A 72,089-nucleotide genomic window follows, 5' to 3' on the forward strand; every position below is an offset into this window, starting at 1 on the left:
TATCCATTGCTTTCTTGTAAGCGGTTTTAGCTGCAGCAGTTGCATTTTCACCAGGATCCTCTGGTAGTGGGGTGTCTAGAACGTCTTCCTTTTTTTCAGCCCTGAGAACAATTCTCAGGTTACGGATCCAATCCGTATAGTTTGTTCCATTTAACTTATCCTTTTCAAGAATTGATCGCAAAGTAAATGTTGGTGTGCTAGGTGCCATTTATCTACAACAAAATAATGCAAAATACTAAGACAAAAATATCCATGACAGAGTAAATCATATTAAACATTTAATAGTCTACTCCCACTAAAATCAATATCCCTCGATTGATACTTAGTGATTCAGAACCCACAACTAACAAGTCTACTAGTGAGCTTTAGCATCACCGCTAGAAGACAAGGTAGATCGGTAAGCAACTCCTTGCTAATCATATCATATATATGACTCCTGTTGTTGGGTGACATCTCTATGTCTCGGCATCCAACCTTATGCCTCAAAGTCCTTAACCATTAAGCTGACTTTGTTTAAGTTAACCAACCCTTTCTGCAGTTCGTATCCGATACAAACCTATCTAGTCAAGGAAAACTGGTGGCACCCTAATTTCATAGACCACCACCAATTGTACAAGACTTATGATAGTGCAAGGTTTGGAGAGGCATTAAAGCTTAAACATTTATGAGGGATCGTCCTACTTATAACATCGCACGCAAGGACATATATGCAATATAAACAAGTAGAACAATAAGAATGGCATTCACACAACAGTTGTGATTCGGTATGGCTTGCTGTCACATGGTGATCCCCATCTCCAATAATCTGTCCATCACGATGATCTCCATCTCCATGATATAGGTATGCCATCCTCCAGGTGATGAGTCCTTCAAGACCTATCTAACGTATGCTGGTAAACAAATTACATATACGCTTTGGATCATCACATGTTGACACGCAGGTCATTACATTAAATTTGGACAATACATGTGGCTCCAGCCGTATTGCCCTAGTCACGACACGCAGGTCATGAATTTATTAACATGCATCATATACACAATAGCCATACCGATCACAAGATGTCCTGCAAAAACAGGTTAGACAAACACGTTTCTATACGTTCGCCACTTCAGCAGATAGCCACGGCGGTCCATGCATCGTATGTATGGAAATTCCACTGGAAATCTCATGCGGTTGATCAAATCAACCCAAATCCGAGACTTTCGACCCGAAGAAGATTACACTCATGACGTTGATCTGTTACGTCAATCTGCTGGTTGTGTACGCAGTTAGCCCCGATGGTGATTCCAGCCGGTAGGGGCAAGTCGCACATACAACAGAGAAGGGCGAACTGATCTCTCCAGTCATATCCGATGTAATCTACTTCAACCCTTTATTACCAATTGATCTAATCAAACCGTGCATCAAGTAGATCCATCTCATGAACCTAGATCCAGACCTAAAACTACGCAGAACCTGGCTCTGATACCACTATAGGATTATGGGGATGCTACACTAGCGCAAAACAAAATTTTCAACCCCATAATACCAAGAACTACTGTGGTTATAGGTCATGGAATTACCACTAGACGCGCAGAGCAGCGGAAGACGTCTCGATGTAGACGAACGCGTCGAGCAGTGCCGTGCAGTCGCAGGCGTCCTTCACGTCCTCGCACGGTTCGTCCAAGTGCTCCAGATGCAGCACCTCCGAGGTATCCACACGTACAGGGAGGAAGCGCCGCATACCGAACTGCTAGGTTCGCGACGGCGGCTTGGCGAGGGCGAGAGGCGAGCGGCGGCTGCTGGTTTGCAGGTGGCGAATTAGGTTATCTCTTAACCGCGCCCCCGCCCCTCATTATATAGGCGTTATGGTGGGCTTCTGACGCCGAGGCCCATCATTAACCCTAAAGCCCAGTCTAATTTCGGATCTAATCCGAATTAGGCTTCCTTCCCCTTAAGTGTGTGACCCTATAGGTTCACGTACAAATAGACATAGCCCGAGTACTCTTACTTGGTCCAATAATTGACAGCGGCCTCTAGCAAGACATGTCAACTCCTATGTGTACGTAAAGATCATATCAGACGAACCATTGCGACATTACGTACATGTTGTTCCCTTTGTCTCACGATATTTGGTCTGGCTCTAAGCTGACCTCTCTTTCTCGATACTGTGAATTGGAATCCTTTCAATGGTTAACTCTTAACCCTAGCACGACCATGCATTTCTTGATCCAATCACTCGAGGGGCCCAGAGATATCTCTCTCACAAAGAGAGGGACAAATTCCATCTTGACTGACCATGCCTCAAAGCATGCTTCCTGACAAACCCAAAACTACCTTTATAACTACCCAGTTACGGGATAGCGTTTGATAGTCCCTAAGTAAGTCAATTCACATCTTGAGAACATGCGACAATCTCAGGTCTAAGGATACAGTATTCATGTTGCAAGAAGAGAACTATATTACAATATCTCACGTTGGGTCGGTCCAGCCTCATGTCATACATGCGCCCACATTATTAGTTTAACATCTCCATGTTCATGACTTGTGAAATGTAGTCATCAACTAATACATATGCTAGTCATCGACTTTGACTAGGGACATCATTTAGAATAACCATATAAGTAAAGAATCTCACAAACAATTCACATAATTGCTAATCAATACAAGGTGCCTTCCATGGATATTCAATTAAGCAATATATATATCATGGATACAAAGAAATATGCTCATCTCTATGATTATCTCTAGGGCATATTTCTAACATCTTCTACCCTAAAAGGATCAATAGAAGAGACAAACGAGTAATGCTCACAAAAATTAGCTAATCGTGAGCAAGTAGTTACTCACTTGCTGATGTCACCCAAAATCTGGTCGACGGGGTGATGTTTTTGGATCGACGCTCGGACTTGAGTTAGAGGGACCCGTGGTGCTTCTTCCTCCATAACTTGTTCGTCCTGTGCTCCCCCTTGATCATGTCCCTCTTCTTGAGGTAGCTGTACATCGTCTTGTGTTGGGGGATGCACCATTGTTGAGGAAGAAGGTTGATCTTGTTCCTGTAGTTCCTGTGGTCGCACATCGCCTATCGCCATCGTGCGCATTGCGGGCGTTGGAACTTCTTCTTCATCTATGTCATCAAGACCTGCTTGCTCTCTTGGAGAGCCATTAGTCTCATCAAATACAACGTCGCTATAGACTTCAACTAATCCTGATGATTTGTTGAAGACCCTATACGCCTTTGTATTTAAGTCATACCATAGTAAAAACCCTTCTACAGCCTTGGGAGCAAATTTAGAATGTCTACCTTTCTTCACCAGAATGTAGCATTTGCTCCCAAATACACGAAAGTAAGAGACATTGGGTGTTACCGGTAAGGAGTTCGTAGGAGGTCTTCTTGAGGAGGCGATGCAGATAGAGCCGGTTTATGGCATGGTAGGCTGTGTTCACAGCTTCCGACCAAAACCGCTCAGGCATCTTGTATTCTCCAAGCATCGTTCTTGCCATGTCGATTAGTGTCCTATTCTTCCTCTCTACCACATCATTTTGATGTGGTGTGTATGGAGCGGAGAACTCATGCTTGATTCCTTCCTCCTCAAGAAACTCTTCGACTTGTAGATTTTTGAACTCTGACCCATTGTCGCTTCTTATCTTTTTGGCATTTAGCTCAAATTCATTTTGAGCCCTCCTTAGAAAGCGCTTTAGGGTCCCTTGGGTTTCTGATTTGTCCTGCAAAAAGAACACCCAAGTGAAGCGGGAAAAATCATCAACAATTACAATACCATACTTACTTCCCTCGATGCTGAGGTAGGCAACGGGTCCGAAGAGGTCCATGTGAAGAAGCTCCAGTGGTCTTGATGTTGTCATCACATTCTTGATGTGATGAGTGCTTCCCACCTGTTTTCCTACCTGACATGCTGCAAAAGGTCTGTCTTTCTCAAAACATACATTGGTTAGTCCTAACACATGATCTCACTTTAGAAGCTTATGAAGGTTCTTCATCCCAACATGTGCTAGACGGCGATGCCAAAGCCAGCACATATTAATCTTAGCTATTAAGCATGCATTTAGATCGGCATTCTCTTTCGAAAAAACAACTAAGTAGAGTTTGCCATCTAATACACCCTGAAAAGCTAATGAACCATCACTCCTTCTAAAGACAGATACATCAACATTTGTAAATAGACAATTGTAACCCATGTGACACAATTGACTTACAGACAGAAGGTTATACCCAAGCGACTCTACTAGAAATATATTCGATATTGAGTGCTCGTTAGTGATGGCTATCTTGCCCAAGCCTTTGACCTTGCCTTGGTTCCCATCTCCAAAGATGATCGTATCCTGGGAATCCTTGTTCTTGACGTAGGAGGTGAACATCTTCTTCTCCCCCGTCATGTGGTTTGTGCATCCGCTGTTGATAATCTAGCTAGAGCCCACAGATGCATAAACCTGCAAGGAATTTAAGCTTGGGTTTTAGGTACCCAACTCTTGTTGGGTCCTAGAAGGTTAGTCACAATAACTTTTGGAACCCAAATACAAGTCTTGTCTCCCTTGCATTTGGATCCCAACTTCCTAGCAACTACTTTTGCATTCTTACATGAAAGTACAAAAGAAGTATTGCAAGCATGATAAACAGTAGAAGGTCCATTGCACATTCTTCTAGGAGCATGAGACACAACATGATTTCTCCTAGGCCTACTTCTACCATGAACAAAAGTGGAACTTGATGTAAACATAGCATAATCATAGCATCTATCATTATAAGCATTCCTAGAAAGTTTCCTATCATAAATATAGGCATGATTCTTTTGGGAACTACTAGCCATAGGGGCCTTCCCTTTCTCCTTGTTGAGAACGGGAGTCCTTTGGCTTGTTAAGTAGGTCTCCTTTTGAAAACCAAGTCCATCCTTTATTGAGGGGTGTCTACCAATAATGTAGGCATCCCTAGCAAATTTTAACTTATCAAAATCAACTCTGCAAGTCTTAAGTTCAGCATTAAGACTCGCCACCTCATCGCTTAATTTAGCAATAGAAATAAGATGTTCATCACAGGCATTAACATCAAAGTCCTTACATCTATTGCAAATAACTACATGTTCTACACATGATCTAGTTTTATTGACTTCCTCTAGCTTAGCATTTAACTCATCATTTATTTTCTTTAAACTAGAGATAGATTCATGGCAAGCAGACAACTCAGAGGATAACATTTCATTTCTTTTAGTTTCTAAAGCAAGGGATTTTTGAACACTAACAAACTTGTCATGTTCCTCATATAAAATGTCCTCTTGATTTTCTAGCATTCTATCCTTTTCATTAAGAGCATTAATTAATTCATTGTTTTTTTTCTACCTTAGCTCTATCTAAACCCTTAAACAATTCAGAGTAATCTACTTCATCATCAGAATATTCCTCATCACTAGAAGAAGAGTACTTAGGAGTATCTCGAATATGTACCTTCTTCTCCTTAGCCATAAGACATGTATGACGTTCGTTGGGGAAGAGTGAAGACTTGTCGAAGGCCGAGGCAGCCAGTCCTTCATCGTCGGAGTCGGATGAAGAGCAGTCAGAATCCCATTCCTTTCCAAGATGCGCCTCGCCCTTCGCCTTCCTGTAATTCCTCTTCTTCTCCTTCTTCCCATGTCTTTCTTGTGCCTGGTCATTTTCATTATCGAGACATTGAGCAATAAAGTGACCAGTCTTACCGTATTTGAAGCAGGAGCGCTTTCCCCTTATTTTATTCTTGTTGGGGTACTCTTTGCGTCCTTTGAGCGTGGTCTTGAAACGCTTGATGATGAGTGCCATCTCATCTTCATTTAGCCCGGCAGCCTCCACTTGCGCCACCTTGCTTGGTAGTGCCTCCCTGCTGCTGGTTGCTTTGAGAGCAACGGGTTGTGGCTCGTAGACGGGTAGTGGACCGTTTAGTGCATTGTCCACGTATCGAGCTTCTTTCACCATCATGCGCCCGCTCATGAATTTTCCAAGGATCTCCTCGGGCATCATTTTGGTGTACCTAGGATTTTCACGAATAAGGTTGACAAGATGGGGGTCAATGACAGTAAATGACTTGAGCATGAGTCGGACGACATCATGATCCGTCCATCTTGTGCTTCCGTAGCTTCGGATCTTGTTGACCAGGGTCTTGAGAATGTTGTAGGTTTGTGTTGGCTCCTCTCCCCTGATCATCACGAACCTTCCCAATTCGCCTTCCACCATTTCCATCTTGGTGATCATGGTGGCGTCGTTTCCCTCATGAGATATCTTGACGGTGTCCCATATTTGTTTGGCATTGTCCAAACCGCTCACCTTATTGTATTCATCCCTGCAAAGAGATGCTAGAAAAACAGTAGTGGCTTGGGTGTTTTTATGAATTTGTTCATTTATCATCACAGAGTTATCAGTACTATCAAAATGCATCCCTGAAAGTCGCCTAGAGGGGGGGTCAATAGGCAAATCTGAAATTTATATACTTTAAGCACAACTACAAGTCGGGGTTAGCGTTAGAAATAAAAGCGAGTCCGAAAGAGAGGGCGAAAAATAAATCACAAGCAAATAAGGCGGATGACACGGTGATTTGTTTTACCGAGGTTCGGTTCTTGCAAACGTACTCCCCGTTGAGGTGGTCACAAAGATCGGGTCTCTTTCAACCCTTTCCCTCTCTCAAACGGTCACCTAGACCGAGTGAGCTTTTATCTTCAATCAAACGGGACACTTAGTCCACTACAAGGACCACCACAACTTGGTGTCTCTTGCTTTGATTACAATGATCTTGGGAACAAGAAAGGAGGAAGAAGAAAATCGATCCAAGCGCAAGAGCTCAAAAGAACACAACAAAACTCTCTCTTCTAGTCACTATTGCTTTGAGTGGAATTGGGACTTGGAGAGATTTTGATTCACTCTATTTGTGTCTTCTATTGAATACACTAGCTCTTGTATTGAATGTGTTGGCTGAAAACTTGGATGCCTTGAAGTGTTGGTGGTTGGGGGTATTTATAGCCCCAACCACCAAAGTGGCCGTTGGGGAAGGCTGCTATCGAAGGGCACACCGGACAGTCTGGTGCGCCACCGGAGCCACGTCACCCAACCGTTAGGGTTTGACCGTTGGAGCTTCTGACATGTGGGCCACCGGACAGTCCGGTGGTGCACCGGACAGTTCGGTGGTGCACCGGACATGTCCTGTTCACTGTCTGGTGCGCCATCTGGCGCCTGCTCTGACTCTGCGCGCGCAGTCGGCACTGTTCACTTTTGCAGTCGACCGTTGGCGCTGTAGCTGTTACTACGCTTGGCACACCGGACAGTCCGGTGCTACACCGGACAGTCCGGTGAATTATAGCGGAGGGCAATCCCAGAAACCTGAAGGTGGCAAGTTTGGAGTGATTATCCCTGGTGCACCGGACACTGTCTGGTGGCACACCGGACGGTCCGGTGCGCCAGACCAGGGCTGCCTTCGGTTGTCTTTGCTCCTTTTTATTTGAACCCTTTCTTGGACTTTTTATTGGTTTTTGTTGAACCTTTGGCACCTGTAGAACTTATAATCTAGAGCAAACTAGTTAGTCCAATTATTTGTGTTGGGCAATTCAACCATCAAAATCATTTAGGAAAAGGTGTAAGCCTATTTCCCTTTCAATCTCCCCCTTTTTGGTGATTGATGCCAACACAAACCAAAGCAAATATATAAGTGCAGAATTGAACTAGTTTGCATAAGGTAAGTGCAAAGGTTGCTTGGAATTAAACCAATATACATTTCATAAGATATGCATGGATTGCTTTCTTCTATTTTAACATTTTGGACCACGCTTGCACCACTTGTTTTGTTTTTGCAAATATTTTTGGAAATTCTTTTCAAAGTCTTTTTGCAAATAGTCAATGGTATATGAGTATGATTTTGAGAAGCATTTTCAAGATTTGAAATTTTCTCCCCCTGTTTCAAATGCTTTTCCTTTGACTAAACAAAACTCCCCCTCAATGAAATTCTCCTCTTAGTGTTCAAGAGGGTTTTGGATATTAATTTTGAAGAGGTTATACCGATTTGAAATTATATCAAAAATAAGATACCCATTTGAAAAACTTCTTTAATACAAATTGAAATAACATAATTTTTGAAATTGGTGGTGGTGCGGTCCTTTTGCTTTGGGCTAATACTTTCTCCCCCTTTGGCATGAATCGCCAAAAACGGATACTTGTGAGTGAAATATAAGCCCTTGGATAATTTCTCTCCCTATGGCAAACAATATATGAGTGAAGATTATACCAAATTGGAGAGTGATGCGGAGTGATGGCGAAGGATGAATAATTCGATGGAGTGGAGTGGAAGCCTTGTCTTCGCCAAAGACTCCTTTTCCCTTTCAATCTTTGACTTAGCATAAAATACGCTTGAAGACACATTAGTCATAGCACATGAAAGAGATATGATCAAAGGTATGCAAATAAGCTATGTGTGCAAAGTATCAATCAAAATTCCTAGAATCAAGAATGTTTAGCTCATGCCTAAGTTTGGTAAAAGTTTTCTCATCTAATGGCTTGGTAAAGATATCGGATACTTGTTCTTTTGTGCTAACATAAGCAATCTCGATATCCCCCTTTTGTTGGTGATCCCTCAAAAAGTGATACCGAATGGCTATGTGCTTAGTGCGGCTGTGCTCAACGGGATTATCCGCCATGCGGATTGCACTCTCATTATCACATAGGAGAGGAACTTTGGTTAGTTTGTAACCATAGTCTCTAAGGGTTTGCCTCATCCAAAGCAATTGCGCGCAACAATGGTCTGCGGCAATGTACTCGGCTTCGGCGGCAGAAAGAGCTACAGAGTTTTATTTCTTAGAAGCCCAAGACACCAGAGATCTTCCCAAGAACTGGCAAGTCCCTGATGTGCTCTTTCTATCAATCTTACACCCTGCCCAATCAGCATCTGAATATCCAATTAAATCAAAAGTGGATCCCTTGGGGTACCAAAGGCCAAACTTAGGAGTATAAACTAAATATCTCCAGATTCGTTTTATGGCCCTAAGGTGAACTTCCTTAGGATCGGCTTGGAATCTTGCACACATGCATACGGAAAGCATAATATCCGGTCGAGATGCACATAAATAGAGTAAAGATCCTATCATCGACCGGTATACCTTTTGATCTACGGATTTACCTCCTGTGTCGAGTTCGAGATGCCCATTGGTTCCCATGGGTGTCTTGATGGGCTTGGCATCCTTCATCCCAAACTTGGTGAGTATGTCTTGAATGTACTTTGTTTGGCTGATGAAGGTGCCCTCTTGGAGTTGCTTGACTTGAAATCCTAGAAAATACTTCAACTCCCCCATCATAGACATCTCGAATTTTTGAACCATTATCCTACTAAACTCTTCACAAGCAGATTTGTTAGTAGACCCAAATATGATATCATCAACATAAATTTGGCACACAAACAAATCATTTGCAATTGTTTTAGTAAAGAGAGTAGGATCGGCTTTTCCAACTTTGAAGCCATTAGCGATAAGAAAATCTCTTAGGCATTCATACCATGCTCTTGGGGCTTGCTTGAGCCCATAAAGCGCCTTAGAGAGTTTATACACGTGGTTAGGGTACTCACTATCTTCAAAGTCAAGAGGTTGCTCAACATAGACCTCCTCCTTGATTGGTCCATTGAGGAAGGCACTTTTCATGTCCATTTGATAGAGCCTAAAGCCATGGTAAGTAGCATAGACAAGTAATATACGAATTGACTCAAGCCTAGCTACGGGTGCATAGGTTTCACCGAAATCCAAACCTTCGACTTTTGAAAATCCCTCGGCCACAAGTCGGGCTTTGTTCCTTGTCACCACACCATGCTCATCTTGCTTGTTGCGGAAGACCCACTTGGTTCCTACAACATTTTGGTTAGGACGTGGAACAAGATGTCATACCACATTCCTCGTGAAGTTGTTGAGCTCCTCTTGCATTGCCAACACCCAATCCGAATCCCTTAATGCATCTTCTACCCTGTATGGCTCAATAGAAGACACAAAGGAGTAATGTTCACAAAAATGAGCAACACGAGATCGAGTAGTTACCCCCTTATGAATATCGCCAAGGATGGAGTTCACGGGGTGATCTCTTTGTATTGCTTGGTGGACTCTTGGGTGTGGCGGTCTTGGATCCTCATCATCTTCCTTGTCTTGATCATTGACATCTCCCCTTGATCATTGTCCTCCTCTTGAGGTGGCTCTTCTTGATCTTCATTTTCATCATCTTGAGCTTGATCCTCATCTTGTGTTGGTGGAGATGCTTGATTTGAAGATGATGGTTGATCTTATGCATGTGGAGGCTCTTCGGATTCCTTAGGACACACATCCCCAATGGACATGTTCCTTAGCGCGACGCACGGAGCCTCTTCATCATCTAGCTCATCAAGGTCAACTTGCTCTACTTGAGAGCCGTTAGTCTCATCAAACACAATGTCACAAGAAACTTCAACTAGTCCAGTGGACTTGTTAAAGACTCTATATGCCCTTGTGTTTGAATCATATCCTAGTAAAAAGCCTTCTACAGCCTTAGGAGCAAATTTAGATTTTCTACCTCTTTTAACAAGAATAAAGCATTTGCTACCAAAGACTCTAAAATATGAAACATTGGGCTTTTTACCGGTTAGGAGTTCATATGATGTCTTCTTGAGGATTCGGTGAAGGTAGAGACGGTTGATGGCGTAGCAAGCGGTGTTGACTGCTTCCGCCCAAAACCGGTCTGAAGTCTTGTACTCATCAAGCATGGTCCTCGCCATGTCAAGTAGAGTTCTATTCTTCCTCTCTACTACACCATTTTGTTGTGGTGTGTAGGGAGAAGAGAACTCATGCTTGATGCCCTCATCCTCAAGGAAGCCTTCTATTTGTGAGTTCTTGAACTCCGTCCCTTTGTCGCTTCTAATCTTTTTGATCCTTAAGCCGAACTCATTTTGAGCCCATCTCAAGAATCCCTTTAAGGTCTCTTGACTACACCAAAATAGTAAACTTCCTAGAGCCTAAACGCTAGGAAGTTAGCTCTAAACTCTAGGAAGTTAAGCCATCCCGTCGAAAGTTTGGCTCTCGGAAATTTTTTGTCGGAAGTTAGCTTAACTTCCTAGAGCCCTCTAGGAAGTTAACTAACTTCCTACAGCCAATAAAGCCTCTCGAAAGTTAGTAGGTTCTCGGAAGTTAGTACCTTCACACCGTCAACGTCGTCAGCTGACTAACTTCCTACTACTAACTTCCTACGGCTGACTGTAGCCCTAGGAAGTTAGCTGGCTAACTTCCTACGGCTGACTGTAGCCCCTAGGAAGTTAACTGGTTAACTTCCTATGGCCCAATAAGCCTCTAGGAAGTTAATTTGACCAGCATTACAAATGTTATTTATTTTTATTTTACGCCACATTCGACAACATAACAAATATATCAACACCTATATAGCACAACATATTTTTCACATAAAACATCTCACACACAATCACATAACAATATTTAAATCCATAGTCTCATCAATTACATCACAAAAGTCTCATCCATAGTCATAATAAGATACATCTCATCATCCAATACTAATAAGAGACAATATCTTATACATAGTCATAATAAAAGTCTCAAGTATCAGAACACAAAACATGGAAGCTCACGGTCGCCGATCACCATCGGGTTACAGTGACGAGTGATGGTCGATACCTCCACTAGCGAAGAGGGTTTCGACAAAGCCTAACCCGTCTTCTCGTTCATGCGTCGGCAAGGTAGTTGGAGGGGTCTAATATACATGTACAAATGATATTTGTTGAGTTACATCATAATATAACTAACAACAAGTAAATGATGATGAATTTGCATACCTGATGTTCGGTAGATGGAGATGTAGGTGTAGGTGGAGGTGAAGACCAAGGATAATGAACGGGTGGTGGGGGGCACCGGGACGTGTATCCCTTGGGCCTGTGCTAGTTGCTACAAATTTGTCAAACTCATTCACACACTAGGAGATGGATATTTTGAATGAAAAAATATATGCAAACGTTATCACTGAAAGTTTGCGTATACCTGTTTTTATAAGGAAGATGATATTCCAAAATATTATGGCTAACCACTATCCTTATGTAAGTTATCTGCACCAAGTGTATTTAACAAAAAATGAAGGTAAATGTTATAGTTAGGGAAAAGCTAGGAATATGTACACGATTTTGTCACCAAGCACTACTCGTAAGAATACAAAAATCCAAAACAATAAAGTGAATACCCATACATCCTTAGAAAACTTCATGATCTTCCAGTATACTTGATTTTGAATTAAATGTGCACGCCTAATTTAATCCAGCACAACACACACATTCTCCATCTTGAAAGGGATGCCATGATAAATCATTTAGTTGTGCAGCTACATGGTATGTTCTATAAAGTACCTGATCAGTTGAAGCTCTTGAAGTACAGACTATTGAGGTCATGCATGTAACAGTATGATTTGATTTCTTTACAAATAGGATGTTGACACAGACTAAGGCCACACATATATATGTTTTTAGCTTGCACAGATTATATATGCAGCTTCCAGCTTTGTTAAAATTTACAACTTGACTTTAAGAATTCCCAGATTGTAACCAATATAAGTTTTCACAATCCGCGGGCTAGATTGTTACATTCCAAAAATTGCTTCCCCAACATGTAAACGATGAAAGAAGATGAAAGACATTTTAGAAGTTAAACAATTGACCTGCAAATGCTTCTACCTAGCTAGTCTGGGCTTTGCTGGCTGTAAGTTGAGTGCTGCTGATGGACATGGACTGTCAATGCAGCGAAGCAAAAAATTGAGTCAGATTTCAAACCATATGAAAGCAACAATAATTTATTAATTAATTCGCCTAACTTCTCTCTATATATATTGTCAAGCCAGCACAAGAATTTGAATGGCCGAAACAAAAATCAGAGAACAAGTGTTAATAAGGCTACTCTAGATCCTATGATCAAAAGTTATAATGGAATCTCAAAAGGTGAAGAAGGTAGCAGACGGAAGGAGGAAATTTTCAACTTACCTTTTTTACTCCCCCAATGCTGTGCAGATGCGGGGGCAGGGGCGGAGGCGGCTGCTGCTGCAGCATGAACGCGCGAGGGGGCATGACGAATGAGCCGAAGAAGAGGAGCTACCTGACCGGGGCCGGGGCAGGGGCGGCCGCGGCGGGTGGCGTGAGCGGGCGCGGGGGGGTCAGCCCATGGCGGGCGGGACTGAGGGAGACAGACGCGAGAGAGACGGGAGTTAGAAAGGTGAGAGAAGAGATAAGGTTGAGGAGAGGTTTAAAATAAAAAAATATAACTTTCTAGAGTAAAGTCATAGGAAGTTACGTAACTTCCTAGAGTTTGGTCATTTACTCAAGGAAGTTAAGTAACTTCCTAGAGCCGACCGTAGAAAGTTAGCTTTTTGTTTGACTGGTCAAAAGCTGAAATCTAACTTCCTAGGTGAAGTTGTAGGAAGTTAGGTGGGTAGCTAACTTCCTAGAGCCGGCCGTAGGAAGTTAGCTTTTCGTTTGACTGGTCAACAACTGAAATCTAACTTCCTAGAGGAGGCCGTAGGAAGTTAGCTGCCCATGCTAACTTCCTAGAGCCGGTCGTAGGAAGTTAGCTTTTCGTTTGACCACAACCATAGATTAGCAACTAAAAGCTAACTTCCTAGAGGAGGTCGTAGGAAGTTAGCTGCCCATGCTAACTTCCTACGGCTGCCTTTAGGAAGTTAGCGGCTCGTTTGCCCGAACTCACGGGTTAGCATGTGAAAGCTAACTTCCGACAGCTTTTATAAAATACCGTAGGAAGTTATGTTTATTTCCTAGAGCTACCAGTTGCCTCTCGGAAGTTATTTATTTCCTACGGTTTGTTATAAAAGCTGTAGGAAGTTAAAAAGTCGTAGGAAGTGTATGATTTTGGTGTAGTATAATTGGGTTTGTGATTTTTCCTGTAAAAAGAACACCCAAGTGAAGTGAGAATAATCATCCACAATAACAAGACAATACTTACTCCTGTCGATGCTTATGTAAGATATCGAGCTGAATAGGTCCATGTGGAGTAGCTCAAGCGGCCTGTCGGTCGTCATGATGTTCTTGTGTGGATGGTGAACACCAACTTGCTTCCTTGCTTGACATGCGCTACAAACCCTGTCTTTCTCAAAATGAACATTGGTTAGTCCCAAAATGTGCTCTCCCTTTAGAAGCTTATGAAGATTCTTCATCCCAACGTGGGCTAGTCGGCGATGCCAGAGCCAACCCATGTTAGTCTTAGCAATTAAGCAAGTGTCGAGTTCAGCTCTATTGAAATCAACTAAGTATAGCTGACCCTCTAACACTCCCTTAAATGCTATTGAATCATCACTTCTTCTAAAGACAGTAACACCTATATCCGTAAAAAGATAATTGTAGCCCATTTTACATAATTGAGAAACTGAAAGCAAATTGTAATCTAAAGAATCTACAAGAAAAACATTGGAAATAGAATGGTCAGGAGATATAGCAATTTTCACCAAGTCCTTTGACCAAACCTGGATTTCCATCCCCGAATGTGATAGCTCTTTGGGGATCATAGTTTTTCTCATAGGAGGAGAACATCTTTTTCTCCCCTGTCATGTGGTTTGTGCACCCGCTATCAATTATCCAACTTGAGCCCCCGGATTCATAAACCTACAAATCAAATTTAGGCCTTGTTCTTAGGTACCCAAACGGTCTTGGGTTCTTTGACATTAGAAACAAGCACCTTGGGTACCCAAACACAAGTCTTTGATCCCCTGTGTTTGGCCCCAACATATTTGGCAACTACTTTCCCTGATTTGTTAGTGAGCACATAAGAAGCATCAAAAGTCTTAAATGAAATAATAGGCTCATTTGATGCAATAGGAGATTTCTTTTTAGGCAATTTAACATGGGTTGATTGCCTAGAGCTAGATGCCTCACTCTTATACATAAAAGCATGATGAGAGCTAGAGTGAGACTTCCTAGAGTGAATTCTCCTAATTTTATGTTCGGGATAACCGGCAGGGTACAAAATGTAACCCTCGTTATCTTGAACCAAGGGAGCTTTGCCCTTAACAAAGTTAGATAATTTCTTAGGGGCACTAAGCTTGACATTGTCTCGTTGTTGGAAGCCAATGCCATCCTTAATGTCTGGGCATCTCCCACTATAGATCATGCTTCTAGCAAATTTAAATTTTTCATTTTCTAAGTCATGCTCATTAATCTTAGCACTAAGTTGAGCTATGTGATCATTTTGTTGTTTAATTAACACTAGGTGATCATGAATAGCATCAACATTAATATCTCTACATCTAGTACAAATAGTAACATGCTCAATGGTAGATGTAGAGGGTTTGCAAACATTTAATTCATCAATCTTAGCATGTAACAAAACATTTTCATTTCTAAGATTGGAAATAACATCATTGCAAACATTTAAATTCTTAGCCTTAGTAATCAATTTTTTATTTTCTATCTTAAGGCTAGCAATTGATTCATTCAACTTGTCAATCTTAGCAATCAAATTAGCATTATCATTTCTAAGTTTGGCAAGAGAATCATCACAAACATTTAAATTCTCAACCTTAGCAATTAATTTAGCATTTTCATTTCTAAGGTTGGAAATAGTATTATGGCAAGTGCTTAGCTCACTAGTCAATTTTTCACACTTTTCTACTTCCTGAGCATAAGCATTTTTAACCTTAACATGCTTCTTATTTTCTTTAATTAGGAAGTCCTCTTGGCTATCCAAGAGTTCATCCTTCTCATGAATAGCTCCTATTAATTCATTTAACTTTTCCTTTTGTTGCATGTTTAGGTTGGCAAAAAGGGCAAGCAAATTATCTTCATCATCACTAGAGTTTTCCTCATCACTAGATGTTGCATATTTAGTGGAGGCTCTAGATTTTACCTTCCTTTTGTCGTCTTTTGCCATGAGGCACTTGTGGCCGATGTTGGGGAAGAGGAGACCCTTGTTGACGGCGATGTTTGCGGCGTCCTCATCGGAGGAGGAGTCGGTGGAGCTCTCATCGGAGTCCCACTCCCGGAAAACATGGGCATCGCCGCCCTTCTTCTTGTAATACTTCTTCTTCTCCTTCCTTCTTCCCTTCTTGTCGTCGCTCCTGTCACTATCACTTGATAATGGACATTTAGCAATGAAATGACCAAGCTTACCACACTTGTAGCAAACCTTCTTGGAACGGGGCTTGTAATCTCTCCCCTTCCTTTGCTTGAGGATTTGGCGAAAGCTTTTGATGATTAAAGCCATCTCCTCATTGTTGAGCTTGGAGGAGTCGATGGGAAGCCTACTCGATGTAGACTCTTCCTTCTTCTCCTCCGTCTCTTTGAAGGCGACGGGTTGCACCTCGGGTGTGGAGGTGGCGCCTCGCTCGATGATTTGTTTGGAGCCTTTGATCATCAAATCAAAGCTCACAAACTTTCCTATCACTTCCTCGAGAGACATTAGATTATATCTTGGATCACCACGAATTATTTGAACTTGAGTAGGGTTAAGGAAAACAAGTGATCTAAGAATAACCTTGACCATTTCATGGTCATCCCATTTGGTGCTCCCGAGGTTGCGCACTTGGTTCACCAAGGTCTTGAGCCGGTTGTACATGGCTTGTGGCTCCTCCCCTAGGTGAAGCATGAAGTGACTGAGCTCCCCCTCGATGGTTTCCCTCTTGGTGATCTTGGTCACCTCGTCTCCTTCGTGCACGGTCTTTAGCACGTCCCAAATTTCCTTGGCACTTTTCAACCCTTGCACATTATTATACTCCTCTCGACTTAGAGAGGCGAGGAGTATAGTGGTGGCTTGGGAGTTGAAATGCCGGATTTGGGATACCTCGTCCGAGTCATAGCCTTCATCCCCCACGGATGGTTCCTGCGCACCAAATTCAACAATGTCCCAAATACTAGCGTGGAGTGAGGTTAGATGGTGCCTCATTTTATCACTCCACATACAATAATCTTCACCGTTAAAAACTGGTGGTTTGCCTAGTGGGACAAAAAGTAAAGGAGCGTGTTTGGAAATGCGAGGATAGCGTAAGGGGATCTTACTAAACTTCTTGCGCTCATGACGCTTAGAAGTGACGGACGGCGTGTCGGAGCCGGAGGTGGAAGGAGACGAAGAGTCGGTCTCGTAGTAGACCACTTTCTTCATTTTCTTCTTCTTGTCGCCACTCCAGTGCGACTTCACGCGGGGAGGTGATTCCTCCCTCTTCTTGTTGCCGGACTCTCCCGATGGAGCTTTCCCGTGGCTTGTTGCGGGCTTCTCGCCGGTCACCATCTCCATCTTGGCGTGAGCTCCCGACATCACTTTGAGTGGTTAGGCTCTAATGAAGTATCGGGCTCTAATACCGATTGAAAGTCGCCTAGAGGGGGGTGAATAGGCAAATCTGAAATTTATAAACTTTAAGCACAACTACAAGCCGGGGTTAGCGCTAGAAATAAAAGTGAGTCCGAAAGAGAGGGCGAAAAACAAATCACAAGCAAATAAGGCGGATGACACGGTGATTTGTTTTACCGAGATTCGGTTCTTGCAAACCTACTCCCCGTTGAGGTGCTCACAAAGACCGGGTCTCTTTCAACCCTTTCCCTCTCTCAAACGGTCACCTAGACCGAGTGAGCTTTTCTCTTCAATCAAACGGGACACTTAGTCCACTACAAGGACCACCACAACTTGGTGTCTCTTGCTTTGATTACAATAATCTTGGGAACAAGAAAGGAGGAAGAAGAAAATCGATCCAAGTGCAAGAGCTCAAAAGAACACAACAAAACTCTCTCTTCTAGTCACTATTGCTTTCAGTGGAATTGGGACTTGGAGAGATTTTGATTCACTTTATTTGTTTCTTGTATTGAATACACTAGCTCTTGTATTGAATGTGTTGGCTGAAAACTTGGATGCCTTGAAGTGTTGGTGGTTGGGGGTATTTATAGCCCTAACAACCAAAGTGGTCATTGGGAAAGGCTATTGTCGAAGGGCGCACCGGACAGTCTGGTGCGCCACTGGAGCCACGTCACCCAACCGTTAGGGTTTGACCGTTGGAGCTTCTGACATGTGGGCCACCGGACAGTCCGGTGGTGCACCGGACAGGTCCTGTTCACTATCCGGTGCGCCATCTGGCGCCTGCTCTGACTCTGCGCGTGCAGTCGGCACTGTTCACTGTTCACTATTCACTTTTGCAGTCGACTGTTGGCGCTGTAGCCTTTAATCCGCTTGGCACACCGGACAGTCCGGTGCTACACCGGACAGTCCGGTGAATTATAGCGGAGGGCAATCCCAGAAACCCGAAGGTGGCAAGTTCAGAGTGATTCTCCCTGGTGCACCGGACACTGTCCGGTGGCACACCGGACGGTCCGGTGCGCCAGACCAGGGCTGCCTTGGTTTGTCTTTGCTTCTTTTTATTTGAACCCTTTCTTGGACTTTTAATTGGTTTGTGTTGAACCTTTGGCGCCTGTAGAACTTATAATCTAGAGCAAACTAGTTAGTCCAATTATTTGTGTTGAGAAATTCAACCACCAAAATCATTTAGGAAAAGGTGTAAGCCTATTTCCCTTTCAAACCCATTCTCCACGATTTCCCAAATACTAGGATGGAGAGAAAATAGATGACTACGCATTTTATGGCTCCAAAATGAATAGTCTTCTCCATCAAAGTGTGGAGGTTTTCCAAGGGGAATTGATAGTAAATGTGCATTTGAATTATAGGGCATGCGAGAGTAAACAAAAGAATAATTTTGATTGACCGTCTTTTTCTTGGATGAGGAGTCATCGTCGTCATCCCTTGATGAAGAGGCATCGCTGTCGTAGTAGATGATTTTCTTGATGTGTCTCTTCTTCTTACCATCCCTCTTCTTGTGACTCGAGCCTAAGTCAGTGGGCTTGTCGTCTCTTGGCTCGTTGAAGATGGACTCCTTTTCCTTGTCGTTGACCACCATCCCCTTTCCCTTAGGATCCATCTCTTCGGGCGGTTAGTCCCTTAAATGAAGAGTACGACTCCGATACCAATTGAGAGCATCTAGAGGGGGGTGAATAGGTGATCCTGTATAATCAAACACTAAATAGCCACAAACTTGGTTATTAATGTGATAGCGCGACTAAGTAGCTTTGAAGCAAGTTCTTGTTAACAAAATAATCACAGAGAAAGCAACATAAGAGACACGCGATTTTTATCCCGTGGTTTGGCCAAGTAACACTTGCCTACTTCCACGTTGTGGCGTCCCAATGGACGAGGGTTGCACTCAACCCCTTTCAAGTGATCCGATGATCAACTTGAATACCACGGTCTTTTCATTTAGAGTGTTTTCCCATTTGTGAGGAATCTCCACAATTTAGAGCCTCTCGCCCTTACAAAGTTATGATCACAAAGAAAGCACAAGGGTAAGGATGGGAGAGCAACACACACAAGACTCAAATCCGCAGCACAACCACGCACACAAGCCAATACTTGAGCTCGAAACACAACACAGGGAGTTTGCAACTCAAACGGAACTCAAATCACTAACACAGCGAATCAAATGCGTAGAGACGGAGTCTGGGAGTCTTAGAATGTTTCTTGTAATCTATTTGTTCTGCTCCATGCGCCTAGGGGTCCCTTTTATAGCCCCAAGGCAGCTAGGAGCCGTTGGAGATCAATTTGGAAGGTCATCCTTGCCTTCTGTCGAGTGGTGCACCGGACAGTTCGGTGCACCACCGCACAACCACTATTCATATTCGGTGCGTGATCTCCTTACATATCGGGTGCATCCGACCGTTGCTCCTCGGGGCTGGTTAGCGCACCGGACACTGTCCGGTGCACACCGGACAGTCCGGTGCACCCAGCTGACCGTTGGCCGCTGATGCCGTTGACTCACCGGACAGTCCGGTGCACCACCGGACAGTCCAGTGAATTATAGCCACGTCGCCTTTTCCGTTTCCCGAGAGCAGTCGGTTCACCGTCGACTTGCCTGCACCACCGGACACTGTCCGGTGCACCAACGGACAGTCCGGTGTGCCAGGCTCGAGCTGGTGTTGGCTGACCTTTGCCAACTTTTCTCCAATTCAAATCTTCTTTTCTTGACACTGTTTCTAGCACTTAGATAACCATTTTAGTGTACAAAAACAATTCACTAAGTCTAGAAACATACCTTGTTCTTGGTTTCACACTTCTCATTCATTTTGCATATAAGAACTCACTCAATATATGTTGGACATCTAATCACCAAAATACTTATAGAAATGGCTCAAGGGCACATTTCCCTTTCAAATAATCAATAAGTGTCTCCCAAAATTCAAAGAGACATTACTGAGTGCTTTGCGAAAGAAATATTACACACTATCATTGAAGAGATTGATTGTAATGTGTTTAGCTTACTAGTTGACGAGTGTCGTGATGTTTCTGACAAAGAACAAATGGCCACGGTTTTCAGATATGTTGAGCAATGTGGTGTGGTGAAAGAAAAGTTTCCAATCTTTCAATGTTGCTTTTGTGAGAAGCATGACATTATAGTGATTGAAATGGATAAGGGCTACGTGAATCCAAAAAAGGCACGACAAAGGACATGTATAAGCAATGAGCATCATTATAGGATATATAGATTGTTTTGTTGTTGTTGATGTTCTAGATCTGCTAAAAAAGAGTTGAATGATAGATTCAATGATGTCAACTCAGAATTACTTTTATGCATGTCTGCCTTGAGCCCAGAAAATATGTTCCATCATTTTAACACTGAAAAGTTAATCAATTTTGCTAAGTGCTATCCTGTTGATTTTAGTTACAAAGATATGGAAACTCTTGAACGTGAGCTTGGACTATATATTGACAATGTACTGCATGATACAGGATTCTCAAACTTGCAAAGTATTGGTGATTTGGCTAAATTGATGGTGACTTCAAAAAATATTTTTTCATATCCATTGGTGCATCGTCTCATTAAGCTAGCGCTAACGCTCCGTGTTGCAACGACATTTCTAGCGCTAGCGCTAACAATATTGGTGACAAGTATTCACTAGTATGTTTTGTGGAGAAGATATGTTGAACACATTTCCTAATGAAGTGATTGTGGAGCGTTTTCACAAGATGAAAGAGCGCAGAACTGAGCGTAAAAGCTAAATTGTAAGTAATGTCATCTTTACTTTTATTAAAAACTTTATCATGCTGATTATATTATATTATATTATTCTAATGTATATGTATATGTATGTGTACGTTTTTCAGGGCATGCTATCTTGGTCATCTAATAATATCATACGAAGGATCTTCCATTTTGACTTCTATAAAGTGTAAGCAACAATTTACTAGCGTATTAAATAGTAATCCTATATTAAATATTTGTTAGACGTTCTTATGTTGCTAAGCTGCTTGAAGTATGCCCCCACTCCAGTTTTGTTTTGGGTCTGCCCTTGGCAGATTGGTCGCATCTCCAGAGCCAGGCTCCAGTGGTCCTGGCTTACACAACCAGGCTGTCGCAAAGTGTTAGGAGAGCTGATATAGTTGCCAATGGTTACTTTGCGAGGAACCCCACCCGATATATAGTTGTCAGGAGAACTGATGTAGTTGCCAATGGTTACTTTAAAGTGCGAGTTTTTATGTACCGTGGTGTCGTGCATGTCAATTCTTCTCTCTCACTTCTCGCCTACTAATAGACTGTTATGTCCCAGATGGACCGTGATAAACCATCTAAGCCCAACACGACATGAAGCCGCACACAGCACAAGGTACCCATATAGTACCACCTCTCTAGCTGAAGAAGTTCGAGCGACCAAACAATCTATAAAAAGGGCAGAGCTTCTTTTCAACTTGTACCTTTCTCGGTTTTTGGCTAAGATAAAGTGTAGTATTTGTTCTTATCAGTTTAATATCTTGTATGTGGATCATATGTCCAGTTTGAACTAAATTTATTTTTTGTGGGAAGGTTCCATCACACTAGCTTGCCATTTGACTCTCATGTGCCATCCAACTATCGCACTACTATATGATTGTATGTCGTCGCAACACAGGAACATTATCCTAGTATAAGCTTATATGAGTGTAGTAGGGTAGTATATGAAGAGAGTGAACTAGAACCTTTGGAGCTAATAAATTTCTAGGTAGTCCATTGGTATTTGTTGGTGTGGGTGGTTCCATGTTAAAGGTTGTTTAGACTAGTCGCAGTGCAGTCCTCTCCCCTAAACCTGTAGCATATTTAGGGCCGACAATGTGCCTCTAAATGGCATAGCAGTGCCCCTACATGCCTCGCCCCCCCCACTAAACGAGGGGGTTCTCTCCCCCTCAATCTGTCGTGCCCCCTAAACATTGTTGTGCCATCGGATTTCGTGAAGGCGAGCAACTGTTAGTTTGAGAAAAAATATAATAGATGATGGAAAATAATATTTTATGGTTGTGGTGGAGTATACAGGGGAATTTAGGGCTTGGTTGGGAGCCAGGATCCCAGAGGAAATTGGAGGGGCTAAAATCCCATCCCCTGGCTCCCAAACAAGCCCTTAGAGTGAACCGATGTGGGAGAGGTAAAAGTAGGGGTGAAATCTTAATGATGTGATGCAAAAGTGGAATATATGAGGTGAAATTTAGAGAAAACGGTTGCAGATAGTCTACGGACACATTCTAAAAAACAAGATATACTTCGAGCAGATCTAACTTCTATCTAGAATCTTGAGAGCTTAGAGAGAGCTCCACCGTAGATACAGGCCCAACAACCAGCCAACTTTGACCCAAGAGACAACTCATAAGTGAAATGCCTTATTTCTTTGTCTCAATGACACTTTAGACCCACTTCTTCTGTAACACCCGGTTTTAAGGAACAAAACCGGGTGCATCTCATACATGCGCCAAGAAGACAACATATATAATAACAGAGTGTATAGAGATAAATGTCATAAAACATTAGAGTATTTATTACATACCGGAAGACTTATTACAAAGTAAAAGAATAAATGTAAAACGAACTAAGGATCGTCGGCGCCAAAGTCAACTGAGAAACGCCACCTAGACCAGATCAAACTCCTCGCCTTGTGGCTCCTCCTGAACCACCTGCTCTTTTCCTGTGGGGGGTGTGAGACAGCAAGAGTGAGCTCACATACGTTCATAGCTCAACAAGTCGTGGGGAATAATGTGGCATGAACTCACCAAAGGTGAGAGTTCATGAAGTGTAAGGCTGATCAATGAAATAAAGGCTGAGGCTAAGCATTGCTTTTATAAGTTGGTCAAAATTTTATTAGCAATTACTAAGTGTAAGTAAATACCAAACCTTAATAATAATAAATAAAGTAATAGTAAAAATAATCCCAAATGCGATGCAAATGTCAAATTAAATTTAGGTTCCATAATTAATCATGTGAGGGTCCGAGCCGCTCATGACCGAGAGCACGGCTAGTATACTAGTTTTACACTCTGCAGAGGTTGCGCATCTTTACCCACAAGTCATGTTACCCATCTGCCAAGAGATGGCCAATCCCATACACCTCTACCGAGGAGGCGAGGCAGGGTAACACTACGAGGCCTTTACAAAGTTCCACTAGCTTCAGAAATCCCGCTACAGTTTATAGGAAGCTCCAGTGCAGGGTTCTTGCCTGACCGCCATCGCAGCAAAATCAACCCAAGGACCTCCCTACACTGACCACTCCCCTACTGCCCTTGCCTCTTTCGGGTAAGGAAGACCTCCACTAGCTTTCCTAGTTAATCAGCCAAGGGCGTCCCATTAAACCCTTGTGGTAGCACTGTTTTCCCGGGTGGTCGCTCCATGTTCCCATTAATTTAATGATCTTAACATGAACAGTAATAATGACAAGATAATAACAGAATAATCATGAATAGTGTATCTTCATACCCAAATCCACATAAAGCAATAGCAGGTACTACCCAAAAATATTTCAGGGGTGAACAAGGTATAAAGATAACCAAAACTTGGGTAACCTAAAGGATCCCATCAAAATTAACCTATGTAGATCATTAAAATTAATAAGAACATGGCTAGGAAAAGTAAGTGATCAAGGGCACAACTTGCCTGGCACTTGAGATTCCAGGTATCAACTTGCTTTTCAGATGACACGAGTCCTCGCGCTACTCGTAGCAATACAAACAAACATGGTATAGATAAAATTAACATCACACCAAACATAAGAACAAGTTGAATAATAATGATCTACGCGTTGCTACGAGGCTAACGCAACTTGAACGGATCAAATCGGAGTTAAAACGAAGGAGTTATGAATTTCCGAAGATTTTATGTGTTTTGTACAAGATTAAATAGGATATAAAATTTAATGTGACTTTTATGTCAAAACAGAAGTACTATGTTATAAACAATAATATTATGGAATTATAGAAAATGGAATGGGCTCATTTGGACTTAGTATGAATTTTCTATGGATTTAACAAGATTCTAGCAATTATTTTTATATTAAAAACCCATTTCCAAATCAATTCCTCTGATTTTCCTAATTCTCTGCACTGCGTGCCAAATACCGGGAAAGGCAGGGGCTTCGGCGCAAGAATCACAAGACTCAGGCACACAGCTTCGGGACCGCGGGTTATTCACCTAAAGCTAGAGGGGCTCATACGCAAAATTCATATGTCGAAGCGGTATGGACCGATCGAGACCGTTCGATCTATGATGGGCGGTATGGATTAGATCCGTAGACATCAGAACCTATAATTCTACGCGAACCCTTGGATTACCGATCAAGGGCCAGAATCCGCCCACGACAACCTCCAATCCGACCCGTTGGATTTGTGAGTAACGGCACTTATCTAACCGCGTGAGAAGATACCCGGTCGTCTAATCCTAACCATCTGTTACGCCATCGACGACTTAGTTTCTATCGTCTACCCCTAGGTGAACCACGACGGCGCTGACTGCGCACGGCGGTGACCCCGCCGGAGACACCCGGCCCGACGACCTGGTACCCCGCGCGCCCAAACCAGAGACCCCACGCAATGTCGGAACCTAAGCGAACCTAATGAGGGAACACTCACCGAGAATCACGGAGCCGCAAGCTTCGGCCACGGCGCATGGCGGTCCCGCAACGAGCAGAGGTCGCCGGTGAGAAATTGGGTCCACAACGGTGATGTTCTCCATCCATCGACGCCAGAAAAGCTTGCACATGCCCTGGCAGCCCTCCTCGACCATGCCACGGACCACATGGCGGTGTAAGCTAAGGACGGCGACAGCGGCCGGTTCTCTAGTCCCCTCTCTCTACCTCCTATCTCTCGCGTTCCCCGGCGGCCATGGCTCCTACGTAAGGGTGGTGCGCTACGCGGCTTGCTAACCGGGGAGGATCAGCTCAGGAAGGGGGCGCCGCAATCCATGGATCTTATGGGAAGAGGGAGTCGGCCGGGGGAAGCGCGCGGTTCCATTGTAATCATCCGCCGCTAGAAAAGGGGAGGAAGGGGCGAGTCCATGCCAAGGAGACCGGTAGTAGTTCGGCGCGGAGTCCTCGGGGATTCGGTGGAGATTTGTTGAGGCACCAACGACCCGGGGCGAGATTCACGGCGAGGGATCTTCGCCCGCCAAGACCGTGTTCAGCTGGGGAAGGAACGGCGTCGGGAGGGGATGGTTCTGCCCTACTGGTCCCACGCGCAAGAGATCCAGGAAAACAGAGGGAGAGAGGAACTGACAGATGGGCCCCACGCGGCAGCCAAATGAGCTCGCGCGCGTGGAGGATGGCACAGTGCCGAGGCCGGCCCATGTAGGCGCGCCAACAGGGCCAAAATTAGCTTCCCCGGCCCATCCGAGTTAGGTGTTCTTTTTTTTCTTTATTCTTATCTCCATTTTTGAATTCAAACTTGTTTATGAGATTCATACCTGAGTTAAAAGCCTAAATTAAAATATAAGTAGGACCAAAATGTATTTATTCATATACTTATTTTCTCTATTTTGTATAATATTTTCCTTCTCTATTTTCCCAATTTTTAGAATTTAAATTTAGGCTAAATCCCAAATTCCCATTATTATCTTATTTTTATTCATATTATTATTGTTTTAAATGCACAAACAAAAATCCAATATGATGCAATGGTTTATTCGTGTTTTAGTAAAGGTTTTTCTCATTTTTAAACATGATCAGTCACATGTGATGATGAGTAATAGTCACCAAACATTGAGATCGACTCTATTTCCATTGTTTACATATTTGGGTATTACAAATCCTACCCCCCTTAAAAATGATCTCGTCCTCGAGATTTAGGAAGAACGAGAGAAAAGGTGGGGAAAATCTATGCGAAACTCTTCTCCTCTTTCCCATGTTGCTTCATCTTCTCCATGGTGACTCCATTGAACTTTGCACATCTTTATCACTTTATTCCTTGTAACTCGAGTCAAAGTGTCAAGAATCTTTGTCAAGAATCTTGATAGGATACTCCGTGTAAATAAAATCACCCTAAACACTGAGCTCTTCCATTGGTAACTGTTCCTCAGGGATACGATGACACTTCTTAAGTTGAGACACATGGAATACGTTATGTACATCAGATAGATTATCCGGTAGCTCTAGTTGATAGGCCATCTCTCCAACTTGCCTAAAAACTCTGAATGGTCCAATAAAGCGAGGGGACAATTTGCCCTTAACATTGAATCTCCTCATTCCACGAAGTGGTGACATCTTGAGGTACACATGATTTCTTTCCTCAAATTCCAGTGGTCTTCTTCTATTATCTGCGTAGCTCCTTTACCTGGTCTGAGCTACCCTCAAATTCTCCCGAATTATACGGACTTGTTCTTCTGCCTCTTGAATAAGTTCAGGTCCAAAGAATTGTCTTCCTCTAGTCTGGTCCAAAATAAAGGAGTCCTGCATTTCCTGTCATACAGAGTCTCGCACGGTGACATATTCAGACTGGCCTAGTAACTATTATTATATGAGAACTCAGCATAAGGTAGACTCTTGTCCCAACTACTACCATGCTGAAGGGCACAATCTCTCAATATGTCTTCCAATACTTGATTAGTCCTTTCAGTCTGTCCATCAGTCTGAGGATGGTAGGCCAAACTAAACTTCAAATTCGTATCCAAATTCTCATGAAAACTTTTCCAAAGTTCGGAGGTGAACTATGATCCTCTATCCGAGACGATCTTCTTCGGTACACCATGTAGAGACACATCTGAGACATATATAACTTAGCCAATTGTGATCCCTGATAAGTAGTCTTAACCGGGATGAAATGAGCCACTTTGGTCAGTCTATCCATAATAACCCATATAGAATCATATCCTTTCGAGGTGCGAGACAATCTGGTAATGAAGTACTTACCAATCTCTTTCCACTGCCAGTTGGGTATCTTAAGCGGGTGCAATAATCCAGCTGGCCCCTAGTGTTCAGCCTTAACTCCTTGACACACATTGCACATAGCCACATGTGCAGCCACATCTCCCTTCAATCCATACCACCAATACTTTTGCTTCAAATCTTGATACATCTTAGTGCTACCAGGGTGGATAGAATATTCAGAATCATGGGCTTCTTTCAATACAGTCTCACAGAGGCTAATAATCTCTGGAACACATATCCGATCTTTGAACCATATAGTACCTTGCTCATCCTCCGTGAATTCCGGAACTCGACCTTCAAAAATCAGATCCTTAGTCTCTTGTATTTTAGCATCACCAATTTGACCTTTGCGAATTTCTTGCTCCAAAGTAGGTTCCAATTCAATGGTAACTCCTTCCATATGTGTAACAATTCCCAGGTTGAGTCTCTCAAAATCTTTTGCTAATTCATCAGGTAACTGGACAACGAAAGCGGAGTGAACATGCTCCTTCCGACTCAAGGCATCTGCAACCAAATTCGCCTTGCCTGGGTGATAGTGAATGTCCAAATCATAATCCTTAATGAGCTCTAACCAACGGCGTTGCCTAAGGTTGAGATCCTTCTGAGTGAATATGTACTTCAATCTCTTATGATCCGTGTATACTTGGCACTTAATTCCCATAATGTAGTGTCTCTAAATCTTAAGTGCATGCACAACGGCAGCCAGCTCCAAGTCATGAGTAGGGTAGTTCAATTCATGTTTCCGCAACTGACGAGATGCATAGGCGATCACATGTCCTTCTTGCATAAGCACACATCCAAGTCCCTGGCCACATGCATCACAGTAAATGTCAAATCCCTTCTGCAGATCTGGCATAATCAATACTGGTGGCGACATCAACCTCTTCTTTAATTGATCAAAGCTATCTTGGCACTTCTCATCACACTTAAATTCTCTTCCCTTCTCCAGAAGCGAGGTCATAGGCTTAAGAATCTTAGAAAATCCTTCAATAAATCTCTGATAGTATCCTGTAAGTCCCAAGAAACTCCGAATCTCCATGATTGTAGTGGGTATGCTCCCCGCCACTATCTCCTTGACTTTAGCAGGAACCACTAATATTCCTCCATTAGAAATGATATGTCCAAGAAAGGGCACCCCGCCTATCCAAAACTCGCATTTGCTGTACTTGGCGTAGAGTTGATTATTTCGTAGCTTCTGTAGCACCAATCTCAGGTGTTTCTCATGATCACTATCACTCTTCAAATAAAAATATCGTTGATGAAACCACGACGAATCTGTCCAGATCATGAACACCTTATTCTTCAGATCCATAAAATAGACTAGTGTATTGGTTAGTCCAAATGACATAACAGTAAACTCATATAATCCATATAGGGTTGAGAAAGCCGTCTTAGGAATATCCGAGGGTCTAATCTTCATCTGATGGTATCCCGATCGGAGATCAATCTTCGAGAATACCCTGGCTCCTCTCATCTGATCAAACAAATCCTCAATACAGGGTAATGGATACTTGTTCTTCACCGTGACATCATTGAGTGATCTATAGTCCACACACATCCGTTGCGATCCATCCTTCTTCTGCACAAATAACACCGGTGCTCCACAAGGTGAAGAATTCGAACGAATGTACTCAGCCTCTTATAACCCTGTTAACTGCTTCTTAAGTTCCTTCAACTCCTCTACGGACATCCTATATGGCCGTTTAGAAATAGGGGCGGTTCCAGGTAAGAGATCAATAACAAACTCAACTTCTCTATCAGGTGGCATCCCTGGTAACTCCTCTGGAAAGACATCCGGAAAATCTCTAACCACACGGATGTTGTCACCCACAAACTTCTCATCTACTAAGAATGCCATTGGTCTAGTGGCGGTAGTTACTGTAATTCCAACTTCAAATCTTTGTCCTTTGGAACTGGTGAGTTCTATGGTTCCCTTAGCACGGTGTATATACTGTCTTTGCCTTTCTTAACCATGACATACCAAGGATCACGGCTATAGTGCTCTCTTCTAACACTATAGGGGTCGCCCATCTGGGTTAGAAACACAGGGTAAGAAAGGAAGAATTGTAGACAAGACGGGTAGTTACGAATCATGTTACTTTGGGGGATTCATTAGCTAAGTGTGTTGCCTACTAAAGCTAATTCATTACCTTATGGTGGTACATGCTAAGATGCCCGTCTATACTATTTCAATCAATCAAAGAAGCAAATCAGACATTGATCATTAGAACAATCAACCAACATTTTTAATAGAGAAAATAATTTTAAAATTTTTTTAGGTCTCCTATCCCTTAAGAAGGTCATAATGGTAGGGATTCCAAGGTATGAAATCCATCTTGTCTCAGAGTAGAAAAGGTAAGAATGGTCAGAGTAGAACAATAGAAGGTGAGACAGGATCAAGATAAGTGTAGAAAGAATCAGAGTAAGGTGAGTATAGAATGAATCAGAATGAGATAAATAGGTGAGGGTTGTCCATTTCTATCTAGGTTTCGTCCTACAGTCAACATTCCTCTGATACCACTTCTGTAACACCCGGTTTTAAGGAACAAAACCGGGTGCATCTCATACATGCGCCAAGAAGACAACATATATAATAACAGAGTGTATAGAGATAAATGTCATAAAACATCAGAGTATTTATTACATAGCGGAAGACTTATTACAAAGTAAAAGAATAAATGTAAAACGAACTAAGGATCGTCGGCGCCAAAGTCAACTGAGAAACGCCACCTAGATCAGATCAAACTCCTCGCTTTGTGGCTCCTCCTGAACCACCTGCTCTTTTCCTGTGGGGGTGTGAGACAGCAAGAGTGAGCTCACATACGTTCATAGCTCAACAAGTCGTGGGGAATAATGTGGCATGAACTCACCAAAGGTGAGAGTTCATGAAGTGTAAGGCTGATCAATGAAATAAAGGCTGAGGCTAAGCATTGCTTTTATAAGTTGGTCAAAATTTTATTAGCAATTACTAAGTGTAAGTAAATACCAAACCTTAATAATAATAAATAAAGTAATAGTAAAAATAATCCCAAATGCGATGCAAATGTCAAATTAAATTTAGGTTCCATAATTAATCATGTGAGGGTCCGAGCCGCTCATGACCGAGAGCACGGCTAGTATACTAGTTTTACACTCTGCAGAGGTTGCGCATCTTTACCCACAAGTCATGTTACCCATCTGCCAAGAGATGGCCAATCCCATACACCTCTACCGAGGAGGCGAGGCAGGGTAACACTACGAGGCCTTTACAAAGTTCCACTAGCTTCAGAAATCCCGCTACAGTTTATAGGAAGCTCCAGTGCAGGGTTCTTGCCTGACCGCCATCGCAGCAAAATCAACCCAAGGACCTCCCTACACTGACCACTCCCCTACTGCCCTTGCCTCTTTCGGGTAAGGAAGACCTCCACTAGCTTTCCTAGTTAATCAGCCAAGGGCGTCCCATTAAACCCTTGTGGTAGCACTGTTTTCCCGGGTGGTCGCACCATGTTCCCATTAATTTAATGATCTTAACATGAACAGTAATAATGACAAGATAATAACAGAATAATCATGAATAGTGTATCTTCATACCCAAATCCACATAAAGCAATAGCAGGTACTACCCAAAAATATTTCAGGGGTGAACAAGGTATAAAGATAACCAAAACTGGGGTAACCTAAAGGATCCCATCAAAATTAACCTATGCAGATCATTAAAATTAATAAGAACATGGCTGGGAAAAGTAAGTGATCAAGGGCACAACTTGCCTGGCACTTGAGATTCCAGGTACCAACTTGCTTTTCAAATGACACGAGTCCTCGCGCTACTCGTAGCAATACAAACAAACATGGTATAGATAAAATTAACATCACACCAAACATAAGAACAAGTTGAATAATAATGATCTACGCGTTGCTACGAGGCTAACGCAACTTGAACGGATCAAATCGGAGTTAAAACGAAGGAGTTATGAATTTTCGAAGATTTTATGTGTTTTGTACAAGATTAAATAGGATATAAAATTTAATGTGACTTTTATGTCAAAACAGAAGTACTATGTTATAAACAATAATATTATGGAATTATAGAAATTGGAATGGGCTCATTTGGACTTAGTATGAATTTTCTATGGATTTAACAAGATTCTAGCAATTATTTTTATATTAAAAACCCATTTCCAAATCAATTCCTCTGATTTTCCTAATTCTCTGCACTGCGTGCCAAATACCGGGAAAGGCAGGGGCTTCGGCGCAAGAATCACAAGACTCAGGCACACAGCTTCGGGACCGCGGGTTATTCACCTAAAGCTAGAGGGGCTCATACGCAAAATTCATATGTCGAAGCGGTATGGACCGATCGAGACCGTTCGATCTATGATGGGCGGTATGGATTAGATCCGTAGACATCAGAACCTATAATTCTACGCGAACCCTTGGATTACCGATCAAGGGCCAGAATCCGCCCACGACAACCTCCAATCCGACCCGTTGGATTTGTGAGTAACGGCACTTATCTAACCGCGTGAGAAGATACCCGGTCGTCTAATCCTAACCATCCGTTACGCCATCGACGACTTAGTTTCTATCGTCTACCCCCAGGTGAACCGCGACGGCGCTGACTGCGCACGGCGGTGACCCCGCCGGAGACACCCGGCCCGACGACCTGGTACCCCGCGCGCCCAAACCAGAGACCCCACGCAATGTCGGAACCTAAGCGAACCTAATGAGGGAACACTCACCGAGAATCACGGAGCCGCAAGCTTCGGCCACGGCGCATGGCGGTCCCGCAACGAGCAGAGGTCGCCGGTGAGAAATTGGGTCCACAACGGTGATGTTCTCCATCCATCGACGCCAGAAAAGCTTGCACATGCCCTGGCAGCCCTCCTCGACCATGCCACGGACCACATGGCGGTGTAAGCTAAGGACGGCGACAGCGGCCGGTTCTCTAGTCCCCTCTCTCTACCTCCTATCTCTCCCGTTCCCCGGCGGCCATGGCTCCTACGTAAGGGTGGTGCGCTACGCGGCTTGCTAACCGGGGAGGATCAGCTCAGGAAGGGGGCGCCGCAATCCATGGATCTTATGGGAAGAGGGAGTCGGCCGGGGGAAGCGCGCGGTTCCATTGTAATCATCCGCCGCTAGAAAAGGGGAGGAAGGGGCGAGTCCATGCCAAGGAGACCGGTAGCAGTTCGGCGCGGAGTCCTTGGGGATTCGGTGGAGATTTGTTGAGGCACCAACGACCCGGGGCGAGATTCACGGCGAGGGATCTTCGCCCGCCAAGACCGCGTTCAGCTGGGGAAGGAACGGCGTCGGGAGGGGATGGTTCTGCCCTACTGGTCCCACGCGCAAGAGATCCAGGAAAACAGAGGGAGAGAGGAACTGACAGATGGGCCCCACGCGGCAGCCAAATGAGCTCGCGCGCGTGGAGGATGGCACAGTGCCGAGGCCGGCCCATGTAGGCGCGCCAACAGGGCAAAAATTAGCTTCCCCGGCCCATCCGAGTTAGGTGTTCTTTTTTTTTTCTTTATTCTTATCTCCATTTTTGAATTCAAACTTGTTTGTGAGATTCATACCTGAGTTAAAAGCCTAAATTAAAATATAAGTAGGACCAAAATGTATTTATTCATATACTTATTTTCTCTATTTTGTATAATATTTTCCTTCTCTATTTTCCCAATTTTTAGAATTTAAATTTAGGCTAAATCCCAAATTCCCATTATTATCTTATTTTTATTCATATTATTATTGTTTTAAATGCACAAACAAAAATCCAATATGATGCAATGGTTTATTCGTGTTTTAGTAAAGGTTTTTCTCATTTTTAAACATGATCAGTCACATGTGATGATGAGTAATAGTCACCAAACATTGAGATCGACTCTATTTCCATTGTTTACATATTTGGGTATTACATCTTCTCTACTAAATAAAGCATCAGTTTCTCATCCTTCGCACTTTATGCAAAAAATAAAGTAAAATTATGCATTAGTGGAGGTTCAAACCTTGGTTATTGAATCTACATTCACACCCATCTAACCAATCAAACACACATATTTTTGTTTTTTATTAGAAACAATATTTATATAATATATAGAAGTCGTAGCAATGTATATGCATCTAACTAGCATTTTTCTAAATCTAAGAATAGGCTATGGTTTTCCTTCCTGCGCAAACCATGGGGAAGCGCGGCCGTCCAGGGACAGTGTGCGGCCGTCCAGGGCCGTTTATTTGAGAGGAGCATATCATAGTCCTCTAGTCCTATGCAAATGTAGAATTGAAGCCTACTACAGCCTATTTTCTTTCAGAGCTTAGAATAGGCAATTAGTGCGACCATATAATTGAAAGGTTAGTTGGAGCTTTTCTTTAAAGAACTTCAAGTTAAACCTTTGACATGTATTGACTATTTTCTTCTCAATGGAGCACTTGAAAATATGACCACAAGGATTTTAATATTAGACGTGAATTCGAGGATAAAATCAAATAGAAGTGTTGGATCATTACATATATTTTTACAATACATTTATGTGTAGATACAAATGTTGCTAATATTTTCTATAAATCAAATCGAACTTAGCTCTTGTTTTTATACCAAAGGGCTTGAGTTGTCTTTTAACATCCAGAAGCAAGGTTTGATCAGCTTCCCAGATTGTAGAACCTGTACCCTCTCTAGACGGTATAAGCTGCGTGAAAAAAAAATGTGGCTCTTCGGAGCTCCTCGCATACTCTTTAAGACAGCTTCCAGAATCCACTTGAATCAACGGGCGTTCTTAACAAAGTTTGTTTAGCACGAAAAACTAGACAAAAAAATGCCGAGGGAGTAAGCACAAAAGAGAGAAAGAAAGAAAGAAAGAAAGTGTGGTTGCTTATTCCAAGAGATGGAACTGGTTCTGTAACCCCGCAGTACGTTCTTCAGTTTCCCTGCTTTGCAGTCAATTTATCTTCTCTGATTCTGATTGCAGGGCGTTTGACATGACCGACGTTTTCAGATGCAAATGGAACAGCGGTTCCAAGTTATTGGGCGTAGCATTTGTTATTGGCACAACACACGTTCTTCTTCTCTGATTCCAGCGAGAGCAAATTTCCTACTCGCTGATTGACATCTACTCTAAGACTACTAGCATGCAATTTGCTACGCGGTAAACAAAAACAGACGAAGACAGTAGCTTGTCTGTCGAGATCAGATCGATGAGCATTTTCTCGTTGTCTAGGCTGATTGATCATTCTTTCCTTGATCACCTACCGTTCCGTTATTACATGTTCGTCTAGGCTGACAGTAACGGTGCAACCGCCTGTCGACAATTCTAGCGAGCCTTGCTTGTTTTTTTTTTCTTCTTCTTTTTGTCCCTTTTTTTTAACTTGTTTTCGCTTTCGGTCCACGTGGTAATGATGCATCTCATATAGTTAGCTTAGCTTTCTTCTTCTTTTTGTCCTCTAAATTAGCTAGCTTAGCTTTCATACGGCCTAACTAACTAACGCGGATTACTCCTATAGTTAAAGACTCGTGTAGCTACTAGCTTCATTGGTGCATTGACATTGAGCAAGTAGTTAATTAAGATCCTATTTGGAAGCACCCAGTTTTTAAGAAACTGGTTTATAAAAATTGAGATGATTCTAAACATACTAGTTTGTGACTCAGCTTATAGAAATTAGATCCTCAGTTTCTTAAAAATCAATAGGCTCCTAGATAAAAGATAAAAACTAGGTTGCTTCTAAATAGGGTCTAAGCAAAGCGGCAGAGAAGTGTGGCACGCATGCTGCCTAACCATCGTCAGCATCAAGCACCGACGGCAGGAATGGCAACCGCCGCTGGTACACGCTAAACTGTGCTACAATTCTTGAAAGCATGCATGATGTAGAATTGTTCAACAGAGAAGGCAGCCGCTGCAGTAGTTGTTGACTTGTTGTTATATATCGTGCTGATCCTGAACAGTGATGCTGATGCAGTCTGCGCGCTGAATTGCTATTCTGTTCGGCTGGCTTGAGCTGCTGCTGCCTCTACCAGCCTTAGGCGGGGTGGGACAGAGGAGGCTTCCTTCCAACGGCGTCCAGTCAAGACGCGCTCACCCTGTCGGCTCCAGGGTGGAGCTGTGCTCCCAGGTGCAGTCCAACGATGCACCCTGGAGAATGGAGGGGGCCGGGTGAATTTCTACCGTGGAGGCCTAGTTTGGGTAATCTATTAATGAAAAGGATTGGAGTGGATTAAGATGTATTATGAGAGTTTTTGATATATTGGAGATTTATACATTCTCCAATCCCTCTAAACACTTCAATACTAGAGTACTCAAACTAGACCGGAAGCGGGAGTTTAAATCTTCTCTGTTCAGTCAATTTAACTGTAAAATTAACTTATTTTAAGTTTAGATATCCAACAAATGTAATACAATACTATAAATATAGTAGTATCTTTCTAAACTTCAAAAACTGATGTATACAAATCAAATAGCTTAGTTAAAAGATAAAGGGGAGCCGAACAGAGAAAATGGTTGGAGAGAGAGAGAGAGAGTGAAATAGAGGATAATAGTTGAGGGGGTATATTTAAATATGAATGGAAAGTACGAATAGAGGGATTTGGGAGGGATAATGGTTGGAGTCAGCCTTATGCTCTTTTTAAGGTCGTGTTCCAAACCTCTAAAACTAATAGTTAGTACCTAAAATTAGGTGAGAGGTTTAAAACGAATCAACTAATAGACTAACTAATTTTTAGTTGAACCTCTCAAACCGATATTGGTTGTTAGCTGCTCCATCCTAGCTAACAACTTATTAGTGGACTAATAATTAGCTCTATAAGTTATGAATAGAGTCTAAACCTCTAAAGTTATAGTTAGTAACTAAAATTATCTGAGCGATCTAGAACGGGCGGCGACAAGATGGCCAAGATACACCAACTAATTGTTAGCCTCTCAAACAACTATTAATGGTTAGCCGCTTTATCTCAGCTAAAATTATGGTGTTATTTGGTTCATATATTTGTAATATGAACGATAACGTTAAACCATGTTTAAACTTGTTACCATTGGTAATTCAGTGTGAATCATTACCGTTGTCATTTACGTTACATTTCGTGAACCAAACGACATCTATAACTTATTATTAGATTAGGTGTAGAAGTCCGGACCTTAGGCATGAAACACTAATACTATATTTCGAATATGCTCTAAAGCTTAGCCCAATGTTGACGACGACACAAAAGGATGACAATGCGTTCAATCAAGCCACGTCGTTGACGTACACGCCGTTATGCGGGGTTGTATGCGTCGACAATCTTGGTAACAAAGGTCCTTTGTGGACGTGAGTGTTGTGCGTTATATTGGGCATATTGCCGTATCGTCGTCGTCGTGGCTACTCGGTCTAGTGTAGACGGCACAAGTCTAAAAATACCTTGGGTGTCAGGCTGTCCGCAGCGGGCGACTGCATGCCCGCGCTACCCGACTTAGCGTAAAAAAAATGCTGCAGCGCAGGACTCTACCCGATACTGCATGCTCTGCGTTACGCCATTTCTAGCGCTCTCTCTCACCTACGCCAAACAGAGGCAGTGCAGCTGCAGCAGCAGAGGTCCACAATCGCTATGAAGTGCACGCAAGCACAGTAGAAAAAATAATATAATATGTGGTAGTTGGTATAGGGTTGGAATATAAAGTAAACATGAGTGCGGAGGATTCTGGTATAGAGTAAAGAATTTTGCTGACCAGGATAGAATATTCTTTTTAGGGTAGAAATTTAGAGTAGTATGAGTGCCTACTCCCACGGTCCTACGTACGCGAACCACACCGACAGGCGAGTACGCGTACACTTGTGCAACAGCCTCCTGGATGCGACACCGTACCCGTCTCAGAAACCACCACACCAAGCGGCAATTACCAGCTGCGATCCATTCCTGGCAAGTGACGTTGATCGGCAGCACGGTGACGTGACGAAGGAAGGAAGGAAGGAAGCACACGCGGCAACGGCTCCGCGAGCCTGACGGACGCATGGAGCGGGCTCGGGCGCTCGGCGTGGCACACAGCCTGCTGGCCTTGCCGTCATTATTTCTTCGCGCAAACCCCGCCGACACTACGCAGCAACGGCTCCCGACACCACCGTACCGAGGCCTTGCCGTGACCTGACCTGACTGCCTCCGCTCCGCGCGCACCTACCGCCCCAACGGCACGCTGCGACCCTGCGACCCTGCGACGTCCGTCCGCCGGCCGGGCCCGTCGCGCTAGCGTAGCGCTCCTTCTCCTTCGAGTGTCCGCCTATTTAACCCGCCCGCCACGCCTCGCCGTGCCACTTCGATTCGCTCCCACGCACACACACTCCTGCCTGCGGTTGCCACTCGCGTAGCACCAGACAGCGGCAGCAGCACGCGCGCGACGTTCGCAATGGCGGCGCGGGCAACCGTCGTCCTCTGCGCCGCGTTCCTCGTCCTGCTCTCCGCCACCAGCTCCCTCGCGCAGTCCCCCGCGGCCGCGCCGGCTAAGGCGCCGCCCAAGTCCTCCTCCAAGGCCACGCCGGCCGCCGCGCCCGCGCCCAAGTCCTCCTCCAAGGCCAGCCCATTGGCGCCGGCCGCCGCGCCAACCACCCCGGCACCCGCGGCGGCGCCGGCCACGCCAAAGCCCAAGGCCCCCGCGCCCGCGCCCGCCACCAAGGCCGCAGCCCCGGCCCCGGCTACCCCTGCTCCCGTCGCCACTCCCCCCGCGGCGACGCCTCCCGCCGCCGAGGCGCCCGTGCCCGCCGCGGCGCCGGCCCCCGAGACCAAGCCCGTCGAGGCCCCCGCCCCCGCCCCCGCGCCGGCCAAGAAGAAGAAGCCGTCGTCCCCCTCCTCCAAGGACAAGAAGAAGAAGAAGGGCGCGTCCGCCCCTGCCCCGGCCGCCGACGCCCCCGTCGCCAAGAAGCCCAGAACCGCCGACGCGCCCACGTCCGCAGCCGAGGCTCCCGGGCCCAGCGGCGACGCCGCCGCTGCCGACACCGCGGTACGCTTGCTCGCCACATTTTACAGTACTACCGTTCCTCGACCTCAATTACATTGATGTGGTGTGGCGAACATAAATTACCCTGCTCTTCTGTTTATCAGCTGTGGCAGGGAGAGAAAAAAGAACGGTTTACTGACTTGCTTAACGCTGTGAAATGAAAAAAAAAACTGTTTGTGTTTCCCGTGCAGAGGGCCGCAGCGAGGAGGACACCGGCGGGCGTGATCGCGTCGTCGGCCGTCGCGGTGCTGCTGGGTGCGGCGGCCCTGCTCGCCTAGATAAGATCCCCGGATGCCACCATCACAGGATTTGATGCCCTTTTCCTGCTTTTACTTTTTCTTTCGCTATTTTGTGGAAAAAAGGGGTTTTCTTCTGTGTAGTAGAGTAGTACCGTAGCAGTAGACTAGTAGGGCGGATGATTTCTTCTGCTTCCAGAGATGATACGAGAGAGAGAGTGGTTAGAGTAGAGAGGGGACTGCCCGTGTAATGTTCAGATTTATCTACATATTTATATATCCCTGTTATAGCTCCGTTCCCGCGTAACTTACACATCGTTTATTACTTGCGAAAACATGTCAGTGCACATTAGTCTCTTGTGCACGTATATTGCACAACAACTAACAAAGTTCATAAAAAAATTCATACATATTCTCATCCAATTATATAAAAAATTTTAAATTCAAATTCATATTATATAAAGAGTAATAAAGAAGATAAAATTTCTGATAAGTTTAAATTAGAAAATCGTCTAAAATATTCTCTATTTTAGTATAATGAATTTGAACTTGCACTTTTGTATATAATTAGAGTAGGGTAGAAATGTATGAAACATTTTTAGAACTTTTTATGTGCAACCTATGTGCGCAAAAAGCTCATGTGCACCGAATATGTTCCTGTTGAGCACCAAAAGTGGCGGATGATCCGACCCTTGGGGCCTATACAGTCCGCGTGCCCCGCAATTAGATTAACTCGGGTGTTTATCCTTATTTTGTGCGTGGTTATCCATCTAATCACGTGGGAGTTGTTGGCCTCTAGGAATAGACCCAGACCTCCTCCCCTATAAATATAAAGGGGTACGGTCGATTGAGAACCCCCGAACACATTTCAATCGAACCAATTACTTTATTTACATTTCCTGCTCTAGGAGTATAGCCTTCTGCATAACCACCTCCACCCCTATTCGACTCTACGTCGTCTAGATCCGTCCTGGGGTGGTCTGTCGACCCCCAGACGACCCTATGATCTTTACCCCTCCTGAGGGGCAAGATCTACTTCGTCTACTTCAATCAAGATCTATTCCTCGAATTGATCTCTTAATTTTTAGGCGACTCTACGTCGTCCGGAGACGCTCCGGGTGACCTGCTGACCCGGAGCACCATAAAGTCTCTCCCCCAGGGGACGAGATCTAGGTCATACGAGGAGAAGAAGATGACCCTGCACCATCGTGGACCGTCCGGTCCAGAGTTCGGACCGTCTGGACTGCGCGCAGGGAAGGCGCCGCTTCTGCCGCCAGGTTACGGACCGTCTGGCCCAGAGCCGTGGACTGTCCATGCCCCCGCAGCGAGCACTGCCAGACGACTGGGCAACCCATCGCAGACCACCGCCATTGTTCACCTCGCGGAGCCAAACCTGCTCATCACGAGAAGGCCCTAGGGTTCGTTGCTGTTTGGTCCCAAATAGGTGGTGACCATCATAGAGGTGTTGCCCCCACATTTAGGATAACCACTTTATTTGACCCTACACCATCTAAAGGTGCTAAGTACCGCCCAGCGATTCATTATATTGTTTGGTGACCTATCAGGTCGGTCGCAATGACCAATCCCAAAGATCACAACAACATTGTCCTAGACGTTAACACAAGGCTGACTAACTCGTCGGCCGATGAGGATGAGAAATTAGAAGACCACATGAAAAGGCTGGACAAGGAATTTCAACGATAACTGTGTCAAATAAGCAAGGTGGCGGAAAAGTGGTACCTCTCACACTTCAAGGTAGATCACCACCAGAAGGTCGTCAAGAAGAGGGAAGTAAAGTACGATTCACTGTCAGCCTTACTGCATCAGCTCCCCATTGTAAGTAACACCACGCCATTAGCCGATATTCAATCTGTTAAAATTTCTTTTGATAATCAGATTAAAATTATAATGGAGGATATAGAGAATATGACGCATGTATAAGAAAATACTCATACACCTGATTTTTGTCACATAAATTGGGCACTAAAATAACTGCGTCAAAAACATCGGCGACAAATGGGGCTTCTCAGTCCCAACCATATTATGGTATGTCGATAAACTCATATCCGGGGGAAATGTTGTCACCATCCTCACTGCATGATAGATCGGCTCTGGGCATGGCCGGATAGTCCACGCACGATCATGGACCGTCCGACCCTTCAATGGACCGTCCGGCACCTTACATAGGACAGTCTGGAGTCGCACTGAGCCTATCACAAGTCTCGCAGGCAAAGCCCTGCACGGCCGGACGGTCCAGATACAATACCAGACTGTCTGGTCCCTCTACGGCTGTTCAATCACCAAGATGGCACTATCCGGGTGTGCATACGTAGACCAGGAAACTGCGCGTCACACACAATCTTCATGCTACACCACACCTGCAGGCACCATAGTCGCAACATGCCATCACCCGCGCATGAGGCCGAATGCCTTTCGACCCCTACAAAGCCATAAAAAATACAGGTCGCTGAGCTTGTTTGGCCTGCTAAGGCCAAATCTGCTGCTCGCACTCCCCTGCATTCAACATAAAAGGGGAAAGTTAAGTTCACATTTAATATTACTAAGTGTGATAAAATATTTAATGAGCTACTTAAACATAGTAATATTAAATTGTCACACATAATTCCTTCGGTTGAGAAATTAAAAGGACGTGTATATTGTAAATGGCATGGCTCTTTTCTTCATAACATCAATGATTGTACTGTCTTTCGTCGGCAAGTACAATCGGCTATAAATGAAGGTCGCTTGAGGTTTCAAAAGGATGTGAGGATTGACAGGCCACCTGTCCCTGACACCACATTAGAGCCGACGAGCAAAAAAATCATAGTTCGGCCTTGTGCGGCCGATAAAAGAAAAGATAAAATATCATCATTGGTGATCCCTGCACACCAAATATGTCACGCAGAGTGGTTACTCGGAAGGCTCCGGACAAAAGAAAGTCTGGAGGCGCCGGGGGCAAGCACGATCGGACACCCGATCACAATCACCTGTCCTGCGTACGCTAGACGGTCCGAGTACTAAGGTCGGACAGTCCAAGATAGGCGCGAACAGTCCGGTTATGATGGTCGGACGGTCAGAAGTAACAACCTCGGACCATCGGACCACAATGTTCCAAAACAAGTGTTAGGAAGCAAAACACTGCTAAGACGTCTGGACAACTCAGTAGAGTCGGCCCTACATTTGATCAGTTGCTTGCCAAATATATGAAGAAGGCCATTCCACACAATCGACCAATAAAACCAACGAAGTCAAAAAGGCGATCTGCGCAAAAGCAAAAGCCGACTAAAACGGCCCAAAGGGTAGCACAACCAAGATCGCCTAGTCATCCTCCTCTAGGGATAGCGTGGTGCTTCCCGTTCTATCCATCGCCGATGTGTTGTCCTACTCATGTGTGGGGTGGTACGGTGATGAATCCGTATTACTGGCCCAACCTGTTTGCTTATTTGGGCTGGGGCACTATAAGTTTTTGCCTATTAATAGGTTGATCAGGCAGACATGGCCGAAGAGGATGCAATTCGAAACGGCCCGGTGTAACACTATAAAAACCATCATATGAAAATAATGCATTTAGATTATTAATGGTAGAAATGGTAATGCATTTTTCTTTCAAGTGTTTAATGTTATTTTCATTGAGAATAATTTGTTTGCTCATATTTGATTTTTGGATGTTGAATAGAATTTCTTCTATATTGAAAATCCAATTAATTAATATAGAAATATTGGTCCAAAAAAATATTTTAGTTATAAATAATTTTGGTATAATTATTATGATTTTTAGAATTTTAAAAAATATATTTATTTATATTTTTATATAGAAAAGAAAAGAAAAAAAAGAGAATTCGGAAAACCCTAACCCTAGCCGAATTCGGCCCATTAGGGGCCCAACCGGCCAGCCGCCCACCCCTCCCCTCTTTCTCTCTATGATGCGCGGGCCCCACCCGCTTGTCTTCTTCCACCTTTGGCCGCCATCGTCGTCGTGCCCGGGCGTGCGCACGCGCCGCGCCCCCCGCCGAGCCCGACCCCACGACCCCTCCTCTCCCTCGCGCACCCGAAACAGACGGCTCCTCCCCTTCCTCTCCCCCTCATGACCTCCCTCAATCAAAGGTGTAACCGACGCCATTAATGGCCGATTGAAGTAGCCGCCGGTGCCCACTCCTCTCCCCCTCTCTATAAAAACCGACAACCAAGCTCTCTTCTCTCCCTCCCCTGCCCGGGCTCCCTCACTCCCTCCTCGTGCTCTCTCGCCCGCGCGTGTCCGTGACCGTCGACCGTCATTCGTCGTCGCCGGAGCTCGAGCCTCACCGTTCGCGCTCGTCCCCGGTCACCTCGACGCCAAGACTGCCCTGCCCTGCTCCCTGGCCGCGTCCGTCTCGCCCCTCCCTACTCGTCGAGTCCCCTGCGCGTGAGCACGAGCTCAAGGTAGAAGAACGCCAATTTTGCATTTTAGTCCATGGTTTTGTAAATTAAATTAATTCCAAAATTTTCAGTTTAGAAATTATCGAGATGAGACTCCGATGTTTACGTGTTAATCGTAAACAAGCCTCACAACAATATTCTGACAGGTGTATGAATTTATATTTCAAAAATAAATTATGTCACTAGTCACTAACTTGGTGATTTTCACACTAGAAACAGTTTATGATTAGTTTTGCTTTAGCACATGAACGATAATTGTTAATAGTATTTTAAGTATAATTTCATTGATATAAGAAGGTAGAAGAAAATACTAGGCCACGTATTTGCGGTCAGATGTAAATAGATTTTTACTAGTCAGAATAAATGTGTTCATAAGTATAGCACTTAACTACTTAGAATTAGTAAAATACTTGTTTATGTCATAATAACCATGATTATGTTATTAAAAGTCCAATTAGTAGTTTACATTAATTCTTAGAATAATAATGTTAGAAGAATTATAAATAAACAATTTTTAGCTATACATATAATTTCTATTTAGAAATAAAAGGGATAAAACTTAAAAGTATATTATTAGTAATAAAGAAAATAATTAGCCCATAAAGATTGTTAATACATGATTATCTATATTATACTAGATAAAACTAGTGTCATAATCATTGACTCATATTTTCACCAATAACGACTCGTTGTAATAGTCATAACGACTTAATAAGTATTTACGCTTTAAGACGTATTTATGAGTATAAATGTGTGATGTATGAATGTGTATGTAATGGTGAATGATTACTCCTGTAATGGTATATGTTTATTTATTTGGCGTACATATTCTTTTGTGTGCACGATACGCAAATCGATGCTAGAAGTTGACTATGAGGTAGACGAACCAAACTCGTTCGAGGACGACCCACAGGACACTTTCATGCAAGGCAAGTGGATTCTCCCTGTGCATATTCTATTTGTACCTAAGTAATGCATATAATAATATTTACTTTTTAGATATATTGCATAATTTGATGGGATTTGCCTAAATAAGGATTTCCTAGAATTACCAACCCTAATCCTTGAGTTACCCTAGGATAAATGCTTTGCTTAGCAATTTTTGCTATTGCTCAACTTGATGAATATGATGTCACTCTTTTAATGATACTATGTTCCGGAAAAGTTTTATTATGTTGTTAACCTGATGGTTAAACAAGAACATTTTGTGTGAAATGGAACATGGAGTGACCACCCAGGATAACAGTGCAACCACGAGTGCTATCATGGCTCTGGCTTTGGTAATTAGCTCTATAGACTTAGTGCTTAGCAACCCTACCTGAAAGATGGGCAAGAGGGGGCGGCAGTGGTTTGGTGGCAGCTCATGTTAACATGGGGTGGTAGTCTTGGCTAAGTTACCTCACCCAGAGGGCCATCAATACTGACGTGGAAACCTTAGCGAGTGGCTTTGTACTAAGGATATTTTGTGAAAGCCTCATAATGGATCCCTAGCCATTCACCTCGGCAGTGTTTACGGGTCCGATCAACCCAAGCTAGATGGGATACGTGGCTTGTGGGTAAAGTTGTACCACCTCTGCAGAGTGTAAAACTGATATGTCAGCTGTGCTCATAGTTAAGAGCAACCTGGACCCTCACATGATAATTGAACTTAAAGATGGACAATAAATCGAGATCTGATGATCTACCAATGGTTTGCTTAAGTGGTTTTCACTTAAGTGCTTTTGATATAATTTTATATCTTTGATTAATTGGGATACTTGGGATACACACTTATTAGTAATACAGGTGTTGCTAATAAAATATTGACCAACTAAAATGCTTACCGCACTTGCATTAATTTTCCCCCACTTGCTGAGAGCACCTAGAGGGGGGGGGGTGAATAAGTGATCCTGTAAAATCAAACACTAAATAGCCACAAAACTTAGTTATAGAAGTGTTAGTGCAACTAAGTAGTATTGAAGCGAGTTCTTGTGGACAAAACAATCACAGAGAGAGCAACACAAGAGACACACGATTTTATCCCGTGGTTCGGCCAAGTAACACTTGCCTACTTCCACGTTGTGGCGTCCCAATGGACGAGGGTTGCACTCAACCCCTTTCAAGTGATCCAATGATCAACTTGAATACCACGACTATCTTCCTTATAGTCTTCTTCCCGTTTGCGAGGAATCTCCACAAGTTGGAGCCTCTCGCCCTTACAATATTGATCACAATGAACGCACAAGAGTAAGGTTGGGAGAGCAACACACACAAGACTCAAATATGCAGCACAACCACGCACACAAGTCACGACTTGAGCTCGAAACACAACTCACGGAGTTCGCAACTCAAATGGAGCTCAAATCACTAACACAGAGAATCAAATATGTGGAGTTGGAGTCTTGGAGTCTTAGGATGCTTATTGAATGCTTAGGTGACTCCTCCATGCGTTTAGGGACCCCTTTTATAGCCCTAAGGTAGCTAGGAGCCGTTGGAGACAATCTTGGAAGGCAATTCCTGCCTTCTGTCGAGTGGCGCACTGGACAGTCCGGTGCGCCATTGGACAGGTCCTGTAGACAGTCCGATGCACGATCTCCTTCCAAAATAGGCATATCCGACCGTTGCAGCTCCGGGCCCGTTGGTGCACCGGACATGTCCGGTGCATACCGGACAGTCCGGTGCCTCCTTCCGACCGTTGGAGCTGCCATGCGTCGCCCATAGATTTCACGGCCGACCATTGGCACATGCGACCGTTGGCTCACCGGACAGTCCGGTGCACCACCGGACAGTCCGGTGAATTATAGCCATGTCACCTTTCTTCATTCCCGAGAGCATCGAGTTCGTCGCAGATGACTCACCGGACAGTCCGGTGCACCACCAGACGGTCTGGTGATTTTTAGCCATACGCCGTCGTTGAGTCCCGAGAGCGGCGAGTTCACGTGGACCGACGTGGCGCACCGGACACTGTCTGTTGCACCACCGAGCACTGTCCGGTGCACCACCGGACAGTCCGGTGTGCCAGGCCGAATTGGAGTTTGGCTGCACACAGCCAAGACTTTTGCAATTCGATTCTCTTTTCTTCAGCACTGTTTCTACCACTTAGATAACCTCATTAGTATTAAAAAACAAATGTACTAAGTCTAGAAACATACCTCATGCCTTGATTTGCACTTTTCAATCTTTGGCACATTAGGACTTAAAGAATATGTGTTGGGCACTTAATCACCAAAATACTTATAGAAATTGCCCACGGGCATATTTCCCTTTCACTTGCTGAGCCCCAACCATAAGTGAGCTCACCCTTGCCAATATTTTGATCAGAGGGTGATGCTGAAGACTTCGCTAATGACGATGATGAGTTTTAAGTCTAACGATGCGTCAGTCACCTTCCTGTGGAAGAGTGCCCATATTTAATTCTGCCCTACTTTGATTTTGATACTTGTTAAAGATATAATGATTCAGATGATGTAATAAAGTACTCTACTCTCTTTACGCCTTTATTGCATTGTCTTTTGATATATTACACTTGTGACGTCAACATATGTGTGGGAAATGGATCCTGGCCCATATATGTTATGCATTCGGTTTTGCCCCCAGAACATCGTGTGACACCCGGACAATCTGCGTGGCCCGTGATTAGGTTAACTTGGGTGACTATCCTTATCTCTTGTGTGGTTATCCATCTAATCACGTTGGAGTTGTTGGCTATCCCCTAGGAATTGGTCTAGACCTCCTCCCCTATAAATATAAAGGGGTACGACCGATTGAGAACCCCCGAACACATTCCAATCGAACCAATTACTTTATTTACCTTTCTTGCCCTAGGAGTAGATGTAGCGTAGTTCTAGTTGTAGCCTTCTGTATATCCACTGCCACCCCCATTCGACTCTACGTCGTCTAGATCCGTCCTAGGGTGGCCTGCCGATCACAAGACGACCCTATGATCTTTACCCCTCCTGAGGGGCAAGATCTACTTTGTCTACTTCAATCAAGATCTCTTCCTCGAATTGATCTCTTAATTTCTAGGCGACTCTACATCGTCTGGAGACGCTCCGGGTGACCTGCTGACCTAGAGCACCATAAGGTCTCTCCCCTAGGGGACGAGATCTAGGTCATACGAGGAGAAGAAGACAACCCTGCGCCATCGCGGATCGTCCGGCCCAGAGCTCAGACTGTCCGGACTGCGCGCAGGGAAGTGAAAGGGAATTAGGCTTACACCTAGTTCCTAAATAATTTTGGTGGTTGAATTGCCCAACACAAATCTTTAGACTAACTAGTTTGCCCAAGTGTATAGATTATACAGGTGTAAAAGGTTCACACTCAGCCAATAAAAAGACCAAGTGTTGGATTCAATAAAGGAGCAAAGGGGCAACCGAGGGCACTCCTGGTCTGGCGCACCGGACTGTCCGGTGTGCCACCGGACAGTGCACAGTACCTGTCCGGTGCACCAGGGGACTCAGACTCAAACTCTTCACCCTCGGGATTTCTCGGAAGCCGGTGCGCTATAATTCACCGGACTGTCCGGTGTGCACCGGACATGTCCGGTGCTCCAAGGAAGCTCGGCCTCCTGAACTCGCCAGCCTCGGGTTCGCGCGGCAGCCGCTCCGCTATAATTCACCGGACTGTCCGGTGTGCACCGGACTGTCCGGTGTGCCAGCGGAGCAACGGCTCCCTGCGGCGCCAACGGCTCCCTGCGGTGCATTAAATGCGCGCACAGCGCGCGCAGTCGTCAGAATCGCCCATGCCGGTGCACCGGACATCAAACAGTACATGTCCGGTGTGCACCGGACACCCAGGCGGGCCCACAAGTCAGAAGCTCCAACGGCTAGAATCCAACGGCAGTGATGACGTGGCAGGGGCACCGGACTGTCCGGTGTGCACCGGACTGTCCGGTGCGCCATCGAGCAGACGCCTCCAGCCAACGGTCATGTTTGGTGGTTGGGGCTATAAATACCCCAACCACCCCACCATTCATGGCATCCAAGTCTTCCTACTTCTCAACCACTTACAAGAGCTAGGCATTCAATTCTAGACACATACAAAGAGATCAAATCCTCTCCAATTCCACACAAAATCCTAGTGACTAGTGAGAGTGATTTGCCGTGTTCATTTGAGCTCTTGCGCTTGGATTGCTTCTTTTCTTTCTCACTTGTTCTTGAGATCACAACTCCATTGTAATCAAGGCAAGAGGCACCAATTGTGTGGTGGCCCTTGCGGGGAAGTTTTGTTCCCGGCTTTGATTTAAGAAGAGAAGCTCATTCGGTCCGAGGGACCGTTTGAGAGAGGGAAGGGTTGAAAGAGACCCGGCCTTTGTGGCCTCCTCAACGGGGAGTAGGTTTGCAAGAACCGAACCTCGGTAAAACAAATCTCCGTGTCTCACTTGCTTATTTGCTTGGGATTTGTTTTGCGCCCTCTCTCTTGGACTCGTTTATTATTACTAACGCTAACCCCGGCTTGTAGTTGTGTTTATATTTGTAAATTTCAGTTTCGCCCTATTCACCCCCCCTCTAGGCGACTATCAATTGGTATCAGAGCCCGGTGCTTCATTAGAGCCTAACCGCTCGAAGTGATGTCGGGAGATCACGCCAAGAAGGAGATGGAGACCGGCGAAAAGCCCACTACAAGCTACGGGAGCACTTCATCGGAAGAGTCCCGCACCAAACGGAGGGAGAAGAAGAAGAGCTCCTCCAAAGGGAAGGAGAAGAAATCTTCTTCTCACCACAAAGAGAAGAAGGAAAAATCTTCTTCCCACAAGCCGCATCGGAAAGGCGACAGGCACAAGAGGATGAGGAAGGTGGTCTACTACGAGACCGACACTTCATCAACATCGACCTCCGACTCCGATGCGCCCTCCGTCACTTCTAAGCGCCAAGAGCGCAAGAAGTATAGTAAGATCCCCCTACGCTACCCTCGCATTTCCAAACATACACCTTTACTTTCCGTCCCACTAGGCAAACCACCAACTTTTGATGGTGAAGATTACGCTAGGTGGAGCGATTTAATGCGATTTCATCTAATCTCGCTCCACAAAAGCATATGGGATGTTGTTGAGTTTGGTGCGCAGGTACCATCAATAGGGGATGAGAACTATGATGAGGATGAGGTAGCCCAAATCGAGCACTTCAACTCACAAGCCACAACAATCCTCCTCGCCTCACTAAGTAAAGAGGAATATAACAAAGTACAAGGGTTGAAGAACGCCAAGGAGGTTTGGGATGTACTCAAAACCGCGCACGAAGGAGATGAGCTCACCAAGATCACCAAGCGGGAAACGATCGAGGGGGAGCTCGGTCGGTTCCGGCTTAACAAAGGGGAGGAGCCACAACACATGTACAACCGGCTCAAGACTTTGGTGAACCAAGTACGCAACCTCGGGAGCAAGAAGTGGGACGACCACGAAGTGGTAAATGTTATTTTAAGATCTCTCATTTTTCTTAATCCCACTCAAGTTCAATTGATTCGTGGTAATCCTAGATATACTAAAATGACCCCCGAGGAAGTTATCGGGCATTTTGTAAGTTTTGAGTGCATGATAGAAGGCTCGAGGAAAATCAACGAGCTTGGCGACCCATCCGAAGCCCAACCCGTTGCATTCAAGGCAACGGAGGAGAAGAAGGAGGAGTCTACACCAAGTAGACAACCAATAGATGCCTCCAAGCTCGACAATGAGGAAATGGCGCTCGTCATCAAGAGCTTCCGCCAAATCCTAAAGCAAAGGAGGGGGAAGGACTACAAGTCCCGCTCCAAGAAGGTTTGCTACAAGTGTGGTAAGCCCGGTCATTTTATTGCTAAATGTCCTATATCTAGTGACAGTGACCGAGGCGACGACAAGAAGGGGAGAAGAAAGGAGAAGAAAAGGTACTACAAGAAAAAGGGCGGCGATGCCCATGTTTGTCGGGAATGGGATTCCGACGAAAGCTCAAGCGACTCCTCCGACGACGAGGACGCCGCCAACATCGCCGTCACCAAGGGACTCCTCTTCCCCAACGTCGGCCACAAGTGCCTCATGGCAAAGGACGGCAAAAAGAAGAAGGTTAAATCTAACTCCTCCACTAAATATGAATCTTCTAGTGATGATAATGCTAGTGATGAGGAGGATAATTTGCGTTCCCTTTTTGCCAACCTTAACATAGCTCAAAAAGAAAAGTTAAATGAATTAGTTAGTGCTATTCATGAAAAGGATGACCTTTTGGACTCCCAAGAGGATTGTCTAATTAAAGAAAACAAGAAACATGTTAAGGTTAAAAAGGCTTATGCTCTAGAAGTAGAAAAATGTGAAAAATTATCTAGTGAGCTGAGCACTTGCCGTGAGATGATTGACAACCTTAGGAATGAAAATGCTATTTTAAATGCTAAGGTTGATTCTCATGTTTGTGATGTTTCAATTTCCACTCCTAGAGATAATAATGATGATTTGCTTGCTAGGATTGAAGAATTGAACATTTTTCTTGCTAGCCTTAGAGTAGAAAATGAAAAGTTGATTACTAAGGCTAAAGATTTTGATGTTTGCAATGCTACTATTTCCGACCTTAGAACTAAGAATGAAATGTTGCATGCTAAGGTTGTAGAACTTAAATCTTGCAAACCCTCTACATCTAATCTTGAGCATGTTTCTATTTGCACTAGATGTAGAGATATTGATGTTAATGCTATTCTTGATCATATGGCTTTAATTAAACAACAAAATGATCATATAGCAAAATTAGATGCTAAAATTGCCGAGCACAACCTAGAAAATGAGAAATTTAAATTTGCTCGTAGCATGCTTTATAATGGGAGACGCCCTGGCATTAAGGATGGCATTGGCTTCCAAAGGGGAGACAATGTCAAACTTAATGCCCCTCCTAAAAATTTGTCTAACTTTGTTAAGGGAAAGGCTCCCATGCCTCAGGATAACGAGGGTTACATTTTGTACCCTGCCGGCTATCCTGAGAGCAAAATTAGAAAGATTCATTCTAGGAAGTCTCACTCTGGCCCTAATCATGCTTTTATGTATAAGGGTGAGACATCTAGCTCTAGGCAACCAACCCGTGCCAAGTTGCCTAGAAAGAAAATTTCTAATGCATCAAATGAACATAGCATTTCATTTAAGACTTTTGATGCTTCTTATGTTTTGACTAACAAATCCGGCAAGGTCGTTGCCAAGTTTGTTGGGGGCAAGCACAAGGGTTCCAAGACTTGTGTTTGGGTACCCAAAGTTCTTGTTTCTAATGCCAAAGGACCCAAAACCGTTTGGGTACCTAAAGTCAAGAACTAAATTTGTTTTGTAGGTTTATGCATCCGGAGGCTCAAGTTGGATACTCGACAGCGGGTGCACAAACCACATGACAGGGGAGAAAAGGATGTTCTCCTCATATGAGAAAAACCAAGATCCCCAACGAGCTATCACATTCGGGGATGGAAATCAAGGTTTGGTCAAAGGATTGGGTAAAATTGCTATATCTCCTGACCATTCTATTTCCAATGTTTTTCTTGTTGATTCCTTAGACTACAACTTGCTTTCTGTTTCCCAATTATGTCAAATGGGCTACAACTGTCTTTTTACTGATACAGGTGTCACTGTCTTTAGAAGAAGTGATGATTCAATAGCATTTAAGGGTGTGTTAGAGGGTCAGCTATACTTAGTGGATTTTGATAGAGCTGAACTCGACACATGCTTAATTGCTAAGACTAACATGGGTTGGCTCTGGCACCGCCGACTAGCCCATGTTGGGATGAAGAATCTTCATAAGCTTCTAAAGGGAGAGCACATTTTAGGATTAACAAATGTTCATTTTGAGAAAGACAGGATTTGTAGCGCATGCCAGGCAGGGAAGCAAGTTGGAGTCCATCATCCACACAAGAACATCATGACTACCGACAGGCCGCTTGAGCTACTCCACATGGATCTATTCGGCCCGATTGCTTACATAAGCATCGGCGGGAGTAAGTATTGTCTTGTAATAGTGGATGATTATTCTCGCTTCACTTGGGTATTCTTTTTACAGGAAAAATCTCAAACCCAAGAGACCTTAAAGGGATTCTTGAGACGGGCTCAAAATGAGTTCGGCCTAAGGATCAAGAAAATAAGAAGCGACAATGGGACGGAGTTCAAGAACTCACAAATCGAAGGCTTCCTTGAGGAGGAGGGCATCAAGCACGAGTTCTCTTCTCCCTACACTCCACAACAAAATGGTGTAGTGGAGAGGAAGAATCGAACTCTATTGGACATGGCACGAACCATGCTTGATGAGTACAAAACACCGGACCGGTTTTGGGCCGAAGCGGTCAACACCGCCTGCTACGCCATCAACCGGTTATATCTTCACCGAATCCTCAGGAAGACATCATATGAACTCCTAACCGGTAAAAAGCCCAACATTTCATATTTTAGAGTTTTTGGTAGCAAATGCTTTATTCTTATTAAAAGAGGTAGAAAATCTAAATTTGCTCCTAAAACTGTAGAAGGCTTTTTACTTGGTTATGACTCAAACACAAGGGCATATAGGGTCTTTAACAAGTCCACTGGACTAGTTGAAGTCTCTTGTGACGTTGTGTTTGATGAAACTAACGGCTCTCAAGTAGAGCAAGTTGATCTTGATGAGATAGGTGAAGAACAGGCTCCACGCATCGCGCTAAGGAACATGTCCATCGGGGATGTGTGTCCTAAGGAATCCGAAGAGCCTCCAAGTACACAAGATCAACCATCCTCCTCCATGCAAGCATCTCCACCAACTCAAAATGAGGATGAGGCTCAAAATGATGAAGAGCAAAATCAAGAAGACGAGCCACCTCAAGATCATAGAAATGATCAAGGGGGAGATACAAATGATCAAGAAAAGGAGGATGAGGAAGAACCAAGACCGCCACACCCAAGAGTCCACCAAGCAATCCAACGAGATCACCCCATCGACACCATCCTCGGCGACATTCATAAGGGGGTAACCACTAGATCTCGTGTTGCTCATTTTTGTGAACATTACTCGTTTGTTTCCTCTATTGAGCCACATAGGGTAGAGGAAGCACTTCAAGATTCGGATTGGGTGGTGGCGATGCAAGAGGAGCTCAACAATTTCACAAGGAACGAGGTATGGCATTTAGTTCCACGTCCTAACCAAAATGTTGTAGGAACCAAATGGGTCTTCCGCAACAAGCAAGATGAGCATGGTGTGGTGACAAGGAACAAAGCTCGACTCGTGGCCAAAGGATATTCACAAGTCGAAGGTTTGGATTTCGGTGAAACCTATGCACCCGTAGCTAGGCTTGAGTCAATTCGCATATTATTAGCCTATGCTACTTACCATGGCTTTAAGCTTTATCAAATGGACGTGAAAAGTGCCTTCCTCAACGGACCGATCAAGGAAGAGGTCTATGTTGAGCAACCTCCCGGCTTTGAAGACAGTGAGTATCCTAACCATGTTTATAGGCTCTCTAAGGCGCTTTATGGGCTCAAGCAAGCCCCAAGAGCATGGTATGAATGCCTTAGAGATTTCCTTATTGCTAATGGCTTCAAAGTCGGAAAAGCCGATCCTACACTCTTTACTAAAATTCTTAAAAATGACTTGTTTGTATGCCAAATTTATGTTGATGATATTATATTTGGGTCTACTAACGAGTCTACATGTGAAGAGTTTAGTAGGATCATGACACAGAAATTCGAGATGTCAATGATGGGGGAGTTGAAGTATTTTCTGGGATTCCAAGTCAAGCAACTCCAAGAGGGCACCTTCATTAGCCAAACGAAGTACACTCAAGACATTCTAACCAAGTTTGGGATGAAGGATGCCAAACCCATCAAGACACCCATGGGAACTAATGGGCATCTCGACCTCGACACGGGAGGTAAGTCCGTGGATCAAAAGGTATACCGGTCGATGATTGGTTCATTGCTTTATTTATGTGCATCTCGACCGGACATTATGCTTTCCGTTTGCATGTGTGCAAGATTTCAATCCGACCCTAAGGAATCACACCTTACGGCCGTAAAACGAATCTTGAGATATTTGGCTTACACACCTAAGTTTGGGCTTTGGTACCCTCGGGGATCCACATTTGATTTGATTGGTTATTCGGATGCCGATTGGGCAGGGTGCAAAATTAATAGGAAGAGCACATCGGGGACTTGCCAGTTCTTGGGAAGATCCTTGGTGTCTTGGGCTTCAAAGAAGCAAAATTCGGTCGCTCTTTCCACCGCCGAAGCCGAGTACATTGCCGCAGGACATTGTTGCGCGCAATTGCTTTGGATGAGGCAAACCCTGCGGGACTACGGTTACAAATTAACCAAAGTCCCTTTGCTATGTGATAATGAGAGTGCAATCAAAATGGCCGACAATCCCGTCGAGCATAGCCGCACTAAGCACATAGCCATTCGGTATCATTTTCTTAGGGATCACCAACAAAAGGGAGATATCGAGATTTCTTACATTAATACTAAAGATCAATTAGCCGATATCTTTACCAAGCCACTTGATGAACAATCTTTTACCAGACTTAGGCATGAGCTCAATATTCTTGATTCTAGAAATTTCTTTTGCTAGCTTGCACACATAGCTCTTTTAAATACCTTGATTATATCTCTTTTATGTACTATGACTAATATGTTTTCAAGTCTATTTCAAACCAAGTCATAGGTATATTGAAAGGGAATTGGAGTCTTCGGCGAAGACAAAGGCTTCCACTCCGTATCACATACTTCGCCATCACTCCGAGCAACTCTCTATTCTTTGGGGAGAAATGAGCATCAAAGAAAAGGACTTCATCCTTGGGGAGAGAGTAAAAGCTCAAAAGCAAAAGGACCGGACTTCGTCTTTGGTATAATCTTAACTCATTTACTTATGACCAAAGGGAAGAAATTACTTCGAGGGCTCTAATGGTTCCATTTTTGGCGATTCATGCCAAAAAGGGGGAGAAATGAGCCCAAAGCAAAAGGACCGCACCACCACCAATTTCAAAAACTTAGTATTTTCAAAGAAGTATTTATCAATTGGTATCCTATTGTGTTCAAAGGGGGAGCAAGTAGCATTTCAAAATAATATATCAAAACCCTCTTGAACACTAAGAGGTGGATCTCTTTTAGGGGGAGTTTTGTTTAGTCAAAGGAAAAGCATTTGAAACAGGGGGAGAAAATTTCAAATCTTGAAAATGCTTTACAAACTCTTATTCATTTACCTTTGACTATTTGCAAAAGAACTTTGAAAAGGATTTACAAAAGAATTTGCAAAAACAAAACTCGTGGTGCAAACGTGGTCCAAAATGTTATATAAGAAAGAAACATCCCTTGCATATCTTGTAAGTAGTTATATTGGCTTAATTCCAAGCAACCTTTACACTTACATTATGCAAACTAGTTCAATTATGCACTTCTCTATTTGCTTTGGTTTGTGTTGGCATCAATCACCAAAAAGGGGGAGATTGAAAGGGAATTAGGCTTACACCTAGTTCCTAAATAATTTTGGTGGTTGAATTGCCCAACACAAATCTTTAGACTAACTAGTTTGCCCAAGTGTATAGATTATACAGGTGTAAAAGGTTCACACTCAGCCAATAAAAAGACCAAGTGTTGGATTCAATAAAGGAGCAAAGGGGCAACCGAGGGCACTCCTGGTCTGGCGCACCGGACTGTCCGGTGTGCCACCGGACAGTGCACAGTACCTGTCCGGTGCACCAGGGGACTCAGACTCAAACTCTTCACCCTCGGGATTTCTCGGAAGCCGGTGCGCTATAATTCACCGGACTGTCCGGTGTGCACCGGACATGTCCGGTGCTCCAAGGAAGCTCGGCCTCCTGAACTCGCCAGCCTCGGGTTCGCGCGGCAGCCGCTCCGCTATAATTCACCGGACTGTCCGGTGTGCACCGGACTGTCCGGTGTGCCAGCGGAGCAACGGCTCCCTGCGGCGCCAACGGCTCCCTGCGGTGCATTAAATGCGCGCACAGCGCGCGCAGTCGTCAGAATCGCCCATGCCGGTGCACCGGACATCAAACAGTACATGTCCGGTGTGCACCGGACACCCAGGCGGGCCCACAAGTCAGAAGCTCCAACGGCTAGAATCCAACGGCAGTGATGACGTGGCAGGGGCACCGGACTGTCCGGTGTGCACCGGACTGTCCGGTGCGCCATCGAGCAGACGCCTCCAGCCAACGGTCATGTTTGGTGGTTGGGGCTATAAATACCCCAACCACCCCACCATTCATGGCATCCAAGTCTTCCTACTTCTCAACCACTTACAAGAGCTAGGCATTCAATTCTAGACACATACAAAGAGATCAAATCCTCTCCAATTCCACACAAAATCCTAGTGACTAGTGAGAGTGATTTGCCGTGTTCATTTGAGCTCTTGCGCTTGGATTGCTTCTTTTCTTTCTCACTTGTTCTTGAGATCACAACTCCATTGTAATCAAGGCAAGAGGCACCAATTGTGTGGTGGCCCTTGCGGGGAAGTTTTGTTCCCGGCTTTGATTTAAGAAGAGAAGCTCATTCGGTCCGAGGGACCGTTTGAGAGAGGGAAGGGTTGAAAGAGACCCGGCCTTTGTGGCCTCCTCAACGGGGAGTAGGTTTGCAAGAACCGAACCTCGGTAAAACAAATCTCCGTGTCTCACTTGCTTATTTGCTTGGGATTTGTTTTGCGCCCTCTCTCTTGGACTCGTTTATTATTACTAACGCTAACCCCGGCTTGTAGTTGTGTTTATATTTGTAAATTTCAGTTTCGCCCTATTCACCCCCCCTCTAGGCGACTATCAGGAAGGCGCCGCTTCTGCCGCCAGGTTGCAGACCGTCTGGCCCAGAGCTGTGGACCGTCCACGCCCCCACAGCGAGCACTGCCAGGCGACCGGACGACCCGTCGCAGACCGCCACCACTGTTCACCTCGTAGAGCCGAACCCAAAGTATTGCTCATCACGAGAAGGCCCTAGGGTTCGTTGCTGTTTGGTCCCAAATAGGTGGTGACCATCATAGAGGTGTTGCCCCACATTTAGGATAACCACTTTATTTGACCCTATATCATCGAAAGGTGCCAAGTACCGCCAGGCGGTTCATTATAGTGTTTGGTGACCAAAAAGGCGCCAACAGTTCCCTTATTACTTGATTTAGTGCTGCTAGTCTCCATATAGCATATTCAAGTCCCGATAAAAAAGAAGGATTATTGTCGACTTAGCGAGCCAATGTCAAGTAGATAAAAACCCGAGAGAAATGTGTTATGCCATAATTTTCTTAGCAACATGTCATATCGAAACGTGTATGGCGTTGTATATGCAAGGAACGGGTCGACTCACGTGCACAATGGATCATGATCTGATGCCACTGCACTTTGGAAGCAACCTGAAGATTTAAAGGCTTCTCAAGAGGCATAGAATGCTGGTATGGCGGATGTCTTCCTTTGCCTAGATTTCTTTTGCCCCTTCATCTGTTTAACTCTTGTGAGGTTTTTTCAGCTGTGGCCCGAGGGTATTTTGATATTGAAGAGAAGCTGGTTCGGAGCCAATCAAAACTTGATTAGGTTGCTGGATTTCTTGACAGGGTGCGAGCAATGAACACCTCTCTACAGTCGAAGCTAGATATGGAAAAGTCACAACATAAATCATCGAGAGCTCCAAGTAGCTTATTCCATATTATCAACCTACTACCAAGAATACTCCCATCCACAGGATGAAGTCCAGAGGTTGAAGGATGAGATTCGGGAGCCAACTTCTTCTCGCAACAATCTGGAGGGGTTATATAAACATGCTGCGGGGTCCCTCTCAACTCTTGATAGGAGCCATAAGTTCACTATGGAATACATTGAGAAGAAAAGAGCTGAGTTGTAAGAGGCTCATAATGAGGTGCTGAAGCTTGGTGAATCATTGTCTTCTAAGGGTTCCATCATCAAGAATCTGTGGTGTTCGAAGAAATGCCTTTCCCAGGAGCTGGACACTGCCAAGCATAACATCAGGGTTTTGGAGAGCGATCACAAATTATTAAAAGTTGCTTATGACATGGCGATGGACAAGGCGGTTCGCGTAGGTCGCCTTCTGATGAAGAGGGGGATGCCCCTATTTGAGTTCTTCTAGGGAGCCTAAAGTTGGTTCTACTCAGGGGGATGCCCCTATTTGAGTTCGTGCCATGGATAGTCTTATAAACTCTGTTGTGTACTTGCTTAATGGTGTGTCAAATGCTTCTTGGAGAAAACTATTCTAGTATGTGTGGGTACTTGTATTGTCCTGAGGTAGTTGCTTGATGTTGTTTTTCGAGTTCAAAGATTGCCCTTCTCTGTATGCATGAACATATGTGTTTGAGTCGATTGCTCTGTTAGTAGGGTTTAGTAGGTACCCTTTTCTGCATGCATGAGCATGTAACACCAACATAAACTGGATTTCGACTTAAGAGGATTACTCTGTTGGTAGAGTTTAGTAGGTACCCCTTTTTCTTTATGTGTGAGCATGTAACACTGACTTGAGTCGGATCCCGACTTAAGCCGACTGCTCCGTTAGCAGGGTTTAGTAGGTGCCCTTTTTTATGTATGCGTGAGCATGTAACACTGGCTTAAGTTAGATCCTGACTTAAGTCGATTGCTCCGTTAGTAGGGTTTAGTAGGTACCCTTTTTTATGTACGCGTGAGCATGTAACACCAGCTTAAGTCAGATCCTGACTTAAGCCGATTACTCCGTTAGTTGTATATATAGGTACAGTAAAGTAATATGGGGAGAGTAACTTCAACGAGAGAATAATGCTTTATTGAGACGAGTTTACAGAGTACACACGGTAGTCTGCCATCTAGAGTTCATGGTGCTACTAAGGGTAAAATTTTCGAAGGTGATCTATATTCCAAGAGTTTCCAATCGGAGTGTTGTCCATCTGGGATAGTCGGTAGGAGCCTAGCCGAGTGACTTCAGTGACAATGAAAGGTCCTTCCCATGGTGGTGATAGCTTGTGGCGTCCTTCCCTTGACTACATTCAATTCTTCTTCTAACACATTGATCTCTTCAAGCAGGGTTGCTTCTACTTCTGCAATGTTTTTAAAGGTCAGCCTAGGTGCTCCAAATGCCAAGTCTGCACGTGTGTATACCCTTCTTGTGTTTTTTGAATGGTCCAATCATATCAAACCCCCAGCATGCAAAAGGCTAGGAGACCTAGATAGTTCGCAGATGTTGCACCGGCAGATGATGTTGCTTGGCTAAGAACCGATAGGCCTCATACTTCTGGACTAAGTCAGCTGCATCTTCTTGGCCGTTGGCCAATAGAAACGTGCTCTGAATGCTTTTCCAGCTAATGTTCTTGACGCAGCATGAACTCCACATTGCTCGACATGGATTTCTTCCAATAAGTGCTTGCCACTGATTGCAACAATGCACTTCATGAAAACACACGTGACTCCTCTCCTATACAGGATGTCACCTATAATTGTGTAGTGGGCCAACTATTTTGCGACACGCTCGACAGATGCTTTGTCACCCGATTCTTCTTCATTTTTGATGTATTTGATGATTGGTGCTCTCTAATCGCTTGGGCCTTGTTCTGCAGGTGGTGCCATCTGTTCTATTGCCTTGTACTCTTCTCTGAGGCCTGGTGAAATGACAGGTTGTTGTATCTCCTGGATAAAGACATCTGGTGATGCTTGAGCCCGTCTTGAACCTAGCTTGGATAATGCATTTGCGGCCATGTTGTGATCTCTCTCTCCACATGGTGGAACTCTATCCCTTCAACCTTGTCCTTGATCTTCCTAACGGTTGCAAAATAATTGTTCATGGAGACTATGGAACAGTCCCAATCCTTGTTGACCTGACTTATTATCGATAGAGAATCCCCATATACCATTAGCCTTTTATCCTGAGTGAGACAACAATGTTGAGTCCATGTATCAAGACTTCATATTCTGCAACGTTGTTGGAGACAGAGAACAGGAACTAAAGTGCATACTTGAGTTTATCTCCTTTTGGGGCAATAAAAAGGAAGTCTGCCCAGGCTCCTTGCACCTTTAGAGACCCATCAAAGTACATCTTCCGTACTTCTATTAGCTCAGGGTTTTTAGGGACCAGTTGCGCGGTCCATTTTGATATGAAATCCACCAGTGCTTGGGTCTTGATGGTAGTACTTGGCGGTCCTTCCTACTACTTCTCTGTTGTGGAGTATGTCGCCTATTGGGAAACTCATAACCACTACGACTTGGTGGTTGTCGAAATAGTGGTGCCGTTTTTGCGCGGTGAGGAGCACCGCATACAACATCTTCTAGACTTGGGGGTATCTGACTTTGGATGGTCCGAGGACTTCACTGATGAAGTATACATGATGCTGAACCGGGTGTGCATGTCCTTCTTCCTTTTGCTCGACTACTAAGGCGGTGCTTACCACGTGAGTCATGCATGAGATGTATAGGAGTAGATTTTTGACTAACTGATCGCTAGTGGCCAGGTTAGGTGGCTTGAGGACTGGTGGGGTTGTTAAGAACTTTTTTAGAGCCACGAATGCTTCCTAGGCCTTAGGAGTCCACTAGAACCTATCCACCTTCTTGAGTAGTTTGTAGAAAGGCATGCCTGTTTCGTCGAGCAGTGAAATGAAACTGAGCAACAGGTAAGCTTCTAGACCTTGTTTTGCGACCATGGTGGCTCCACCCGTAGGCTTTGATCTTCTCAGGGTTGGATTCAATCCTCTAGTAGCTAATGATGAAACCGAACAGCTTTCCAGTGGGTACCTCAAACACACACTTGTCAGGGTTAAGCTTCCAACAGTAGCATCTCAGACTGTTAAAAACTTGTTCAAGGTCATCAATGAAGTTCTTGAGGTCCTTCGACTTGACCACAACGTCATTGACATAGGCCTCTCCACATGCTTGGCCTAGTGGTCGGCTATGAATGCTTCGATGGCCCGCTGGTAGGTTGCCCCAGAATTCTTTAGACTAAACAACATGGAGGTGTAACAGAATGCCCTGAAGGGTGTGATGAACGTCGTCTTCTCTTGGTCCTCCTCCACTAGACTGATTTGGTGGTATCTCGAGTAATAGTCTAGGAAGGAGAGCATGGAACAACCTAGGGTGGAGTTGACTATTTTATATATTCTGGGGAGCCCGAAAGGATCCTTTGGGCAGTTTTGTTGAGATCGGTATAGTCGACGCACATGCGCCAATCAAATTTATTCTTTTTTTAGTACAAGAACAGGGTTCGCCAAGCCACTCGGGATGCATTACTTCTCTAATGAATCCTGAAGCTACTAAGAGAGTTAACTTGGCTCGTATGTCTTCTCTTTTGTCAGGCGTAAAGTGACATAGCTTCTGCCAGATCAGCTTTGCTTGATGATACAACTTGAGTTTATGCTTGGCCAGCTCCCTGGGAACACCGGGGATATCTATAGGTTGCCATGCAAACACATCTCGGTTGTCCTGCAGGAAACATACGAGTGCGTCTTCCCATTTGGCTGTGAGGCTAGAGCTGATGATTGTCGTCTTGCGTTCATCCAAGAAGCCAAGGCTAGCTTTCTTGGTTTCTTCAATCGGCTGTATGGTAGTGGATGAGGTTGCTTTTTTCGTTGTGATCATGAGGTCATCCCCTAGAGGTGTGTCGGCGTTCGTCGACGGTTGTCATGGTGCCGGCGTGGGACCAGCGGTGAGAGTCGTTTGGATGGCCCCCCAGTAGCACTCTGTTGCTCTTGGGAAGTCGGTCTGGACAGTGATGATACCCTGAGGCCCGTGCATCTTGAGCACCGTGTAGGGGTAGTGGAGGATGGCCATGAACTTGGCCAGCCCTGGTCTCTCAATGATGGAGTTATATCCGCACTCGAACCAAGCCACCTCAAAACGATAGAACTCGATTTGGTAGTTGTTGGGGGCGTCGAAGGTTAGAGACATGAAGTGGTGCCCCAGCCGTTCTCCTTCAGTCGGGACGATGTTGAAGAAAGGGGTGTCCGACTTAATGAGGTCAGTAGTCAGGATCCCAAGGGCCTGGAGCATCCTAGGGAAGGTGACATTGATGCTGCTACCATCGTACACTAGAACTTTCTTGACTCGGCTCTCCTAGATCACAGGGTCAACAAGTAGAGGATATTTGCCAAGGTGATCGAAGTTAAGCCACTGGTCGGCCTGGCTGAAGGTGATCGAGTGCTCCAACCATCGGTATGACGTCGGAGCACTATGCGTAACCACCAGGACCTGACGGTCGATTAGCTTCTACTGCCTCTTGTTTTCCTAAGAGTCATGGCCTCCAAAGATGACATTGACCTCCATGTCAATGCGAGGGAAAGCCTGGCCACCTCCCCCTTGCTGCTGAGGTTGTTGCTTTGGAAGGGCTTAATCCCCTCGCGATGGTGGTGGCGCGAGCGGTTGAAACGGGCAGCCGTTGCTGGCCGAGTTTTTGAAGTCCCTACAGTTACACAGAGTGTGGCTCATCTCCTTGTGGTACAGACACTGGCCATCGAGGATTTCGTCCAGTGTCCATATGTTGTTGTCTCGCGGTGCGCTGCGAGCTCGGGGTTACCGATGGCCCCATGACATGTACTTTATCTCTTGGCCTCTTGTCCTAGGGATTGTCTGTCTACGGGTTCCCCTCCTTCGGTGCTTGGGGAGCAGGCTTTGGCTGACCGATGAGGTCCCAAGCCCGTTTGTCATCGGTGATGTAGACGTCCGCTTCTCGGAAGAGCTATTTCAAGGTGGTCGGTGACTTTTGGAGGATAGCTCGGATGAAGGCCGAGTCATTGGATCTAGGGTAGAAGTCCTCGATCATGGCTGCCTCGGCCACGTTAGGGATGTGGTTCCTCATGGTCTAGAAACGCTTTAGGAACGAGAGAAGGGACTCATCACTCTGGTGCTTGATGGATTTGAGGTCCTATGGATGCGCCGGTTTGTCGGAGAGCGATTGAAGCCCGTCCTGCCCAAGCACAATGGGCAGGTATGCTGTCATGACGTCCTCAGTTTCCTGACGGTCCGGACCATCATGGAATAGACGACCAGCCAGCCGCCCGGGTCTTGCTTGGGTTTGTACTTGTCGACGTTCGAGACCTTGAAGTTAGGTGGCCACTAGATTGTCTGTAGCCGAGAGGAGAGATTTGAGACTCCACATGTCCCCTGGGCCTTGAGGCAGTCCTCCCGGGCATGATCGTGATGGCGGTCCCTCGACGGTGACTGATGTCGTGGGTCCCACAACCTTTCCCAAGCTGACCGGCCCAACACGGGGCTGTTCGTCGAGGCCGTTGCAGATTCTGTTCTCACAGCGCGGATCCGGCACGCCATGGTTTCGATCATATTCCTCCCATCGCCTTATCTCGCTTTCATGCCGGCGATCACACAAAGAATTGATGTTACTTTGTGCGTATCGCCGACTGTTGATGACATACCGCATGTCTGGTTCCGGATGAGTAGGCAAAAGGAGATAGTTCGCTGTTTGGGTGAGGATTTGTTGATAACCCTCCATGTCCGCTGTGCGGGGTAGGCCGTTGGTGATCTAGGCTAGAACTCTGCCAACTTTACTTGGTGTTTGATTGGCCTGAGCAAAGTAAGGCAGTAGGTTCTAGAAGAGAGGCGGGTGGTCGCGTCGGTGCCTGGCATCGTGTTTTTCCTGTTCCTGCTCGCGATCCTGAGCGAGGCGGCGATCTTGACACCGAGAGTTCCGCTGTTCATGGAACGCTCTATCAGCTGGAGTTTCCCCCGCATCAGACGCTTTGTCTTGAGAAACAAACTAGGTGGGGTCCCATTCTCCAGCCGCATGGTGACGTTGAACGTTCTGGTGCTGTCACACCCGGTTCCAGGGGGCAGAACCGAGCGCATGGCATATGTGTGCCAAGATCCATTTCCACACATATGTTGACGTCACAAGTGTAATATATCAAAAGACAATGCAATAAAGGCGTAAAGAGAGTAGAATACTTTATTACATCATCTGAATCATTGTATCTTTAACAAGTATCACATCAAAGTAAGGCGGAATCAAATAACATGGGAAATCTCCCACAGGAAGATGACCGGCGCATCGTTAGACTTAGAATTCATCGTCGAAATCTCTATCACATTCTCCAGCATCACCCTCTGATCAAAATATTAGTAAGGGTGAGCTCACTTATGGTCGGGGCTCAGCAAGTGGGTGAAAAATTAATACAGGTATAACAAGGTGAGGCTAAGGTTGAGCAGTAAGCATTTTAGTTGGTCAACATTTTATTAACAACACTTGTCTTACTAATAAGTGTGAATCCCAAGTATCCCATTCAAACAAAGGAATATGAGTATATCAAAAACACTTAAGTGAAACCACTTAAGCAAACCATTGGCAGATCATCAGATCTCGAGTTATTGTCCATCTTTAAGTTTAATTATCATGTGAGGAGTACAGGCTGCTCATAACCGGGAGCACGACTGATATATCAGTTTTACACTCTGCAGAGGTGGTACAACTTTACCCACAAGCCATGTATCTCATCTAGCCTGGGTTGATCGGACCCGTAAACACTGCCGAGGTGAATGGCTAGGGATCGATTATGAGGCTTTCACAAAATACACTTAATACGAAGCGACCCGCTAAGGTTTCCAAAGTCGGTGTGGAGGCCCTCTAGGTGAGTTACCTTAGTCAAGAATATGTCCCCATGTTTAACGTGAGCTGCCACCACTGCCCCTCCCCCTTTTGCCCATATTTCAGGTAAGGTTGCTAGGCACTAAGCATATAAAGCTAATTACCAAAGCCAGAGCCATGATAGCACTCGTGGTTACACTATTATCCTGGGTGGTCACTCCATGTTCCAATTAATATAAAATAATCTTGTTTAACCATCGGGTTAATATCATAATACCAATTTCAATTTTGGAACATTAATATCAATTAATGAGTGACATCAAAATTATTAAGTTGAGCTGTAGCACAAATTTGCAAAGCATAGTATTTTTCCAGGGTAATCAAGGAATACAGTTGGTAAATCTAGAAAATCCTTAATTAGGTAAATCCCATCAAATTATGCAGTATATTCAAAAAGTAAACATTATTATATGCATTAATTAGTTACAAATAGAATATGCACAGGGAGAATCCACTTGCCTTGCTCAAAAGTGTCATGTGGTTCGTTCTCAAACTAATTCGAATCCTCTACCACACAATCAGCTTCTAATAACGTCGTATGTTGCCATACAAAGAAAAAACATTCACCAATAAATAAACATACACAATCAACAAACAATGAAACATACGCTTTACAAATTATACTTGTAAAAGAAAAACATTTCAAAAAGAAAACTTAATTTGTAAATATAAAATAAAACACATCAACGATCATCTCATTTGCTACGACATAACATACTATTTATTTTGTTTGCATATTTCAATTGAGGCAAATTTGACTATGGAAGTGTGTACTATATAAATTCATTAATATAGATATAGCGCTAGACCAAACTCTATGGAGTTAGTTTAATTAGCTAATCAATTATTTCTACCAGATAGTACGTGGGGTATATTTTATTATTTCTTTCTAAAAGAAAATTATAATAGATGTTACAAAATTATTTAGAAGTCACATAACCTTAGTATTAACAGAACTAAATTAAACTAATAATTTTAATTGTACTATTTAGATTACAGTGGACATAGTCGCTATATTATTTTAATATTAATCGAGACTCCAACATGACTTAGTGAATAAGCAATTTGTGTATAATCGCACGTACGAACACATACAGTGTGACTAAAAATCTATAGTTCATCCTGAGCAAAGATAACTGTAGAATTATTTATCTAGTATTATTGTTACAAATATATGGTTTACCTATCCCTTAATATTTTACTCTAACAAAGTATATTTAAATTAATGTCAACAATCATAATCAAGTTAAAATACACAAAGGCAAAAGACAACATACACTAATTAAAATAGATCATCACATACATATGAAATTAATCGTTCGGTATACACCTGATTTTCACACTAAAAAAATATACAACTAAAATTACGTAGCGATACATAAATTAGATCGTGATAGCACATAAAATCATGTGGGCTTATTTTCTCTTTTATTGAACTGAAAAAGATCTCTAAACGAATCTTACACAAAATCTGGGGCTAAAAATAAAAACAGGTTATCTTCTACCTTGTATCTGGTTCTTGCAGAGAAGCCAACGAGGGGTTCGACTGGCTGTCAGGGAAGGTTAGTGGCTCCGGTTGACGGACAGGATGATGACGGCGGCCTTGTGCGGGTAGCAGACAGGGCACAGGGGTATGCGGAGTAGCAGGTGAAGCAAGGAGCTAGCGGTAGTATTTATAGGTAGAAGAAGGGAGGAATATAAAGACGAATTAGTGCTCCTTGATGGTTAATTGATGCGCTAAATTGAATTTGTGAAGAATCAGGAACCAAAATCGCCATCAATGGTGAGCGTTATCTGCACGAAGAGAAATTGCCACGCGGGAGTGGGAGAAGGGAAAGACACGACAGTTTCCGGATGCGAGAGGGCGGGGAGGCAAGGAGGCCAGGTGTCGGGGCGAGCTGTGCAAGCCGAGGCGATGACAGGAGAAAATCGCGGCCTCGATGGCATCCTGCGGCGGCTGCTGCAAACGATTCGCTTGTGAGCAGACCATGGCAAAAGTTGAAGATGGAATATGACATGGAGGGCCCATATGTAAGTAATAAAGAGAGAGAAGAAACGGTGCGACTGCACCATAGGCAGAGAGAAACATGCATTCGTTTGTTGTTTTTGTTTTCAAATTCCATATTGTTTTTATTTTCTTCCTTTTTTGATTAAGTTTATAAATATATAAATATATATTTAAATATTCAGAAAATTATAATAAATACAGAAATAATACTTACATAAATAAAATACTAATTTTTGAAAAAAAAAATTAGGACAAGCACTATTTATTTAATAAATTGGGCTACACAAAAATTAGACCGAATACAAAAATAAACCTTTGAAATAAATTAACAAACAAAAGCCATGCTTCAAAAATAAATGCAGCAACCAATTGAACTTCAAACTTTTTTTTTATTATTTTTTTAAAAATAAATAAATAAATATCCTTTCTCTAATGAGTTTAACAACTAATACTGAATCACTATTAACTGATGGATTTAAGGTGTTACAAAACCTACCCCTCTTAAAAGAATCTCGTCCTCGAGATTAAGAAATTTCTAAGAATAACTGGGGAAATTCTGCTTTGAGTTCATCTTCTCTTTTCCAAGTGGCCTCATCTTCCGATGATGACTCCACTGAACCTTGCACATGTTAATGACTTTACTCCGTTTAATTCTGCGAGATGTTTCCAGAATTCTGACCGGGTACTTCGAATAAGTCAAATCCTCATTGACATTCAGTTCTTCCATGGGTAACTGTTTCTCCGGTACTCTCAAGTACTTCTTGAGTTGTGACATGTGAAATACGTCATGCACATCCGATAAACTATCGGGTAGCTCTAACTGGTAGGCTACTTCACCTTTTCTTTCCAAAATCTTGAATGGGCCAATATAGCGAGGAGATAATAACTAGTCTAACGATCTAGGGTCAGCATAGCTTTGATACCACTTCTGTCACACCCGGTTCCAGGGGGCAGAACCGAGCGCATGGCATATGTGTGCCAAGATCCATTTCTACACATATGTTGACGTCACAAGTGTAATATATCAAAAGACAATGCAATAAAGGCGTAAAGAGAGTAGAATACTTTATTACATCATCTGAATCATTGTATCTTTAACAAGTATCACATCAAAGTAAGGCGGAATCAAATAACATGGGCAATCTCCCACAGGAAGATGACCGGCGCATCGTTAGACTTAGAATTCATCATCGAAATCTCCATCAAATTCTCCAGCATCACCATATGATCAAAATATTAGCAAGGGTGAGCTCACTTATGGTCGGGGCTCAGCAAGTGGGGGAAAAATTAATGCAGGTATAACAAGGTGAGGCTAAGGTTGACCAAGTATCCCATTCAAACAAAGGAATATGAGTATATCAAAAACATTTAAGTGAAACTACTTAAGCAAACCATTGGCAGATCATCGGATCTCGAGTTATTGTCCATCTTTAAGTTTAATTATCATATGAGGAGTACAGGCTGCTCATAATCGGGAGCACGACTGATATATCAGTTTTACACTCTACAGAGGTGGTACAACTTTACCCACAATCCATGTATCCCATCTAGCCTAGGTTGATCGAACCCGTAAACACTGCCGAGGTGAATGGCTAGGGATCCATTATGAGGCTTTCACAAAATACACTTAATACGAAGCAACCCGCTAAGGTTTCCAAAGTCGGTGTGGAGGACCTCTAGGTGAGGTACCTTAGCCAAGAATACGTCCCCATGTTTAACGTGAGCTGCCACCACTGCCGCTCCCCCTCTTGCCCATATTTCAGGTAAGGTTGCTAGGCACTAAGCATATAAAGCTAATTACTAAAGCCAGAGCCATGATAGCACTGGTGGTTGCACTGTTATCCTGAGTGGTCACTCCATGTTCCAATTAATATGAAATAATCTTGTTTAACCATCGGGTTAATATCATAATGCCAATTTCAATTTTGGAACATTAATATCAATTAATGAGTGATGTAGGAAACGGGTGACGCCTAAGAGGGGGGTGAATTAGGACTTCTAAAACTTTCACTAAACTAGGCCATAAATAAATCCCTAGAGCAAAACCTATGCAAGTAATCAAACTAGAATGTGCAAACTAGGTTTTGTCTAAGTGTTGCTATCTCTACCGCAATGGCTAAGTTTCAATCTACACTAAATAAGTATGAATACAAGATTGAAACTTAAATGCTTAATATAAATGCGGAAACTTAAAGAGCAAAGTAGAGATGCAAACTCTCGTGGATGACGCCGGTATTTTTACCGAGGTATCCGGAACCACGCAAGGTCCCGACTAATCCTCGTTGGTGCCCCTACGCAAAGGGAAGCCCACGCGAGGGCCAAGCACCACGGTCGAGTAACTCTGTAGAGAGCCACGGGCCTTCTCCACGCGCAAGTGGTGCTCCGCTTCCGGCTCCTCTCGGACGCTCCCCGCCGTCTCCACTATCGAGCTTTCGACTGAAGCGCCGCGGGCCTCGTTCCCTCCGGTACACGGTGGCGGCCGTGACACAAACGCGGTTGTCACGGTCTCGCAAGACTCTCGCCCCACTCGGTACAATTACAACGACTCACGCAAGAGCCGAGGGGTTGTGTGGTTTTACAAAACTCACTCAACTAACTAGGGTTCACCTAGAGCAAGCGCTAAAGCGGTCTAACTAACCTAAGCACTTCGCAAAGCACCTACGCTAATCACCGAGTGATTCTATTAAGCACTTGGGTGTTTGAGCTCTTGGAAATGTGCACTATATGCCTTGGTATGTTGCTTGGGCTCCCACACCTTCAAATGGTCGGTTGGGTGAAGTATATATAGGCCCCAACCCCAAAATAGCTGTTGGAGAAAAGCTGCAGTTCTCTGCGGCACACCGGACAGCGCATTGTAGCCTGTCCGGTGCGCCTAGCCGTTGCTCTGTCAGAGCAGGTGACCATTGACGCCGCAGGCTTTTCCACACCGGACAGTCTGGTGCTCACACCGGACAGTCCGGTGGTCTTCTCTCCAGGTGCCACCTGGAACTAGCCGTTGGGCTGGAGTTCCCTGGTGCACCGGACAGTCCGGCATGTGGGCACCGGACAGTCCGGTGTGCCACCTGATAGTCCGGTGCGCCTTCGCACAGACAGTCCGCAGCAGCACACTTGGACTCTTCTTGGATCTTCTTAATGTCTTCTTTTGAGGTGTTGCTTTCCTCAATTCCTTAGTCCAAGTAAATCTTGCATCCTGTGAACTACAAACACAAACACTAGAAAACTTATTAGTTTAGGGATTGTGTTGTTCATCAAACACCAAAACTCAGTTAGCCAAATGGCCCGGGGTCCATTTTCCTTACAATCTCCCCCTTTTTGGTGATTGATGACAACACAACCAAAGCAAGCAAATAATACAAGTATTTGAATGAAAATATGCAATCTACTTGCTAGGATGCATGTTTGTCCCCACAACGTGAAATTATGGACTTAAGCCTCCCCCTAACTCCATAATTCACTTACTTCCTATTTTAGGACCAAATAACCAAAACCACTTGAGAAACCATTTGTAGATATAAAATTTTTAAAATTTGTGGTGTTTGGTGTTTGATATAGTTTTCATTGCTTTGGTCCCTAAACTTCTCCCCCTTTGGCATCAACCACCGAAAAGGAAGACATTAAAAGCATGTAGGAAGTAAATAAAAGCTTGTCCTCAAAAGATTACTCCCCCTAAATGAGTGTTCTCCTTTAGAAAGAGTTTTCTCCCCCTTTAGAGATGAAGAAAAGCTCCCCCTGACAGAGATCATTAGGAAAAAGCATGTGAAAATTAGAGGTGCAAGACATGATTTGAAAAAACTAACTTCCCTTATGCATAGGTAACAGAATATGAGTTAACCACTTATGCAATTTTAGCAACATGGAAGTATATGATATGAAATATAGTCTAATCAAATATTGGAGAAGACATGTAAATGATACTAGATGTAGTCTCAAAAGATACCGATTGAAATTCAATGGCGAGCTTGAGAGACATGAGAGTTCTTGGAGATTTTGCAGTGGAAGATTGTTGTCTTTCTCCGGGGACCTCATTTTCCTTACAATCACATGAAATGGACTTGAAAAGGTGTTAGTCTCAAAGTATTAGATTATAGAGTAACCTCCCCCTGAAGATGTGCATACAAGTTTTGAATACTTGTAGGAGACTTGCACTTTGACTTGATATCAAGAGGGGCAAATTATCTGCAATCCTAACTTTGGCACATATAAGTTAAATGATACAACTTGTAGAATTCAAAATTTTCAATTGATGCATCATTTACTATGGAGTGATATAGATGCTATGTGCCGTGCTTAAATAAACATTTTAAGCCATGTAGGTTTGCTTAAGTATATGAATTGAAAGCAAGCAATCCTACCATGTGATTTACCTAGTGTGCACAATTTTGAACAAAAGTAAATAACAAATGTAATACTAGGCAAGAAAGGTGAACCAGATACAAAGTAAATAGATACGCATATCTAAAAACAAGAAATACAATAAATCTAGTTACCTTAGTCATGGGTGGGAAATTTGGGTCCAAAATTTTCACTAACCCACTTGGCAAGTAAACTTGATCCAATATGATGTTTCCCATGATATACATCCCATCTTTGCTAAGTCTCCAAATTTCCCGAAGACCTTCGGTCCACTCACTTCCCTTTCGGGATCCAAACCTTCTTGGTGCTTTTCATGGTTGAAATTATTTCCTTTGGCACCCAGATGCGTTTGGCCCCCTTTCCTTTGTTGGCTTGTTTGTTGGCCTTGATTGCTATCACCTTTCCATTCTTTTTCTTCTTGATCAAATATGGTGTAGCATCCTTTTTGTTCACCTTTTTGATGTAGGTGCTGGAGATTTTGCTTGATGGCTTTTGCTTGAGCTTTTGCCTTTGTTTATCCCCGGTCATCGCCTTGCATTGGAAAGACTTGTGGCCTTCCATGTGGCATAGCCTACAAATCACAGTTTCTCCCTCTACAGGCTTGTTCACTCCCATAATGGTGTTATCCTGTGGAGGTCGGATTTGTATGGCTTTGCCTTTCTTGTCATACAAAGCCTTGCCAAGGCGAGCCACTTCTTGCTTTAATTGTTCATTTTCCTCTGCAACCTCATCCGAACATGTCTCTACAACAATATTCTCAACAACGACTTGGTTGTAGGGGTTAGAATCATCAATTAAATCAAAGCAGGAAGTAGAAGCATCTTTCTTAATAATTTCAGGTATTTCAACTAAAGATGCTGTTGGGGTGCTACCAATGTTTTCTAGCTTAGTAGTTAGCTCATTATTGTGTATGCTAAGAATTTCCATTTTCTCTAGCAAATTTTCAATAGCTTCTTGGGAGCTAGCTAACTTAGCCTTAAGTTTTTCATTATTTTTAATAAGGCTATTATCGGTAGCAGTGGATGGAGCACTAGATTCTAATAGCTCAATTTTAGTTGATAGCTCACTATTTAAGTTTGCAATAGTTTCAAATTTTTCTAGCAAACCTTTGTAATCATTTTGAGAGCTAACCAACTTATTTTTCAAGGTTTTGAGTTGAGCTTTTTGTTTAGTGCAAACATCCTGAAAAAATTCAACGGCTTCCGTAAGCTCATCTATGGAGGGCTTTCCTTCACCTTCATCATCGCTACTGCTATCATCACTAGAGGATGGAATGCTTTTGTTACCTCTTGCCATAAGGCATTTGTGTGATGATTGTGATGAGCATGATGAGGACCGGTGGCTGCGCGTCCTTGGACGTTCATCTTCACTTGAAGAATCATCCCAAGTTCTAACACTTGTTAGCGCCTTGCCTTTGCTCCTCTCCTTTTTGGGTTTGGCCATATTTGGATAGTTGTCCCTAAAGTGGCCCTTCTCCCCACATGCGAAGCATCCTCT

General features: G+C 44.1%; 1 protein-coding gene, 1 long non-coding RNA gene and 1 other non-coding gene across 3 annotated transcripts; 2 read left to right on the forward strand and 1 right to left on the reverse strand.

Annotated features, from left to right (window-relative positions):
- Nucleotides 1-11,422: 11,422 nt before the first annotated feature.
- Nucleotides 11,423-12,563, reverse strand: LOC103636671 (uncharacterized). The gene is made up of 3 exons (XR_002266696.1): nt 11,998-12,563; nt 11,796-11,904; nt 11,423-11,713 (listed from the first exon to the last, which is right to left on the reverse strand). It is a non-coding gene; the product is annotated as an uncharacterized lncRNA (long non-coding RNA).
- Nucleotides 12,564-21,722: 9,159 nt separating this feature from the next.
- On the forward strand, nt 21,723-21,917 carry LOC111590797 (U2 spliceosomal RNA). The gene has a single exon (XR_004855826.1). It is a non-coding gene; the product is annotated as a U2 spliceosomal RNA (small nuclear RNA).
- Nucleotides 21,918-37,423: 15,506 nt separating this feature from the next.
- LOC100281826 (transcriptional regulatory protein algP) lies at nt 37,424-38,634 on the forward strand. The gene is made up of 2 exons (NM_001154746.2): nt 37,424-38,107; nt 38,296-38,634. The coding sequence occupies exons 1-2, from the start codon at nt 37,517-37,519 to the stop codon at nt 38,380-38,382; spliced, it is 678 nt and encodes a 225-aa protein (NP_001148218.1). The 5' UTR covers nt 37,424-37,516; the 3' UTR covers nt 38,383-38,634.
- The last annotated feature ends 33,455 nt before the right edge of the window (nt 38,635-72,089 follow it).

Source organism: Zea mays, chromosome 1 (genome assembly GCF_902167145.1).
Source record: "Zea mays cultivar B73 chromosome 1, Zm-B73-REFERENCE-NAM-5.0, whole genome shotgun sequence".
Classification (NCBI taxonomy): domain Eukaryota; kingdom Viridiplantae; phylum Streptophyta; class Magnoliopsida; order Poales; family Poaceae; genus Zea; species Zea mays.

Coding starts and splice junctions, on each gene's coding strand:
- LOC100281826 (NM_001154746.2), top strand. CDS start 37,517: ATGGCGGCGCGGGCAACCGTCGTCCTCTGCGCCGCGTTCCTCGTCCTG. Junction 38,108..38,295: donor CCGCCGCTGCCGACACCGCG/GTACGCTTGCTC, acceptor TTTCCCGTGCAG/AGGGCCGCAGCGAGGAGGAC.